This window comes from Medicago sativa, chromosome 2 (genome assembly GCF_051527215.1).
Source record: "Medicago sativa cultivar Bolivia chromosome 2, Bolivia_mono, whole genome shotgun sequence".
In the NCBI taxonomy this organism is placed as follows: domain Eukaryota; kingdom Viridiplantae; phylum Streptophyta; class Magnoliopsida; order Fabales; family Fabaceae; genus Medicago; species Medicago sativa.
The window spans coordinates 46,507,297-46,579,385 of NC_140750.1; the positions used below are offsets into that span (position 1 = coordinate 46,507,297).

Consider the following 72,089-nt stretch of genomic DNA (forward strand, 5'->3'; position numbering starts at 1 on the left):
GACCTAAAGAAGAGACAAAACAAAAATTTTCATGCCATATTTACATTAAAAACAAGCTACTAGTCATGCCTCTTGCTATAGAAACAAAACAAAAGAATAAAGTTCAAGGGAGTTTGGACACTACGACTCTAGACACTTTATTAGGGCCCCCCCCCCCCACACTTAGGAGAAGCATTGTCCTCAATGATTCAAAAGAAAAAGAAATTAAAAGAAGAAGAAGAAGAAGGAGTAGAAGAAGATGAAAGAAGGAGATGAGTAGAAGAATGAGAGAGATAGGGAGAAGAAGAAGGGAAGAGAGGAAGGGGAAAGCTCACATTTGTTTATTGAGGTCCGTAAGGAGGACCTTGAAGTTGGAGGTGTTGCATCATCCGACGGAGCATCTCATTATTTTCATCATTGACACGGTTGCCCCTTTGAACTTCATTGCGAAGGCCGGAGATCTCAACACCTTGCCGTTGTTGCTCGGTGCTCATCCTCTCGATTTCATTGTGAATCCATGTCCATCTTTGATTTTCATGAAGCTCACCGGTTGCATGGGCATGGTGCCCCTCTTCATGGTGCAAGTGAGCACCTTCTCCTTCATCACGGTGCAAGTTAGCACCTTCTCCCTCATCATCATCTTGCTCACCAAGAACCTGCACATCATTAACATACAACCAATTTTCTTCCACCTCGGTGGTAGTCCGAGATGGGTTAGGCAATAAAAACATGATTGGCACGTTTAGCTTAAGTTGGTAATGGAGGGGTGGACGATGTTTGATGAAATTCATAGCAATAAGGGTCTCTATGTTAAGCCTATTGTTTCCCTCAATTGGTTTGATCCCCTCATCTTCACCCACTCCAAAACACCTAGCTATATATGTAATGATGCCACCCACCACTATGTCTCCTCTACCGGCCGGTCTAGTACCGACAAAGTCTAGGTGATCAATCAAATAAAAACAGGTATTGACGGGGTGGTTGTGGAGCATTGCCCAAAGCATGAACAACTCATCGGTTCTAGTGTTTCCTAGCTCGGTTCTACCCCAAATAGTGCAAGCCATTACCCTCTGAAGGTACCTAAGTACGGGGTTGTGAATATTGCTAGCTTTGTTCGCCCTAGGGACGTATTTGTTAAGACCGGTGATTTGTTTCCAAAAGGCAGCTGGGTCATAGTTATCCGGTTTAAGGCTGGGATCCCAATCATCATGAATATATCCCTCATTTGCAAAGCCTAAGGCATCACAAAAGTGCTGAAGTGACATGTCATAATCAATATTCATTAACCGGAAAACAACTCTATGGTTAGGGTTATCAAAATTCATCTTATCTTTAGTAAAATCTATTGAGCTCAAGAATTCATAAGTGAAATTTTCATAACCCCTCATAGGTGTCAGCAATTCAGTCCAACCTAACTTTCCTATCAACCTAGAAACATCATCAAACAGTTCTAGCATATCTAAAGTATGGGAATCAGGATAACGAGAAGGGTGCAGATGTTTAGAGATAAGATTTTTATACCTGTCCCTTTGCTTGTTGTTTTTGAACTGGATCCCATGATTCTTCACTTGGGCTTGCTTCTTTGGGGGAGGTCCTCCTTGAGAGGTTGCTGGTTCTTTACCACTTCTTCTTGAAGCCATTGACCTTTGTTAGAATTGGTTTTGAAGGTTTAGGGTTTGGGAAAATTTTTGGTGGAAAAGATTGGTTTAGGGCTGGGTTTGATGTTTAAGGAAGTTTTGTTGGTTTGGATATGGAGATTGGTTAAGGTTTTGTGGTGTTTTGGTTAGGTTTTGAAAGATTAGGGTTTTGGTGAATTGTGGGTTTGGATGGGTGAAAGATGTTTTTGATTGGCGGTTTTCGTTTTGGGTGAAGTTTGTGGTTGATTGGTGAAAGAATGGAGTGATTTGGTTAAGAATTGAGGGAGATATGGTGGTTTGAAGTTTTGAAGGTTATGGAGGTTTAGAGAGAAGTTTGAAAGTAGAGAGAGGTTTGTGGTTTGAGAATGAGGAAGAAGAAGAGAAAAATTTATGTATATAGGAACAAGAGGTCGGGCACGGCCGTGCCACCTATTGGCACGGGCCGTGCCAACATTCTGACTTCAATGGCCCCTTTTTTCTTAAAAACTTGGCACGGCCGTGCCATACCTAGCACGGGTCGTGCCACCTTTCTGGTCCTGGGGGCTTCAGAATTTTTCAATTTCTTGATTTCGAATCACACTTGGACAATTACCTACAAAACAACTTAAAACAAAGAAAAACAAAACAAAAGCAATTAAATGCGTGGGTTTCCTCCCACGAAGCGCTCTTTTAATGTCATTAGCTTGACGGTTAGAAAGAGTCCTTAGAATGGATCAAAGATATCATATTGTGTAGATGACGCTATAAAACGTTCTTTCACAACATGATCGTTAAGCATGCAACAAGAGTAAAGAGCGGGACCTTTCATAACGTTTTCCAACTCAAATCCTACCATCTTATCACTCACTTGAAAGACTATCCTACCAAGTTTAACATCAATGAGAGCTCCCGCAGTTGCGAGGAAAGGTCTACCAAGGATTATAGGGACATCATCGTCCTCTTCAATGTCAACGACTACGAAATCAGTGGGGATGTATATCCCCTCTATCTTAACAGGTATGTCCTCGACAAATCCTACAAGTTTCATGGTAGAACGATCAGCTATTTTTAATTCCATCTCGGTAGGTTTCAACTCTCTTATCCCTATCCTTTTAAGAAGAGACAAAGGCAGCAGACTAACACTAGCTCCTAAGTCACATAAGGCTTTGTTTATGGATTCATTCCCAATTTCACATGGTATGGCAAAGCTACCTGGATCTCTAAGCTTAGGGGGTGCTTCTTGGATGATTGCACTAGTTTCCTTAGCCAAGGCTATTGTCTCATTATGCTCTATAGCCCTTTTCTTTGAAAAAATTTCCTTTAAAAACTTGGCATATAGAGGCATCCTAGACAAAGCTTCAGCAAAGGGGAGTTTAATGCAAATCTTCCTAAGTATGTTAACAAATTTTTCAAACTTACCCTCTAGTTTAAGCTTTTCAGGATTTAAGGGGGATGGAGTTTTGTTTTCTTCAAGTGGTTTAGCTTCTTCTATCACAACTTTATCACCTAAGGGCTTGGCATTTTCTTTCCCAATGTTTTTAACCTTAGCAAAAGTTTCGCCTAACTTACTACCCCTAAAAGATATGACATTAACTTGGGCTTTGGGGTTGGCTTCGGTTTGACCAGGGAAGACTCCCGGTGTTTGGGAAGATGTAGCCACTTGTTGGGCTATTTGGGCGATTTGTGTTTCAAGCATTTTAGAGTGAGTAGCAATAGAATCAACCTTGGTATTGAGCTTGGAAAGAGAATCATTCAGAAATCCAGTTTGGTTTTTGAGTTCTTGAAGTTGTTTGTTTTGGTTGGCAATAGAGTTTTCCAACAAAATTTCCAAATTGGATTTTTGAGTGAATCTTTGGTTGTTTGCATAACCGGGTGGTGCTACTTGTCCATAGGGATTTTGGTTTTTATAAAAATTTTGATTTTGTCGCATCCCTTGGTTGTATTGAGCATAATTCATTTGCTCAACACCATTAATAGCACTACCTAGTTGGCAATCAACACCAGCATGACCAGCTATACCACATATTTCACAAGAAGGAGTAGATGCAGAATTGATAGCACTAACATTGAATTTTTCAAGTTTTTCAGTTAGTGTATCAATTTTAGAAGCAAGGTGATCATAGTTAGAGACTTCGTGTATACCTGCCTCCCTTTTGGAGGGTGAAGAACTAGAGATGGCTCTCTCGTCGGTCCATTTGTAATGATTCTGAGCCATGTCTTCAATCAAGGCATACGCCTCCGTGTAATTCTTGTTCATAAGTGCTCCACCTACAGCTGCATCAACAGACATCTTAGTGGTATAAGACAAGCCATTATAAAAAGTGTGGACTATAAGCCACTTCTCTAGGCCATGGTGGGGACAAAGTCTTAGCATTTCCTTGAAACGCTCCCACGCCTCATAGAGAGATTCCCCATCTTTTTGATTGAACCGCGTGATTTGGTCTCTAAGTTTAGCGGTTTTAGATGGTGGAAAGAAACGGGCAAGGAATGCTTGCCTCATCTGATCCCATGAAGTAATGGAACCGACTTCGAGGGAATGGAACCAAGCGCTAGCTCTATCCCTTAAGGAAAAGGGAAAGAGATGAAGTCTTACGGCTTCTTGGTTCTCCTTCATGGTTCCACTAATTCGTAGGAAAACAGAGATGTGAAGATTGGGATCCTCAGTGGGGGATCCCGAGAATTGGTTTTGCTGCACCAAGTTAAGTAGGGCAGGCTTGATTTCAAAGTTGTCATCCTCAACCGTTGGGTACACAATAACAGCTTGTGGCTCAGCCGTAGACGGCGTTGCATACTCTTTGAGAGTGCGATTGGCCATGACGGTGTTATTTTGTGCTGCTCTCCTCCTCCTATGTAAGAACCTTTCGATCTCGGGTATGAATACCGCTTGATTTCTAGTTCTTCGCATACAAGGTTGAGAACCCAAGAAGTTAACGATAACAGAAAAATAAAAAGTTAAAAATAAAAAAAAAGAAAAGAGAAAGAAGAGAGAATTCTAATCACTAAGAAAAAGCTAATTAAATTAGTTAACTCCCCGGCAACGGCGCCAAAAACTTGATAGAGCCAAACCGCAAGCGCACGGCCTATCGAAGTAATAGTAGTAAGTAGAGTATCGTTCCGCTAGGGAGTTGGTCAATTTAATTAACTTTTAATGAATGATTAGAGGAGAGAAAGTTGATTAGAAAGGGTTTGATTGCTGAAGGTAAAAACAATAATAATAAAAGGGCCTTAGGATCATTGGTTCATCTTAATAACTAATCCTTCACTTGACAAAACCTAAACTTCTAATTTCAAGGTTTACACACTAATTTCTAAAGACCGGTTTCCCTTAGCCCCTCACCTTTCCGATGAAAGTCCGGTGAGAGTTTACTTCTAACAACCACGCCTATTTCACTGACATGATTACTAGAAGATGCATAGAGGATTGAAACTACTCTTTGTCTCAATAGTTGCAAAGACTATTTCACTGTTTTGCAACTATTGTCTAGATTCACTTGTTCCAACATCAAGACTCCGCTCTCGCTTTATGAATTGATGTTTGGGATGATGGATTAACGATTATCAAACCCTCCGCTTTCGCTTCCACAGTTTGATAATTGTTAATCCACGTTAAGACGGTGAATCTAGATTAGAAATTAGGGTTACATAGAAATTAGGGTTTAGACATGTTTTGTTTAGGATTGAGTCATTAGACTCCCCAATAATCCTAAGACTAAGAAGTCTACTCACTCATATTCATCGTAGACATGGAGGAAGAAGAGAGAAATACGGTAAAATAAATTGCAAAGAAAGTAAAAGGAAAATAAAGACTTTTATTAAAATAGTAATTGAAATAAACAAAGCAAAGGATGATTGTTCATGGTGGAGAGCTACTCTATTTATAGCTTTACAATCGACTTAGAAACTAAGCAACTAAAAGGGTAAAACAGTAAAGCTGCAACAGGGTAACTTGGCCTTGAAGAAAAAGCAGCAAAAGTGGCTTCTGGAGGTGGCACGGCCGTGCCACATGTTGGCACTGGCCGTGCCAAGCTTCTGACTTGGTGGGAACATATTTTTGTCCCGTATCTTCGTATTCTTGTGCTGTATTTGCTCCAGTCCTCTTTCTTTTGCTCCAAGACACCTTCCACCATATATTTATTCCTAAAATAAAATAAAACATAATTTGAAGTAAAATATTCTAATATAAAATAAAATGCAATAAAACTAAATCAAATCTAAAATAAAACTAAACTAAATAAAGCAATAATTAATACTATCTATGACTCATCATCTTTCGTTCAGCGTTCTTGCATTACCAAAACTCTAAGTCTTCACTCCTTTATATAGAGGTGTGAAAGAGACGTTGTGAAATTGCCAGCACACCAAAGAGTCGTTGTTGAAGCTTGATCTTTCACCAATGATATATTGCCTGATTTGGTTGTTGTCCTATGAAGAACAAATTTGAAATCCATTCCTTATCCAAAGGAACATATATGCAGGCGAAACCGTATTCTGGAGCTGTTTTCTTGTCTTGTAGCGTGGACACAAAACAGAGTAGTGGAGAACGTGGTTGTACAATTCGTACAAAGTACAATGTCAACGCTTTCGTCCAAATTGCAAGCACAAGCCTTCAAACACCTTTGAAATGACCGTTGCAAAATTCCACTAATCCTTTGTTTGTGTTTTCGAATCCAATAGACAGCTTTTGCATTGATAATTCTTCAATTCTTGAATCTTTTGCAAATCCAGTTGAGATTCAGCTTCTGGTGAAATAGCTTCTGATGAGGCAGCTTCTGATGATACAGCTTCTGATGATGCAGCTTCTGATGATATGACTTCTGGACTTCTTGTCTTCAGGAGCACTATTCTTACTTCAGAAGCGTCTTAACTTCAGGAGCACTATTCTTACTTCAGAAGCGACTCAACTTCAGGAGCGCTTTTTTTCTTCAGTAACAAGTTGCCTTCAGGAGCGTCCAAGCTTCAAATATTTGTTGTTTCCTTTGCTCTTTATTTGCTCATTCAGAACCAATGATGATGTAACTTTATAATTATGGTCCTGTACACTTGAACAAATATTAGCTAGTCCAATTTACAATTTTTAATACTTTGTTATCATCAAAACTCTTTAAGGTTCATTGTTAAACACATTTTGTTCCAACAATAAGTGTTGTGAATACTGTGAATACATGTATGATTTGTTATTTTGTATTCTTGAATATATCTTTCATTTCCAATGTTCTTGTTTAAATCTTTTATGGATTATGATGATGTAATGCTAACCCTCAGTGGTCTGTGGTGGACCGCCTACCTCTCTGTATGGATGGGTAGACGGCGTGCAGGATGCTTAGTCTGTTTGCTTGATGTTGCCGAGGAGTGGAGTTCCTCTTTTTCATGCAAGTGTCTAGATTAAAGCTCTGATCTAGGATAGTTCTTGCATGTTGTTTTATTCGACTAAGTATTATGGAGTTGAGACGTTATAGTTGTTGGAGTTTGGAGGATACATTTGTATTATGTTGAGAATTGTAGTTGTTTTATGGATTATATGTATGTTCCGCTGCTATGTCATGTAACATGATCTTTATGCATGTATGTTTGGTGGTTTATTCGAAGACGTAACATCTATTTCTAGAATATGTCTGATGTATTCGCGCGTTTTACCGCTTATTAGAAATAGGGTGTTACACCACGTGGCTAATTTTTGATTAAAAATAATAAAAAAAACACCACATATTTTTGAATGAAATTAAATAATTAAAATAAATTTAAAAAAAACCCAAAAATTAAAAGAAAAAAGCAAAAAGCTCAAAAATTTATCCCTTCATCGTCATCCTTCGTCCCCCTTTTAAAAAACCCCAGAAACACAACCACCTCCTCCTGTCCCTTCATCCAACAACCACCACCTCTATCTTAACTAATCAAAATTCACCACCCACCAACTATAAATCCAACACAGAACCACACAAAACAAATTGAAGAAGAAAATAATGACCCATTTTATCATACATGATTAACTGGTAAACCTACTTCAGTTGCAATTTTGTCTTTGAACAGCGAAACGGGCATATGAAATAATTGAAAAGAGTAAACAGTAACTGTAAACAAAAAAAAACTGAAGAAGAAGAAGAAGAGGAAGAGGAAGACGAAGAAGAACCATATTGATTTTAGATTAAGGTGACATTTTTGTCGACTTGAAAAATGTAGATTTAGAAATCAAGAGTTTTGATATTGAGGTGAAGAGTTGAATCTTGTTGTTCAGAAACATTGTTACTGGAACTGGTTTTGATATTGAGTTGAAGAGTTGAATCATGTTGTTCAGAAACATTGTTACTGGAGCTGCCTTCATTTGAAGATGGACTCGCCATGGTGTGTTGTGTTGCTCAGCTGTAAAGTAATAGAGGTTGAGGTGAGTTGTGGCGTGATGTTGGTTGTCGTGGAGGAGGGTTTGGATTTTACGGTGGCTGGTGGTGATGCGGTCTTTGAAAAGTGGTTTTTTTTAATAGGGGGCCAAAATTGTTATAATTGCAAACATAGGGGGTCAAAAGTGTATTTAAGCCTTAAAATAATGACTTTGCATTGGAACTTGTATATTTTATTATATAATTTTTTAATAAATAATTTTTATGCTAAATACTATTTAGACAATAATATTACATTTTTTTAATATTTTAGAATAGAAAAATGAAATTAAAGTAGTTTTTTTTTTAAGAAGGAAGTAGATTTTTAGAATTTGTTTTCTTTTTATACCCTCATTTAATACATTCTCTATTTCCAAAAAATTTGATTTCATATATTTCTTTTTTTTTTTTTTTTGAAAGGAAATAGCTTATAGCTTTTCATTAGATATCAAAGTCGAAATACATAAAGGTACATCATCAAAGACATGGGGACTAGCTAATAAAGTGGCCTCTCTGGCAAGTGTATGAGAAACCACATTTGCTTGTCTCCGATTAAACTCCACCTTAGAGTTTTCAAAGTACACACTACATCTTCTCTTACATTCATCAACAATTGCTCCAAACTCGGAAATGTCATTTCTTCCTCTATTAAAATAATCCACAACTTTCTTGGCATCCAACTCGAAATCAACATTAGGAAGTTGTAGTTCGTGCACCCACTGTATAGCATGAGAAAGTCCCAAGGCTTCACCAATCTCTGAAGAACAAATAGGATTTGACCATAATGTTTTTGCCTTTATGAACTCACCAAATTCATCCCGAATACAAAGACCAAAACCAACACAGTTTAGCGTTTCCGAGAAGGCAGCATCCACATTGCATTTCAGCCTACCTTGTAATGGTTTCTGCCATCTGTTATGAACTGGCAGCGCCGCATTCCTTGATGTACCTGCTGTATGGACAGATATAGGCTGCGCAACAGAAGCTCCAGCCTCAGCGCCCTGCTTTTTCTCCTTATTTGCTGACTGCCAATTATACAATAGAAATCTTGCTCGCTCAGCAATTGCCTGAGTAGTCTCTGTCGTATTCTGCCAAACTCGCAGGTTGCGACTTTTCCAAATGCTCCACAACAACGTCGCAAACATTTGTGACTGATCTTGTGTCAATTCTCGCAGCAGGGCAAAAATGATATCAGCCACTGTATTGTTATTCCGCATGACTAAATACACTTTGCTCCATAATAAAGTATGATGCCAAACATTTCTTGCACGCGGACAATCAAATAAAACATGAATCGCATCCTCATAATTTTCATCACACAAACCACATAAAGATGTGCAGTTCACTCCCTTATCTAACAACCTTGCTCGAGTCGGTAAACAGCCCCGACAAATCCTCCATATTAAATTCTTTACTTTCGGTGGAACTTTGAGTCTCCAAAGATTGTCCCAGTTACCTATACGGTGTAAGTGTGAATTATCTGCTATGTCTTCAATGCACAAACGGTATGCACTCCTTACCGAATATTGACCATTTTTCTCGGCCCTCCATACCATATCATCTTCCTCCACTTGATGGAATAAGGGAGTTCTAAGGATTTCCTGCACAGTATCATTGTCAAAATAAGAATTAATCAAATGATAATTCCAGCCATGAACATTGTGATCAATTAGGGAATGGACTCTAGCATGTTGAAGCACTTCGCTAGGTTGCCCCACACCCGTAATACTTCCCCCATTTCTTAACCAAGGAGCCTCAAAAATCAGAATATTTATGCCATTTCCAATTTTCCATCTAGCACCTGATCGAACAATCCTCCTTGCACTAAATATGCTACGCCAGACAAAGCTTGGGTTGTGACCTATCTTCGCATTCAAATAGTCACTACGAGGGAAGTACCGCGCCTTAAAAAGTTTAGTTACCAATGAATCAGGTTGGGTTTGAAACTTCCACCCTTGTTTACCCAACATTGCTAAGTTGAAGGCCGTTAAATCTTTAAAACTCATCCCACCATACTTCTTGTGCACAGTAAGCTTCTCCCAGGAAAGCCAATGAATACCTCTATTATTGCTTCCTCCCTGCCCCCACCAAAATGCATTTAGCATTTTTTCAATAGCATCAATAAGAGAAGAAGGTAACAAAAAAATGCTCATAACATAAGATGGAATGGCTTGCAAAACAGACTTTATCATAACTTCTCTACCAGCTTTTGATAAACACTTACTGCTCCAGGAATTAATTTTCTGCCAAACTCTATCTTTAATAAAGCTGAAGGTTGCTTGTTTGTTTCTTCCTACCATAGAAGGTAAACCCAGATATTTACCTGTGCCAAGAACAGCTTGTACTCCGAGGATTGATGTAATCATTTGTTGGACATTATTATCCACATTCCTACTATAGTAAACTTCAGACTTCGGCAAACTGATTGCCTGACCTGAAGCCACCTCATAAGTGGTAAGAATTTCCTTCATTTTATGTGCTTCCTCCTCTGAAGACCTAAAAAATAAGAAGCAATCGTCGGCAAAAAGAAGATGAGTAACAATAGGTGCATTCCGACAAATCTTTGCTCCATGAACTTCACCACGAACTTCAGCTTGGCGTATTAAAGCAGATAGCCCCTCAGCACACAAAATAAATAAATACGGAGACAATGGATCCCCTTGACGAAGCCCTCTTCCTGGAATTATAGGTCCCACTGACTCTTGATTTACTAACACCGAGTAGTCAACGGTTTCAATGCACATCATGATCCAGTTCACCCACTGCTGACAAAAACCCATTGTCAACATCACCTCCTTCAAGTACATCCAATCTATTCTGTCATACGCCTTGCTAATGTCGAGCTTCAACGCCACATTACCTTTCTTTCCTGCAGTTTTTAGTTTCATATAATGAACCACTTCAATAGCCACCATTGCATTATCTAATATAGACCTCCCTGGAACAAAAGCAGACTGATTATTAGAAATACATTTATGCAACACTGGCTTTAACCTATTCGCTAAAACCTTCGACAACACTTTATAAAGCACATTGCATAGCGCTATTGGCCGCCAATCCTTCATTGTCCGTTGTTCTGTACCTTTAGGGATAAGTGCAATATTAGTAGCATTTAAAGAAGCCGGAAACTGTCCATTACCTAACCAAACAACACACTCTTTAAAAATATCGGGGCTGCACACTTCCCAAAATTGTTGATAAAAACCCGGATTAAAACCATCTGGCCCAGGACACTTATCTGAGCTCATTGAGAACATTGCTTCCTTGAATTCCTCTATTTGAAAAGGTGCTATAAGCTGATCATTATCTTCATTAGTTACCACCTGCCGAAGAGCATTCAAAACCGGTGTTCTCATGCTATCTTTCGCCTGAAATAACTCATGGAAATAATCTTTTGCCACTTTTGCCAACCCAATATCATCAGTTACTCTCACACCATCATCTGTTTGTAGAGAAGAAATTCGATTTACCTTTTTCCTTGCTGTGGCTGATGCATGAAAAAATTTGGTGTTGAGATCCCCATCTTTGTACCAATGAGTTTTCGCTCTCTGCCTCCAATACAAATCCTCTTGCACTAGAAGATGTGTCATTCGCTTCTGCAAGTCTTCATAGCGAACAATATCACTTGTTCCTCGGAATCTTATAAGGTCCCTCCTACATTCTTCAATATTAACCTTCAATTTGTTGCAATGGGTCTTGCTCCAATGCTTCAAATCTTCAGCACACCCCTCTAATTTGGCAACTAAGTCACTACCTGTATGTTGCTGCCAACTAGATTTCACAACATCAACTAAACTTGGTTCAACTTTCCAAGCATTCTCAAATCTAAAATTCTTCTTACCTCTAGTGGGACGCATACTTGGTGCACTAGTAAGAAAAATAGGATAATGATCTGACGTCGGAGCTACTAAATTATCCAATGATGCATTTGGAAAAAGATGGAACCATGCTTCATTAGCTAGAGCACGGTCAAGTCTCTCCTCAACTGCTCTGTATGTACCTAGACTCTTAAACCAAGTAAAAGGATACCCCTCTAGCGAGACATCAATCAAGCCTGCATCTTGAATTGCCTTCCTGAAACCATTAATTAGCCAAGGAGCACGCACCCTTCTTCCTTTTTTTTCATGAGCATGGAGGATATCATTGAAATCTCCAATGATGCACCACGGAAGGGAATTATTGTTTGCCAATTGTCGTATAAAATTCCAAGAGTCTCTTCTACGCCTACTTTCTGGAAAGCCATAATAGCCTGTCAACTGCCATTTACCCCGTGAGCCATCATCAACTTCAACATTTATATGATTTTGTGAAAAATTAGTGATGCTACATTTCAAAGAATTACGCCAAAAGAGAGCTAAGCCACCTCCACGACCTTGTCTATCAACAGCAAAACAATTCTCAAAGCCAAGAATGCAACGAAATTCCTCAATTTTATTTCTGAAAACTAATGTCTCACTAAGGAAGAGAGCGTCCGGTTTATAGTACCTAACTAAGAACTTTAAATTAGGAATTGCACTCAGGCTCCCTAAACCTCGGCAATTCCAACTAATTACACTCATTTTTGGACATGAACAACCGAACACAAAACATGATTATAATGCTCAGCAGTGCAGACACGAAGCATGAATATGATCATATTGAACCAGCAACATATACCAGGTGTGAATTTTCAAACAACACAAAAGCCAAATAACTAGGGTAGAATGAAATTCATGTGGTTGGATAAAAAGCAAGCTTCGGTTCTCAACTAATGAAGGGTAATTAAAATCATGACCAAACCCATCCAATCAATATTTATAACCAAGATTTATTAACTTGAATTGGCCACGGGCAGAATTTTGTGAGCAGAATTGGACAATGAAATCACAAATAAGCATAAACCACATCAATTGAAAACTGACCCAATTAGCTACCATAGATACAAACGTACCTTACGACCATAAAAGGGACGACGGCGATCGGCGAGCGACGAACCCTAGGAGACAAAAATTCAACAAAACTCGATCCGATTGAGGACAAACGATCGAAAATACCGGCTCCCACAAAAGGTCAGAAATAAGGATAGGGACCTTAGGAGAGAAAACAGCAACCCAGGTCACGATTTTTAAAAAATTGTTGTTAGTCGGTCATATTTTTTTTTCTTAGTTACCAATGATCAACAGCATATACATCGCATCTATTCATATATTTCTATTGCAACAAACAATTTATATATATTCTCCCTTTAACAAACCTTTTTTTTTGCACTCTCTATATCTCCCATAACAAACAATTTATTTTAATAGTTATAAAACAAAATAAAATATTCCAACTTCACATGGATTGATATCTGCACTCAATGAGTTGCTCAACCCTTATAAAGAATAGATCAGACCATTATTCAATTTTCCTAGAATTTAAAACTGATTTTTACTTCTAGCTTTAAATTCTTGAAGATGTGGTCACTTTATAAGGATTGCAAAGACATCATTTCTAATTCCTGGAAGGAGAGTGCTGTTGGTAGTCCCATGTTTGTCCTGAGTTCAAAACTCAAAATTAAAGATTAAAGAACAAGCTTAAGGTGTGGAATAAAGAAGTGTTTGAAAACATTCACAATTTTGTTAGTGAAGCTAAGAGGGACCTATGTGACATACAATCTCAAATTCAAATTGTTGGTCGTAGTGATCAACTCATGATGCAAGAAAAACAAGCTCAGATAAAATTTGATGAAGCACTACTCAAACAAGAGGTTTTCTGGCAAGAAAAGGCAATAATTAGATGGCATATGGATGGTTATAGGAACTCAAGTTATTTTCAGAGTCATAAAGATAAAAAAAAAAAAAAAAAAACTAAAATGATTTCTTCAATCAGAATTGATGAAGAATTGACAAGTGACCCTCAAAGAATCTCATATCATATAGTTACTTATTATAATAATTTGTTTTCTTCTTCTAACACTGTTTTGCAGGATCAGCTTCTTGTGGAGGAAGACATCCCAAAGCTAATAAATGAAACTACTAACAACTTGCTCATTATGATCCCTTCATTGGCAGAAGTTAAGAAAGTTGTTTTTGATCTCAATCATGATGGAGTACCAGGACCAGATGGGTTTCATGCATGCTTCTTTCAGACATTTTGGGATATTATTCAACATGATGTATATGCTGCATTGTTAGAATTCTTTCATACAAGTTGGCTTCCACTAGACTTCAATGCTAACTCTTTAGTCTTGATTCCAAAAGTTCCAAATGCTGACAAGATAGAACAATATAAACCTATAACCTTGGCAAATTTCAAATTTAAAATAGTTTATGTAACACCATAAACTATAAATCACGCAAATAATACAATCATATAAAGGATTTAGATGTTACTCCTTCTAAAGTCCAAAACATGCATAAATAATTTTTCAAAAACATCGAAGCGGAATAATATCATAATATCTCATCAACAGATAGGATTAGGTCATTAGACTCATCCAACAATCCAAGACAAATAAGTCTACTGACTCATGTTCATCGTAGACATAGAAATTAAGAAGAAGGAGAAGAACATGAAAGTAAATAGCTGAAAATAAAAGTGCAGAATTTTAAAGGACAAGAAAATAAGAACAAGAACATAAGAACTTTTATTCAAGGAAATAGTTGTCACATAAAATTCCCAAGAACAAAAGATGAATTATTCAAATCTGATGGCTCCTCTATTTATATCTAAAGGAACATCATAAAATTGCACTAAATCGGAGCATAAATTTGTACTAAATCGGCGCATAAATTTGCACCAAATCAGAACATATTTTTTTGGTGGTGGCAGGGTTTAAACCCCGGACCTTACATATTACCATGCATTGTCCTTACCAACTGAGCTAAGCTCATGATGACCAAAATTAGAACATATAATTGTACTAAATCAGCACATAAATATGCACCAAATCAGCACATAAATATGCACCAAATCAACACATGAATATGGCATAATTTCCCTCTTTTTAGCTTTCTTCTCAAACAAGCTTTAATCATGCATCTAAATTCATTCTTTTGCTCAAAGACTCGATCTTTCATCATATTTGATCCTGAAATAAAAACAAACAAATTTGAAGTAAAATAGTTCTAAAGACAAACTAAATCAAACTAAATTCTATGAAAATAAACACTTAAGAACCACTAAATTATTGACTTATCAACTGACCGATTGATACCCTATCAAATTGATTTTTTTTTTGGCTAATCCGTGAATTTTTTTTAATGAACTAATGAAATCTATATTATATAAATTTAATAATAAACTAGACTTTTGACCCGCGTCACACGAGTTTACTCGACTATAATAGAGACCAATAAATAATCTTTAACCGTAAGATCATTGATATGGTAGAAAATATTTTCTTAAAAAAAAAAGGCAAGCGGATAGGAATGAAATTGGTGTACAATGCAATTTTTTAGATGGAATTTGTTAGGTTAAATAATTGCAAACCTAATAAAGCAAATGAGCGGGAAAAAATTAGGTTAAGTTGCTGCAGACGTAACAAAATTAATAAATAAGGATTTTCTAATACAAAACTAGTTTAGAGACCCGGCGTTGCCCGGGTTAGATATTAAATAAGTTTTATAAGTTTGTGTGCACGAATACACGTGTCAGTATATTAGATTGAATTTATTTAAATTTACAATTATAATAATATCATAAAAATAAATATTTCAAAAAAAATTAAAAATAAATATAAATGATGAGATGAATGTCCAACGCAAGAATAAAAAGTGTAACAAAATCAATAATGAATTAGTCCAAGTGATAATAGTTTTGGGTCCTTTAAACATGGACTATTACTTTCCCACCCTATTGCCTTCTCCCGCGCCCTGTAAAATTTCTAAAAATGCCCTTGTGCATTCCGGATTTTAAAATTTGGATTCATGTTTACTATTTCGGATTTTATAATACGGACAATTCTTATGTATAATCAGCCATCAGACTCTCTCACATTTCAATAGTTTTGAGTTTTCCTTTTAAAAACAACAAAAACTAAGTAAAAAATGCTAAAAACCTGTCAAATAAAATCATAAAAATATAAAAAATAGTACCAAAAAATTCTAAAAATCAAATAAAACTAATGGAAATTTTTTCGGATTTTTCTGAGAATATGAAAAATTAATAAAAATGAAAAATGAGTCTAAACGATGGAATTTTGGATTTTGAGGGGCGGAGTCCCGTAAGAAGTAGCCCGAAAACCCGATTTTTGTTAAATAAAATATTGGTTTTTAAAAATAGAAAAAATAATAAAAATATTGAGAATGAATGTGGAAGTGACATGTGACATAAAAAACCTTACTTTATATATATACTATTGATTGATTGATTGATTGATGTGTAGTTTGTTGAGATAAAAAATACTGGGTGCATAAGATCAAAAGTTTGTTGAGATATTTATGTTAAATAAAATAGAAAAAATAATAAAAATATTGAGAATGAATGTGGAAGTGACATGTGGCATAAAAAACCTTACTTTATATTGATATTATTGATTATTGATTGATTGATGTGTAGTTTGTTGAGATAAAAAATACTGAGTGCATAAAATCAAAAGTTTGTTGAGATATTGATGTTAAATAAAATAGAAAAAATAATAAAAATATTGAGAATGAATGTGGAAGTGACATGTGGCATATTTATATATATACTATTGATTGATTGATTGATTGATGTGTAGTTTGTTGAGATAAAAAATACTGAGTGCATAAGATCAAAAGTTTGTTGAGATATTTATGTTAAATAAAATAGAAAAAATAATAAAAATATTGAGAATGAATGTGGAAGTGACATGTGGCATATTTATATATATACTATTGATTGATTGATTGATTGATGTGTAGTTTGTTGAGATAAAAAATACTGAGTGCATAAGATCAAAAGTTTGTTGAGATATTTATGTTAAATAAAATAGAAAAAATAATAAAAATATTGAGAATGAATGTGGAAGTGACATGTGGCATAAAAAACCTTACTTTATATATATACTATTGATTGATTGATTGATTGATTGATGTGTAGTTTGTTGAGATAAAAAATACTGAGTGCATAAGATCAAAAGTTTGTTGAGATATTTATGTTAAATAAAATAGAAAAAATAATAAAAATATTGAGAATGAATGTGGAAGTGACATGTGGCATAAAAAACCTTACTTTATATATATACTATTGATTATTGATTGATTGATGTGTAGTTTGTTGAGATAAAAAATACTGGGTGCATAAGATCAAAAGTTTGTTGAGATATTTATGTTAAATAAAATAGAAAAAATAATAAAAATATTGAGAATGAATGTGGAAGTGACATGTGGCATATTTATATATATACTATTGATTGATTGATTGATTGATGTGTAGTTTGTTGAGATAAAAAATACTGAGTGCATAAGATCAAAAGTTTGTTGAGATATTTATGTTAAATAAAATAGAAAAAATAATAAAAATATTGAGAATGAATGTGGAAGTGACATGTGGCATAAAAAACCTTACTTTATATATATACTATTGATTATTGATTGATTGATGTGTAGTTTGTTGAGATAAAAAATACTGAGTGCATAAAATCAAAAGTTTGTTGAGATATTTATGTTAAATAAAATAGAAAAAATAATAAAAATATTGAGAATGAATGTGGAAGTGACATGTGGCATAAAAAACCTTACTTTATATATATACTATTGATTATTGATTGATTGATGTGTAGTTTGTTGAGATAAAAAATACTGAGTGCATAAAATCAAAAGTTTGTTGAGATATTGATGTTAAATAAAATAGAAAAAATAATAAAAATATTGAGAATGAATGTGGAAGTGACATGTGGCATAAAAAACCTTACTTTATATATATACTATTGATTATTGATTGATTGATGTGTAGTTTGTTGAGATAAAAAATACTGAATGCATAAAATCAAAAGTTTGTTGAGATATTGATGTTAAATAAAATAGAAAAAATAATAAAAATATTGAGAATGAATGTGGAAGTGACATGTGGCATATTTATATATATACTATTGATTGATTGATTGATTGATGTGTAGTTTGTTGAGATAAAAAATACTGAGTGCATAAGATCAAAAGTTTGTTGAGATATTTATGTTAAATAAAATAGAAAAAATAATAAAAATATTGAGAATGAATGTGGAAGTGACATGTGGCATAAAAAACCTTACTTTATATATATACTATTGATTGATTGATTGATTGATTGATTGATGTGTAGTTTGTTGAGATAAAAAATACTGAGTGCATAAGATCAAAAGTTTGTTGAGATATTTATGTTAAATAAAATAGAAAAAATAATAAAAATATTGAGAATGAATGTGGAAGTGACATGTGGCATAAAAAACCTTACTTTATATATATACTATTGATTATTGATTGATTGATGTATAGTTTGTTGAGATAAAAAATACTGGTGCATAAGATCAAAAGTTTGTTGAGATATTTATGTTAAATAAAATAGAAAAAATAATAAAAATATTGAGAATGAATGTGGAAGTGACATGTGGCATAAAAAACCTTACTTTATATATATACTATTGATTATTGATTGATTGATGTGTAGTTTGTTGAGATAAAAAATACTGAGTGCATAAAATCAAAAGTTTGTTGAGATATTGATGTTAAATAAAATAGAAAAAATAATAAAAATATTGAGAATGAATGTGGAAGTGACATGTGGCATATTTATATATATACTATTGATTGATTGATTGATTGATGTGTAGTTTGTTGAGATAAAAAATACTGAGTGCATAAGATCAAAAGTTTGTTGAGATATTTATGTTAAATAAAATAGAAAAAATAATAAAAATATTGAGAATGAATGTGGAAGTGACATGTGGCATAAAAAACCTTACTTTATATATATACTATTGATTGATTGATTGATTGATTGATTGATGTGTAGTTTGTTGAGATAAAAAATACTGGGTGCATAAAATCAAAAGTTTGTTGAGATATTTATGTTAAATAAAATAGAAAAAATAATAAAAATATTGAGAATGAATGTGGAAGTGACATGTGGCATAAAAAACCTTACTTTATATATATACTATTGATTATTGATTGATTGATGTGTAGTTTGTTGAGATAAAAAATACTGGGTGCATAAGATCAAAAGTTTGTTGAGATATTTATGTTAAATAAAATAGAAAAAATAATAAAAATATTGAGAATGAATGTGGAAGTGACATGTGGCATATTTATATATATACTATTGATTGATTGATTGATTGATGTGTAGTTTGTTGAGATAAAAAATACTGAGTGCATAAGATCAAAAGTTTGTTGAGATATTTATGTTAAATAAAATAGAAAAAATAATAAAAATATTGAGAATGAATGTGGAAGTGACATGTGGCATATTTATATATATACTATTGATTGATTGATTGATTGATGTGTAGTTTGTTGAGATAAAAAAATACTGAGTGCATAAGATCAAAAGTTTGTTGAGATATTTATGTTAAATAAAATAGAAAAAATAATAAAAATATTGAGAATGAATGTGGAAGTGACATGTGGCATAAAAAACCTTACTTTATATATATACTATTGATTGATTGATTGATTGATTGATTGATGTGTAGTTTGTTGAGATAAAAAATACTGGGTGCATAAAATCAAAAGTTTGTTGAGATATTTATGTTAAATAAAATAGAAAAAATAATAAAAATATTGAGAATGAATGTGGAAGTGACATGTGGCATAAAAAACCGTACTTTATATATATACTATTGATATTATTGTAATATTAACAGATTGATACCCTATGATATTCATCGAGTTTTGGTCAATCCATTATTTTTTTATGAACTAATGAAATTAATGTAATCAACTAACTTTTATTCTTATTTTCATTATGATAATGTAATAATAATATTGAGAGATAATTTTATTATTATATATTTTATAACTGATATCAAGGAGTATTTTTTTTATGAAGTAAATTAAAAAAATGAATTTTAAGGAGATTGTTTAAAATGAATTTTTTTGGTTGATTGGAAAAGAATGGGAATTGATTTTCTTTTGAATTGATATTGTATCATTGGTAAAGTAATATCCTGCAAAATAAGCTTCTTCAAAAAAAAAATATCCTGCAAATAAATATCATAGATGGTGTATAATGGTTGATTGCTTTTTTTTTTTTTTTTTTATGGTAAAATAATATCATGGCTGATTCGAAAAGATATTATTTCCTTATGATGTGTATCTTTTTTATTTAACCGAAAAAAAGTTTTTGGAATTTATTTGGATTGAATGGTATATTTTGGCACGATTAAAATCAGATTAAAACCTTCTAAAATAAACAACCTTAGACCTATTGATTTCAATTTGTGTGGTTTTAATTAAACAACTTTTTTTACAACAACATCAATACCTTAAAATTAAAGACAACCCTCCCATCATAGATCAAATACCCTAAAGTGAAAGGAATCTCTCCCTTACCTCGAATCTCTGAAGTCACAACTTTTTGGATCTCTCTCCTCCTGAATTAGGGTTTTCTCCTCTGCTTCTCTATTCTTCTCTTGTTTCTACGTTTCAGCAAAAGCGACAACCCTGATTGTTAATCCTCTATTATATTTGGGCTAACCTCATACTATTATTCCTTCCATTCTATTTTCTATTATTTTTACTTCTCCCTCCCCCACTTAATTAAAACTTCTATTCTACACCTTCCGCCTCTATAATATTTTATTTACTTTTTTCCTTTCATCATAATAATCCTCCTAGCACGTCATTAATCATCATAAATATATTTCTTCATAGCTAACATAATATTCTAGCATCATAACATCATTATAATCATAAAATCAAGAATAAATCTAATTATGATTTGGTGTCTTCCGGTGGGCCGATTAATTTTGCTTCGAGATCGGGAGTCGGTGTATAATATATTTCTTCATAGCTAACATAATATTCTAGCATCATAACATCATTATAATCATAAAATCAAGAATAAATCTAATTATGATTTGGTGTCTTCCGGTGGGCCGATTAATTTTGCTTCGAGATCGGGAGTCGGTGTCTATCTGCTATCTTGTTTGTCGTGATTTGGTGTTTCTCTGGTGTATCGAGGGTTAAGGGTGCCCTTCTGATTTGGTCCTAAAGTCTGGTGGGCCGATCACTTTTGATTCGAGATAGGGAGTCAGTTCGTTGGATCAAGTTTGATTTTGAGCTTTTTATGGTTTCTTTCGGTGGATCGGAGTTTGAGAGGTGGTGGAAGCTGAACGATCTTTCAGATGAGATTTTCGGATGTGTCTTAGCTTTGGTGTTCAGGACTTGGCGTTTTAATTTTGAGGAGTGTTTTTCCTTTGGGGGTGAGTAGTGACGACGGGTGGTGTTGGATTTCGTTTTTATGATGGTTGTTTTTCGTGAAGAAGTCATTTTTAGGTGGTGATGTGTTATAAGGGGTGTTTTTTAGGGTGTTTATTTTCAGGTGTTCCACCTATATATGGGGCCTTTTGTTTGTAATCTCAGTTTCACCGATCTCTGTTCGTCTTGAACAGGGATTTGGTTGCTTAATAAAATTTGCTATTTCAAAAAAAAAAAAAATCTAATTAACTTCGTTAAATCATTACATGAAATTTTTGGGGTGTTACAGGCGAACCCAAGTGTGTTGACGCACATGTTTACTGATAGCACTGCAGTAGTAATAATATGGTGTTGCTATTTTTTTTATGGGAAATGCTAACATCTGCCCTAAAGGCACAACTTAAGGTTCCAAGGATATAAATTATGCATCGTAAATTGTGCCAATTATTTCTCACAAGAATGAAATTTACTCCATCCGTTTCAAAATGAATGTCGCTTTAGCCAAAAAAATTTGTTTCAAAATGAACGTCGCTTTCAGTTTCCAATGCAATAATAACTTTTTCTTTTCAATTGTACCTCCAATTAATACTCTGCACACTACTTCCAAAGTATTACTTTTAAAACTAACCAATAGTTAATAAGGATAATTTGGTAAAATAACCATTCTCTTTCTTTTAATCATTGCATTTCTTAATATGTGTGTAAACACCTAAAACGACACTCATTTTGAAACGGAGGGAGTAATGTTTTTCAATAAATACTTGCTCTTTGTAGAAACCTTAACATGTACCCTAAAACACAAGTCAGCATGGCCCTTTTTTTAGTGGTCTTAAAGACCAACATGGTCCAGAACTTTATATTAGTTTAAATTTTTTTTATTAAATAAAAGGTCACAATATACTTTTTTTGACAAAAAAAACTTTTGAATGAATTAGTTTACTTATAAACTTTAAACAAGTCAAACTCAAATTAAAAAAAAAATTTGTTTGTATTGAATTCAAGTTAAGTTAAGCTTGAAGCTGAGTTAATTTTTATTGAGTCGAGTCGAGATTAGAAGACGTTGACTCGACTCATTTCAATCATAATCTTAAGTTTATTTAAAAAAAGAATATAAATATAAATATATATAAAAATTTGAGATACGAGAAACTAACTAGGGTGGAGTGTGTAGACCCAAATTTGGAATTCAACCCTAATTTGGCGAATAGTAGATCGATAGCGCGTCTGCATAAAAAATTGAGATACGAGGAACTGGGGTGGGGATTGTGTAGACCCTAATTTGGTGAAAATAGAATATAGATCGATAGCTTTTCTGTTTCTGTTCTATTTCTCTCGCTAGCAAACAATTCACTTTACTTGTTCTAGAGAAATGGCGCAAGGAAACGAAGGTGACGACAACAGAAACGACATTGATTCTTCTCACTCACTCGCGGTGGAAACAACCAAAACTCAGAGGCAGCGATTGGCCACCGGAACCCTAACAAGCCCACCTCTGAAGCTTCCAACTCTTCCTTTTGATCTCATGCCAGAGATTCTGTGTAGGCTTCCGGTGAAATTACTGGTACAGCTTCGATGCCTTTGTAAGTTTTTCAATTCTCTTATTTCCGATCCTAAATTCACAAAGAAACATCTTCAATTATCAACCAAGCGCCACCACCTTATGCTAACAAATGATGATTATTATTGGGATGGTTATGAGTTATTTACCGAGTTAGTTATGTATGATTCCCCAATCCTTTCGCTTTTTTCTACTTCTGACGTTGTTGCAAAACCACAACTTTACATTCCTACTAATACTCTCACAAATGAACATCACGTCGTGAACGTGATGTGCTCTTGCGATGGCATGTTTTGTGGTAAGGTTGATAATGGTTCTTATTTCTTGTGGAACCCTTCCATTAGAAAGTTTAAGTTATTGCCTTGTCTGGAAGGTTATCATTATTCCGTAAGCTTGGGCTATGATCATTTCATTGATAATTATAAGGTCATTGTTGTTTCTTCCAAAAATGAAGTTAGTGTTAATACTTTGGGGACCGATTATTGGACAAGAATCGAGGACATGCCATATTCTAACCACATTCGTGGACAGGGAGGAGTATTTGTTAGTGGAACTGTTAATTGGTTTGCAAGGGATGTTATTATTTCTCTTGATTTAGAGAAGGAGTCATATCAAAAGCTTTGCCTACCTGATTTCAAGAATAAAAATGTTTGGTGGACTTTGGGTGTGGTGAGGGATTGCTTGTGTGTCTTTGCAAGTAGTGTTATATATTGGGATGTTTGGATTATGAAGGAGTGTGGAAATCAAGAGTCTTGGACTAAATTGTACACTATTCCTAATCTGCAAGATCAGGATTTAGAAGCTTATACTGCTTTATATATTTCTGAGGATGACCAACTGTTGGTACAATGTGAAAAGTTTGGGTCTGAAAGTAGAAACATAAAGTTGATTGTTTATGATTCTAAAGCTGGCACATCGAATATTCTTGAGTTTCAAAACAACTATGAACCTACAAACGCAAAAGTCTACATTGAGAGTCTCATATCACCTTAGGCATGGATTCAACTGCAACATATATATGGTTAGTTTTTGTTTGTGTTATTCATGTTATACCTGCTCTAATTTTGGTGACTTGTTAGATAATTGGTATTTAATATTTGATGGAATCTATAGGTTGAACATTGCTTTTTATTTTCAATAGTTTGGTTAATTTGAGTTGTTGGCTCTCTCACATCTTGCACTTGCACTATATTTTAAATAGTTCACAATCATGAATTGCATTAAATGGTTTGTCATTGGATTTTCTAAGGTTGCGTTATGAATTAAATATAATATCTGCTTAGTGTTGCACAAATATTTTAATGTTTGCTTTAAATCTTGCACAATGCATTATGAACCAAATTGAATATGTTATATAAAACTATTGTGATGTAATTTTTTAAAGAAGATAATTATTCCAGAACTTGTAAAAAAAAAAAAAAAGACACACTATACTGAAAAAAGACACAAAGTTGAATGATCTATCTCATGCCGCCGATGATTTTTTCTTGCCTCTGCTGCTACACTAGACTCAACATAAGTTCTATAATACTACATCTTTTGACAAATTGGGTCTTCACTTTCAAGTTTCAACCTTAGTTAATTTTCCCACTGATGGTGTACACGTGAACTGTTTTTTAGACTATAACATGTGCAAATAACCAATGAATTATAGTAAACAATGTACTGAAGGGTTGAATTGTAAATGGATAGTTATCTTATAGTCATTACTTGATCCTCCAGGTGGAAAAGGGGTATTTGACTTGTTTTCAGTTATTTTTTATCATCAGCCACAAGTCATCCCTTCTTATTCTGAATGACACAGACACTGACACTGATTTTATTTTTATTTTTGAGATCGTATAAGAAGTCTTGATTTGGAGTGGTAGGGATAAATTAGTGATGAAATACTCTAAAGGGTGAAATGTTGATACATGATACACAAATCTTTATATTGTTGCAGTTTAAAGTTTTATATGCCTAGAAGAAATATCTATAGTTAGCTAGTTATTATATTTTGTGTTAAGTAGTTTGAACCAATGGGGCTGTGAATAGGAAAGAAGTACATGGACAAGAACATAGTAACTTATAGAATCAAAACAAATTTGTAACATTGTTATGGTTTTGGACTGATTCAATTACACGTTATTAGGGCTGTTCAACTGAATGGTCAAATAAAGTGTGATAACTGGGAAATGTTGATGTTGATAAGACTGGAAACTCTATTCAAGGTTTCATGCATAGGTATGAGGTATCAAAAGCTAATAAAAGCTATCCATATGGAGAATTGGATAACCTCAACATCAAAAAGAGGGTATAAAATGGAGACCTTTTACATACCTTTTGTGGTTGATTGTTTGGCTTAAGGTCCCCATCTCAAGAAACATGGGGTTTTGTTGGTGATAGACAAGGACATTTGATTCTGTTTTAATTTTCCTACTCTTTCGGTTTACATCCTGTGCATTGCAGAATGTGAATATAGAACTTTTACAATAAACTTTTACACTCTTTTTCTTTTTATAAAAATTAGTTTTCTAAAACTTAGTTTGTGCCTTTTTTTTTGAATAATTCTTTTGGATCAACTTGGTATGTACCATTGATCATTTATATAAACTAGTATAATAAATAGAAAGTAAAAACATAGTTAAGTCGAACACAAAAAAATAAAATATAATAGTTACGCTAAAACAAAAAGAAACAGGTGTATAAAAGTAAGAAGTAATAATAGTAGTATTTAGAATTAGGGCTCAACATGCCATTAAAATCAAAAGCCCATGAGAAAATCCTATAAATAGCAAGCAAACACGCTTTAACTCTGTTGAAAAACAATTGAAAGAAATCGAAACATGAAGCAAAAAAAATTGTAACCAAAAAAAGAAACATGAAAATCAAACCGTTCCCATTCGAAGGTTATGATGTGTTGGTGGTTTCGTTCGTATCGTTGCCGAATTCTTTTTTCGAATCACACTCTGTTCTGTCCCTTTCATCTTCAATGGTACGCTTCCGACTTTATCTTGATTTTCAGGTTTTAATTCTTGAGTTTTCATAAACCTTACACAATTGGTGCATGTTGCGAATTTTGTTGTTAGGCTAGCCATTCTCTCATTCTTGCTTATTCAACAACATTCAATCTTCTGCTTTAACAATAACAGCCCTATATAATTTTGTAAATCAAAATTTAACAAACCCTATAAATGTGTGAAACGCTGCAAGAACATTTTTTTCCACACTTTATTAGCCTAAATGTTGAAACGGATAGGGTGCCTTGAGGACTTTAAAAAATTCATAATGCAGAGTTGGATGATATCTTTTATGACATGAATTGAATTCTTTACTGTGATTGCCTCTATGAGTTGAAATCAATTTTGGTAATTTGAAAAGGATGATATAATCCTAAGTAATGGATGGAAACGATGCATGTTACTTTTTCCTCCTTAAATTTTATAAATGTTGGGATGCCTAGGTGATTTTAAAGAAATCTACATTTTGTAAATGTTGAGATGCCTCGGTGATTTTACGATCTTGAGTGCAATTCTAGACTAGAATTGTCACTCAAATATGATATATGAGCCCGCGTTTTGAAATTATTATGATGCCTCAATGACCAGAAAAGAATTGACGGATATAATTTGTCCCATTAAACTTTGTAAATGTTGGGATGCCTCCGTGATTTTACGATCTTGAGTGCAATTATGGACTATGAATTGTCACTCAAATATATGAGCCTGAGTTTTGCAATTATTATGATGCCTCGATGACCCGAAAAGAATGGACGGATATAATTTGTCCCATTAAATTTTGTAAATGTTGGGATGCCTCGCTGATTTTACGATCTTGAGTGCAATTCTAGACTAGAATTGTCACTCAAATATATGAGCCTGAGTTTTGAAATTATTATGATGCCTCAATGACCCGAAAGGAATTGGTGGATATTATTTGACAATAACTTAATTAACCAGTTATAACATAAGCACTTTTTATCATATAATCAGAGACTATTTCTTTTAAAAAAATAAATTATGCTGAAATTGTTTTCATAAGCTACCTTGAAGAGCTTATGAAAATAAGCTTAAAACAGCTTATGACATGTCATAAGCTCTTCCAAACAATCTCACAAGTGTTTATGCCAGCATGTAAGCTCAAATAAGTGTATGCTTGGTTCTGCGGTATTCAAAATTGATTTTGAGTGAATTGATTGTGTAAAATTGATTATGGGTAAAAGTGAGTTGAATATAAAGTGATTTATGTTTGGATGTATTTGTGTAATAGTGGATTTGACAATAACTTTTAGACTAACATCAATTGTAGAAGCCAAAAGCTACAAATTCTAGCTTCATGTAGAATCAATTCTACCTGATAAAATCAATTCTACAACCTTTAGAATCGCTTGAGTTCTGACCCTCCAAAATCAAAACCAAACATATGCCAAGTCTATCTAAACTTTCTCTTATCATAGATGTATGTTATGGGTTTGCGTTGTCTTGCAATTGGGTTTTCACAAGTTGATTCAAATGGTTTCTGTGGTTTTTTGTAGAGCAAAATGATGCGGTTGCAGACATATGCTGGTCTTAGTTTAATTGCCACTTTGGCTATTACATATCATGCATTTAACAGCAGAGACCAGTTTTATCCGGCAATGGTTTATTTAGCAACTTCCAAGATCAGTTTGGTGCTTCTTCTCAACATGGCTCTAGTCATCATGTGTGTTATGTGGCAGTTAACTAAAAAGGTGTTTCTTGGTTCTCTTCGAGAAGCCGAGGTTGAGAGGCTTAATGAGCAAGCATGGAGGGAGGTTATGGAAATCCTCTTTGCAATTACTATCTTTAGACAGGATTTCTCTATTACATTCCTTGCCATGGTTACGGCACTCTTGTTAATCAAGGCTTTGCATTGGTTGGCTCAGAAGAGAGTAGAGTACATAGAGACTACACCTTCAGTGTCTGTGTTGTCTCAAGTTCGAATCATATCTTTTTTGGGGTTCCTTCTTCTTCTTGATGGCGCTTTTTTGTACAGTTCAGTGAAGCATTTACTAGCAACCAAGCAGGCTTCGGTTTCGATCTTCTTTTCTTTTGAGTAAGACATACTTCTTCCTTTTTCCCCCTTCTCAAATAGTCAGTGACATTGTTAATTTTACTATGGAAAATTCTCTAACATAATTTCTGGAAGGATGGTAATGCTTTACTCTTAATTCAGTTCTGCTACAAATAGTACATGTTAATATATTAAAAATTCCATTATAGTTGAATGTTATACGCAGAAAGTTGAGCTTATACACAGTTTCACATGTATAACTGTCTGATTTGATGCTTTCTGTGGTATCCAGAAGTTAAAAACATTTTTGTCAATTTAGAACAATTCTCTTTATAATGTTATAGGAGGTTTGGTTTTAATATAGTTTACTCTTCGCTGTTGTTTTGATATAAATATATGTTTCTATCTCAGGTACATGATACTAGCAACAACAACAGTAGCAATTTTTGTAAAATATATTTTCTATGTCAGTGACATGCTTATGGAGGGGCAATGGGAAAAGAAACCAGTCTTCACGTTTTACTTGGAACTTGTTAGGGACTTGCTTCACTTGTCTATGTATATGTGCTTCTTTCTGGCAATTTTCATGTAAGTAATCACCTGTGTCTGAGTATTATTCCCTCGCATGATTTAAACTTCATAGCAGTATGTGCACTATAGAATCCATAGTATATGTTGTTTATTTTGAAAGCATTTCAAAAGGTTTTAAAGAGATCAAGTGCCACATTGCTCAGGGTAAAGAGCACTTTGGAGATTTATAAGCCAAATAGTGCTAATGTCCAAATTTACATGTTTTGACTCATTGAAAGACTTGGTCCTGAATTTTTTGCTAGTAGCCCAGTATGCTTACGTTGTATGAATATTGACAACATATACACATAGGACAGAAATGAAGTTCCCTTAGTACAGCAGGACTAATCAGATTATTTAAGGTCCGAATTAAAAAATAACATATTGGATTCTAAATATTGATTTTTGGTTCAAATTTATAAAAGTTACACTTACATGTTGCAGGTAAGTTCATGGTTGCATTTAAAAAGCCAGTGGCATGCTTTTATGGGTGGTTAGAATCATTTGAGATTTTAATATTCCCTGAATTTTAGACTAAATGCAAGAACATGTAAGGTTCAGTGTTATTTATTCATGGCTAATAGGAATGATACCCTTGAAGATAGGAAAAGAGAATCAGTTCTGGAGGAGCTTCTAATATAATTAGCAGATTATTGTGATAATCTAACTGTCTTTTTTATTTATTGGACATGATACCTGGCTTTGATACGTCTGCTTTGCTCTCAAATATTTTCAACATGATAACTTTATAATTTCATACTTTTTATGCATCTTTCAGTAATACTTCTCTTTTTGAGATGTAAGGGAATTGTTTGGTTCACCTGTTTTTTATGCTTTTTTCTCTATCAATCTGATTAAGTATTCCAGCCTTACGGCTTTTGTCTTTACCTTCTGACTTTAATTTGATTTATCAGAAACTATGGTGTTCCTTTGCACTTAATGAGGGAGCTATACGAGACATTTAGGAACTTCAAAGTTCGTATTTCAGATTACCTACGTTATCGTAAGATCACTTCTAACATGAATGATCGGTTTCCAGATGCAACCCCTGAAGAGCTTAATTCGTGAGTTCTAAGATTAGCATTGCATCTATACTTATTACTTTTGTTTTATGCATTTGAATCAATATTTTTAGATATGGCTATGCAGAAATGACGTAACCTGCATCATCTGTCGTGAAGAGATGACTACTGCAAAGAAGCTTCTATGCGGTCATCTTTTTCATGTTCATTGCCTCCGATCATGGCTAGAGCGGCAGCATACTTGCCCTACCTGCAGAGCACTGGTTGTCCCATCAGAAAATGGAACAACTGCTACGGGGGGACAGCAAAGACCACAGTCAGATGCTCATCGACAAGGTAATCACATGATCAACAACTACTATAGTTAAACATTATTCATTAACATAAAAAACATGACAAACTACTACCTCCGTCCCTAAATATAGGAGCCTTTTGCAAAAATTACGGAGATTAAGAAAGTTGGTTGTAGTATTAAATTTGTATATAATTACTATTGTTTTTACAATTTTATCCTTAAGAGAGAGTTAATTCATGTTTTCAACATAATATTTATTTTTGATTGAAGAAAAAGATGCAAAATAAATAAGGGTATGTTGGTAAAGAAATAACTAATGTACTTGGAAATACCAAAGGGATCTTATAATAAGGGACAATTTTTTTTCTCAAAAGGGTCTTATAATTAGGGACGGAGGTAGTATATTATTTCTAGGATACGGTGCTTTAGAGCAAAAAATGAAGAAATATAGTTGGAAGTATGATCCTGACAAACTATTGCACTTTGTATATGCGGTGCACCTTTCCAAACAGTGGCCTGCTATTTTATAAATTTTCTTAATTTCAACCCTACAAAAAAAAAATGTGAGCTCTTTGTTTTACCACTTGCAAAAAGTTCCCGTTAATTTTTTTTATTCATAATTTCATGTGAAGTACGTAAAAATACTCGTTGCTTAACTTCTGTGTTGAGACTCTTGAGAGTCTCACATTGATTGTGTTATGACCTGAAAAAATGTTTATAAGTGAGCAACATCCCTTCCCTTACAAGTCAATTTTGTAGGATTTAGTTAGGCTAAATTCAAATTTTTAGATGATATTAGAGCCTATCCTAGAATCATTAGGCTACCCGTAGTCACTTGGCTCACACTCAACTCAAGATGTCCAGTCTTGGTTGTGATGGGGTGTGTTGAGAGTCTCATATTGAATGTGATATGACTTGAAAAAGTATTCATAAGCCGTGGACATCTCTAACCTTACGAGCTAGTTTTGTGGAGTTGAGTTAAGTCTAACCAAATTCTAAAATATTCGTACTTTTTTTGGGGTTCATTCACACAACTTACATGTTTAAATTATTTTTGAATGGGGAAATTTGATTACTTTAATCTGGAATATCACCCAGGGCCAGCGAGAACAAGGCTTGATTATACTTATTATATTTAAGTATTTTCTTATTTTAATACTAACCTCGAAAGAGAACAGGGGAAGGCACTGGAAGCTCAGCTCAAACTGAGGTTGGCGATGGGGTGGCTTGTGATAATTTGAGTCGGCATCAAGCAAGACTTCAAGCTGCAGCAGCAGCAGCTTCAATATATGAGAAGTCTTATGTTTACCCTTCTCCAACTTTTGCATGGTAAGCAATCTATCATGCCAATATGCCTCTTTTCTATAGTTACTGAAAAACTCAATTTCATGCGTCTCTCTCATCTTATGAAAAATGGAAAAGGTGGGTTCAAAGTAGATTGTACTGGATGTAAAATGAGATGCTAAGCAAAACTCTTAAATTAATAACGGCGACACGTCTTCTGTTTTTGCTTGAAAACAAATGAGAAAAGTGTCCTTCTGATTACTGCTTGAAGAGGAAAATACATAGAGCGATTCTATCTAGAATGAGGCTTATTACTTTTAGAATCTGGATTTAAATTGTAGGATAGGATATGTTTCTATGCAGTGAAATGTTTGGTTTATTCGATTGTTGTTCCTAAATTAAGATTGTTTCCTTTCTCTTTAAATGTTAAATCATGAAAACAACCTAACTCTACTTTTTGACGCTATGGGAAGAATTAATGAACTGAACAATAAGATTTGTATAGTAAAGATGATACAAGAACTATTCCTTGAATCTAAGATGATCTTTGTTCACGAGGTGTCAGCTAGTGATAAGAGTTTGACCTTGTAACTTCAAGAAACAAAGTTTAATCCCTAGTTTAACCCCCCCGGAAACAGTTGTAAATGGTCATTAATGTAACTTTGATAATAACAACTAATAAAACATCTTTAATCTAAGACTATTGTCTAATTTCTCAAACTTACAGCTCCCCTGGCTACACTCCTTATCCCCCGGTTCAAAGATCAGTGGATCAATCATCTAATAATGCTGAGCTTGATGTAGACAAGTTTCCAGTGAGCAAGCACAAAAGCAGTTTGTGATCCCTGGTGGACCAATGAATGCATCCTCGTCTCCAGTGCAAAGCTTCTATGTTCCACCATCTCAAACACATGCAGCTCACATGACTTATGGAGAGGGATCCCAGCTGGGAGCTCAAACAAAACTCCAGAACGAGGTACAATTGCATTCTTTGTGGCTGTTTACTTTCTAACAACATTTTTTATTTTCACTTTCAATTTTTATTTTGTATATAGGTAGCTGGAATGACATTTGGTTATGGTTTTATCTTTTTAGTTGTGATATAGAGAAGATAGTAGCTAACTAGAGAGAATGCATTTCTAGAAATACTGAAAACGATGTCTTCAAATTTCACTTTCAATGTCTTCAATCTATTTTTAAATGCATTTACAAAAACTTAATGCCTTTTCTAATGTTTATTTATATTAGTAAAAATGAAAGCATAAAACAATAGAAGTAAACGGCCCCACTGTTTTTCAACAAGTGACATGTACTAATATCTTGATGATTAAATTTTTTATACGTGAAACCAATATCAACTTATGTTATGTTACTGCTAGAATTGTCACTCAAATATATATATGAGCCCGCGTTTTGAAATTATTATGATGCCTCAATGACCAGAAAAGAATTGACAGATATAATTTGTCCCATTAAACTTTGTAAATGTTGGGATGCCTCCGTGATTTTACGATCTTGAGTGCAATTATGGACTATGAATTGTCACTCAAATATATGAGCCTGAGTTTTGAAATTATTATGATGCCTCGATGACCCGAAAAGAATGGACGGATATAATTTGTCCCGTTAAATTTTGTAAATGTTGGGATGACTCGGTGATTTTATGATCTTGAGTGCAATTCTAGACACTATGAATCGTCACTCGTATATGATATATGAGCCTGAGTTTTGAAATTATTATGATGCCTCAATGACCCGAAAGGAATTGGTGGATATTATTTATCCCGTTAAATTTTGTAAATGTTGGGATGCCTCGGTGATTTTAAAGAAAACTACATTTTGTAAATGTTGAGATGCCTCATTGATTATATATGATCTTGAGTGCAATTCTAGACTATGAATTGTCACTCATAGATGATAGCATAGTAGTCAATAGCGGCCAATAGCGCCGCTATAGCGGCCGCGCGGTGCGGTGCGGTGCTGGAGCGCTACGCAACAAGCCATAGCGTTGCGGTGTGAGATAGCGGCGCTATAGCGGTGCAACGCTTCGTAGCGGTTTTGCGGTTTAGAACCGCTATTTCATTTTAAGAGAAAATACAAAATTGTCCTTGGTTTAAAAAGAAAACAAGGGTATTTCTGTAAATCTTCCTCTGCTGTTCTGTAAAACTTCTTCACCTCTACTGTAAATCTTCCTCTACTTTGTCGTGTTTGCTATGTTATCCTGTTATTTTTTTGTTTAACAATCTCAAAACTCTGTTGTCCTGTTACTTTTTTGTTCTAGTTTTCTTTGTTATTATTGATTCCAAACTCCATTCTGCTCTCTCTGTTTCTGTTTGTAGTTTGTACAAACAATCCTCTGTTTTGTTCATATAAAACTCTATTCTGCTCTCTCTGTTTCCTTATTTTTGTTGTTTTTGTTTTTATGAAATAGCGGTCATAGCGCTATGCGCTATCCCGCTATAGCATTTTTGGGGTCGGCCGCTACGCGCCGCTATCCGCTATTAACTACTATGGATGATAGATGAGCCTGAGTTTTGAAATTATTATAATGCCTCGATGACCCGAAAGGAATTGATGGATATTATTTGTCCCATAAATATTGCAAGTGTTTGGATGCCTCGATGACCCATATGATATTTGAGCCTGAGTTTTGAAATTATTATGATGCCTCGATGACCCGAAAGGAATTGATGGATATTATTTGTCCCATAAATGTTACAAGATGCCTAGAAGACCCTAACATTCTGAACACTTTACCCATAATGTAAAGGTTGGATGATGCCTTAAATGTGAAATTGTTATGAATTGATATATGAGCCTGAGTTTTGAAACTATTATGATGCCTCGATGACCCGAAAAGAATTGACGGATATTATTTGTCCCATTAAATTTTGTAAATGTTGGGATGCCTCGGTAATTTTATGATCTTGAGTGTAATTCTAGACTATGAATTGTCACTTAGATATGATATATGAGCCTGAGTTTTGAAATTATTATGATGCCTCGATGACCCAAAATGAATTGAGGGATATTATTTGTCCCATTAAATTTTGTAAATGTTGGGATGCCTAGGTGATTTTATGATTTGAGTGCAATTCTAGACTATGAATTGTCACTCAAATATGTTATTTGAGCCTGAGTTTTGAAATTATTATGATGTCTCGATGACCCGAAAAGAATGGACGGATATAATTTGTCCCGTTAAATTTTGTAAATGTTGGGATGCCTCGGTGATTTTATGATCTTGAGTGCAATTCTAGACACTATGAATCGTCACTCGTATATGATATATGAGCCTGAGTTTTGAAATTATTATGATGCCTCAATGACCCGAAATGAATTGGTGGATATTATTTATCGCGTTAAATTTTGTAAATGTTGGGATGCCTTGGTGATTTTAAAGAAAACTACATTTTGTAAATGTTGAGATGTCTCATTGATTATATATGATCTTGAGTGCAATTCTAGACTATGAATTGTCACTCATAGATGATAGATGAGCCTGAGTTTTAAAATTATTATAATGCCTCGATGACCCGAAAGGAATTGATGGATATTATTTGTCCCATAAATATTGCAAGTGTTTGGATGCCTCGATGACCCATATGATATTTGAGCCTGAGTTTTGAAATTATTATGATGCCTCGATGACCCGAAAAGAATTGACGGATATTATTTGTCCCATTAAATTTTGTAAATGTTGGGATGCCTGGGTAATTTTATGATCTTGAGTGTAATTCTAGACTATGAATTGTCACTCAGATATGATACATGAGCCTGAGTTTTGAAATTATTATGATGCCTCGATGACCTGAAAGGAATTGGGGGATATTATTTGTCCCATTAAATTTTGTAAATGTTGGGATGCCTAGGTGATTTTATGATCTTGAGTGCAATTCTAGACTATGAATTGTCACTCAAATATGTTATTTGAGCCTGAGTTTTGAAATTATTATGATGCCTCGATGACTCGAAAAGAATGGACGGATATAATTTGTCCCGTTAAATTTTGTAAATGTTGGGATGCCTCGGTGATTTTATGATCTTGAGTGCAATTCTAGACACTATGAATCGTCACTCGTATATGATATATGAGCCTGAGTTTTGAAATTATTATGATGCCTCAATGACCCGAAAGGAATTGGTGGATATTATTTATCCCGTTAAATTTTGTAAATGTTGGGATGCCTCGGTGATTTTAAAGAAAACTACATTTTGTAAATGTTGAGATGCCTCATTGATTATATATGATCTTGAGTGCAATTCTAGACTATGAATTGTCACTCATAGATGATAGATGAGCCTGAGTTTTGAAATTATTATAATGCCTCGATGACCCGAAAGAAATTGATGGATATTATTTGTCCCATAAATATTGCAAGTGTTTGGATGCCTCGATGACCCATATGATATTTGAGCCTGAGTTTTGAAATTATTATGATGCCTCGATGACCCGAAAGGAATTGATGGATATTATTTGTCCCATAAATGTTACAAGATGCCTAGAAGACCCTAACATTCTGAACACTTTACCCATAATGTAAAGGTTGGATGATGCCTTAAATGTGAAATTGTTATGAATTGATATATGAGCCTGAGTTTTGAAATTATTATGATGCCTCGATGACCCGAAAAGAATTGACGGATATTATTTGTCCCATTAAATTTTGTAAAGGTTGGGATGCCTGGGTAATTTTATGATCTTGAGTGTAATTCTAGACTATGAATTGTCACTCAGATATGATACATGAGCCTGAGTTTTGAAATTATTATGATGCCTCGATGACCTGAAAGGAATTGGGGGATATTATTTGTCCCATTAAATTTTGTAAATGTTGGGATGCCTAGGTGATTTTATGATCTTGAGTGCAATTCTAGACTATGAATTGTCACTCAAATATGTTATTTGAGCCTGAGTTTTGAAATTATTATGATGCCTCGATGACTCGAAAAGAATGGACGGATATAATTTGTCCCGTTAAATTTTGTAAATGTTGGGATGCCTCGGTGATTTTATGATCTTGAGTGCAATTCTAGACACTATGAATCGTCACTCGTATATGATATATGAGCCTGAGTTTTGAAATTATTATGATGCCTCAATGACCCGAAAGGAATTGGTGGATATTATTTATCCCGTTAAATTTTGTAAATGTTGGGATGCCTCGGTGATTTTAAAGAAAACTACATTTTGTAAATGTTGAGATGCCTCATTGATTATATATGATCTTGAGTGCAATTCTAGACTATGAATTGTCACTCATAGATGATAGATGAGCCTGAGTTTTGAAATTATTATAATGCCTCGATGACCCGAAAGAAATTGATGGATATTATTTGTCCCATAAATATTGCAAGTGTTTGGATGCCTCGATGACCCATATGATATTTGAGCCTGAGTTTTGAAATTATTATGATGTCTCGATGACCCGAAAGGAATTGATGGATATTATTTGTCCCATAAATGTTACAAGATGCCTAGAAGACCCTAACATTCTGAACACTTTACCCATAATGTAAAGGTTGGATGATGCCTTAAATGTGAAATTGTTATGAATTGATACATGAGCCTGAGTTTTGAAATTATTATGATGCCTCGATGACCTGAAAGGAATTGGGGGATATTATTTGTCCCATTAAATTTTGTAAATGTTGGGATGCCTAGGTGATTTTATGATCTTGAGTGCAATTCTAGACTATGAATTGTCACTCAAATATGTTATTTGAGCCTGAGTTTTGAAATTATTATGATGCCTCGATGACTCGAAAAGAATGGACGGATATAATTTGTCCCGTTAAATTTTGTAAATGTTGGGATGCCTCGGTGATTTTATGATCTTGAGTGCAATTCTAGACACTATGAATCGTCACTCGTATATGATATATGAGCCTGAGTTTTGAAATTATTATGATGCCTCAATGACCCGAAAGGAATTGGTGGATATTATTTATCCCGTTAAATTTTGTAAATGTTGGGATGCCTCGGTGATTTTAAAGAAAACTACATTTTGTAAATGTTGAGATGCCTCATTGATTATATATGATCTTGAGTGCAATTCTAGACTATGAATTGTCACTCATAGATGATAGATGAGCCTGAGTTTTGAAATTATTATAATGCCTCGATGACCCGAAAGAAATTGATGGATATTATTTGTCTCATAAATATTGCAAGTGTTTGGATGCCTCGATGACCCATATGATATTTGAGCCTGAGTTTTGAAATTATTATGATGCCTCGATGACCCGAAAGGAATTGATGGATATTATTTGTCCCATAAATGTTACAAGATGCCTAGAAGACCCTAACATTCTGAACACTTTACCCATAATGTAAAGGTTGGATGATGCCTTAAATGTGAAATTGTTATGAATTGATACATGAGCCTGAGTTTTGAAATTATTATGATGCCTCGATGACCTGAAAGGAATTGGGGGATATTATTTGTCCCATTAAATTTTGTAAATGTTGGGATGCCTAGGTGATTTTATGATCTTGAGTGCAATTCTAGACTATGAATTGTCACTCAAATATGTTATTTGAGCCTGAGTTTTGAAATTATTATGATGCCTCGATGACTCGAAAAGAATGGACGGATATAATTTGTCCCGTTAAATTTTGTAAATGTTGGGATGCCTCGGTGATTTTATGATCTTGAGTGCAATTCTAGACACTATGAATCGTCACTCGTATATGATATATGAGCCTGAGTTTTGAAATTATTATGATGCCTCAATGACCCGAAAGGAATTGGTGGATATTATTTATCCCGTTAAATTTTGTAAATGTTGGGATGCCTCGGTGATTTTAAAGAAAACTACATTTTGTAAATGTTGAGATGCCTCATTGATTATATATGATCTTGAGTGCAATTCTAGACTATGAATTGTCACTCATAGATGATAGATGAGCCTGAGTTTTGAAATTATTATAATGCCTCGATGACCCGAAAGAAATTGATGGATATTATTTGTCCCATAAATATTGCAAGTGTTTGGATGCCTCGATGACCCATATGATATTTGAGCCTGAGTTTTGAAATTATTATGATGCCTCGATGACCCGAAAGGAATTGATGGATATTATTTGTCCCATAAATGTTACAAGATGCCTAGAAGACCCTAACATTCTGAACACTTTACCCATAATGTAAAGGTTGGATGATGCCTTAAATGTGAAATTGTTATGAATTGATACATGAGCCTGAGTTTTGAAATTATTATGATGCCTCGATGACCTGAAAGGAATTGGGGGATATTATTTGTCCCATTAAATTTTGTAAATGTTGGGATGCCTAGGTGATTTTATGATCTTGAGTGCAATTCTAGACTATGAATTGTCACTCAAATATGTTATTTGAGCCTGAGTTTTGAAATTATTATGATGCCTCGATGACTCGAAAAGAATGGACGGATATAATTTGTCCCGTTAAATTTTGTAAATGTTGGGATGCCTCGGTGATTTTATGATCTTGAGTGCAATTCTAGACACTATGAATCGTCACTCGTATATGATATATGAGCCTGAGTTTTGAAATTATTATGATGCCTCAATGACCCGAAAGGAATTGGTGGATATTATTTATCCCGTTAAATTTTGTAAATGTTGGGATGCCTCGGTGATTTTAAAGAAAACTACATTTTGTAAATGTTGAGATGCCTCATTGATTATATATGATCTTGAGTGCAATTCTAGACTATGAATTGTCACTCATAGATGATAGATGAGCCTGAGTTTTGAAATTATTATAATGCCTCGATGACCCGAAAGAAATTGATGGATATTATTTGTCTCATAAATATTGCAAGTGTTTGGATGCCTCGATGACCCATATGATATTTGAGCCTGAGTTTTGAAATTATTATGATGCCTCGATGACCCGAAAGGAATTGATGGATATTATTTGTCCCATAAATGTTACAAGATGCCTAGAAGACCCTAACATTCTGAACACTTTACCCATAATGTAAAGGTTGGATGATGCCTTAAATGTGAAATTGTTATGAATTGATACATGAGCCTGAGTTTTGAAATTATTATGATGCCTCGATGACCTGAAAGGAATTGGGGGATATTATTTGTCCCATTAAATTTTGTAAATGTTGGGATGCCTAGGTGATTTTATGATCTTGAGTGCAATTCTAGACTATGAATTGTCACTCAAATATGTTATTTGAGCCTGAGTTTTGAAATTATTATGATGCCTCGATGACTCGAAAAGAATGGACGGATATAATTTGTCCCGTTAAATTTTGTAAATGTTGGGATGCCTCGGTGATTTTATGATCTTGAGTGCAATTCTAGACACTATGAATCGTCACTCGTATATGATATATGAGCCTGAGTTTTGAAATTATTATGATGCCTCAATGACCCGAAAGGAATTGGTGGATATTATTTATCCCGTTAAATTTTGTAAATGTTGGGATGCCTCGGTGATTTTAAAGAAAACTACATTTTGTAAATGTTGAGATGCCTCATTGATTATATATGATCTTGAGTGCAATTCTAGACTATGAATTGTCACTCATAGATGATAGATGAGCCTGAGTTTTGAAATTATTATAATGCCTCGATGACCCGAAAGAAATTGATGGATATTATTTGTCCCATAAATATTGCAAGTGTTTGGATGCCTCGATGACCCATATGATATTTGAGCCTGAGTTTTGAAATTATTATGATGCCTCGATGACCCGAAAGGAATTGATGGATATTATTTGTCCCATAAATGTTACAAGATGCCTAGAAGACCCTAACATTCTGAACACTTTACCCATAATGTAAAGGTTGGATGATGCCTTAAATGTGAAATTGTTATGAATTGATACATGAGCCTGAGTTTTGAAATTATTATGATGCCTCGATGACCTGAAAGGAATTGGGGGATATTATTTGTCCCATTAAATTTTGTAAATGTTGGGATGCCTAGGTGATTTTATGATCTTGAGTGCAATTCTAGACTATGAATTGTCACTCAAATATGTTATTTGAGCCTGAGTTTTGAAATTATTATGATGCCTCGATGACTCGAAAAGAATGGACGGATATAATTTGTCCCGTTAAATTTTGTAAATGTTGGGATGCCTCGGTGATTTTATGATCTTGAGTGCAATTCTAGACACTATGAATCGTCACTCGTATATGATATATGAGCCTGAGTTTTGAAATTATTATGATGCCTCAATGACCCGAAAGGAATTGGTGGATATTATTTATCCCGTTAAATTTTGTAAATGTTGGGATGCCTCGGTGATTTTAAAGAAAACTACATTTTGTAAATGTTGAGATGCCTCATTGATTATATATGATCTTGAGTGCAATTCTAGACTATGAATTGTCACTCATAGATGATAGATGAGCCTGAGTTTTGAAATTATTATAATGCCTCGATGACCCGAAAGAAATTGATGGATATTATTTGTCCCATAAATATTGCAAGTGTTTGGATGCCTCGATGACCCATATGATATTTGAGCCTGAGTTTTGAAATTATTATGATGCCTCGATGACCCGAAAGGAATTGATGGATATTATTTGTCCCATAAATGTTACAAGATGCCTAGAAGACCCTAACATTCTGAACACTTTACCCATAATGTAAAGGTTGGATGATGCCTTAAATGTGAAATTGTTATGAATTGATACATGAGCCTGAGTTTTGAAATTATTATGATGCCTCGATGACCTGAAAGGAATTGGGGGATATTATTTGTCCCATTAAATTTTGTAAATGTTGGGATGCCTAGGTGATTTTATGATCTTGAGTGCAATTCTAGACTATGAATTGTCACTCAAATATGTTATTTGAGCCTGAGTTTTGAAATTATTATGATGCCTCGATGACTCGAAAAGAATGGACGGATATAATTTGTCCCGTTAAATTTTGTAAATGTTGGGATGCCTCGGTGATTTTATGATCTTGAGTGCAATTCTAGACACTATGAATCGTCACTCGTATATGATATATGAGCCTGAGTTTTGAAATTATTATGATGCCTCAATGACCCGAAAGGAATTGGTGGATATTATTTATCCCGTTAAATTTTGTAAATGTTGGGATGCCTCGGTGATTTTAAAGAAAACTACATTTTGTAAATGTTGAGATGCCTCATTGATTATATATGATCTTGAGTGCAATTCTAGACTATGAATTGTCACTCATAGATGATAGATGAGCCTGAGTTTTGAAATTATTATAATGCCTCGATGACCCGAAAGAAATTGATGGATATTATTTGTCCCATAAATATTGCAAGTGTTTGGATTCCTCGATGACCCATATGATATATGAGCCTGAGTTTTGAAATTATTATGATGCCTCGATGACCCGAAAGGAATTGATGGATATTATTTGTCCCATAAATGTTACAAGATGCCTAGAAGACCCTAACATTCTGAACACTTTACCCATAATGTAAAGGTTGGATGATGCCTTAAATGTGAAATTGTTATGAATTGATACATGAGCCTGAGTTTTGAAATTATTATGATGCCTCGATGACCTGAAAGGAATTGGGGGATATTATTTGTCCCATTAAATTTTGTAAATGTTGGGATGCCTAGGTGATTTTATGATCTTGAGTGCAATTCTAGACTATGAATTGTCACTCAAATATGTTATTTGAGCCTGAGTTTTGAAATTATTATGATGCCTCGATGACCCGAAAAGAATGGACGGATATAATTTGTCCCGTTAAATTTTGTAAATGTTGGGATGCCTCGGTGATTTTATGATCTTGAGTGCAATTCTAGACACTATGAATCGTCACTCGTATATGATATATGAGCCTGAGTTTTGAAATTATTATGATGCCTCAATGACCCGAAAGGAATTGGTGGATATTATTTATCCCGTTAAATTTTGTAAATGTTGGGATGCCTCGGTGGTTTTAAAGAAAACTACATTTTGTAAATGTTGAGATGCCTCATTGATTATATATGATCTTGAGTGCAATTCTAGACTATGAATTGTCACTCATAGATGATAGATGAGCCTGAGTTTTGAAATTATTATAATGCCTCGATGACCCGAAAGGAATTGATGGATATTATTTGTCCCATAAATATTGCAAGTGTTTGGATGCCTCGATGACCCATATGATATTTGAGCCTGAGTTTTGAAATTATTATGATGTCTCGATGACCCGAAAGGAATTGATGGATATTATTTGTCCCATAAATGTTACAAGATGCCTAGAAAACCCTAACATTCTGAACACTTTACCCATAATGTAAAGATTGGATGATGCCTTAAATGTGAAATTGTTATGAATTGATACATGAGCCTGAGTTTTGAAATTATTATGATGCCTCGATGACCTGAAAGGAATTGGGGGATATTATTTGTCCCATTAAATTTTGTAAATGTTGGGATGCCTAGGTGATTTTATGATCTTAAGTGCAATTCTAGACTATGAATTGTCACTCAAATATGTTATTTGAGCCTGAGTTTTGAAATTATTATGATGCCTCGATGACTCGAAAAGAATGGACGGATATAATTTGTCCCGTTAAATTTTGTAAATGTTGGGATGCCTCGGTGATTTTATGATCTTGAGTGCAATTCTAGACACTATGAATCGTCACTCGTATATGATATATGAGCCTGAGTTTTGAAATTATTATGATGCCTCAATGACCCGAAAGGAATTGGTGGATATTATTTATCCCGTTAAATTTTGTAAATGTTGGGATGCCTCGGTGATTTTAAAGAAAACTACATTTTGTAAATGTTGAGATGCCTCATTGATTATATATGATCTTGAGTGCAATTCTAGACTATGAATTGTCACTCATAGATGATAGATGAGCCTGAGTTTTGAAATTATTATAATGCCTCGATGACCCGAAAGAAATTGATGGATATTATTTGTCCCATAAATATTGCAAGTGTTTGGATGCCTCGATGACCCATATGATATTTGAGCCTGAGTTTTGAAATTATTATGATGCCTCGATGACCCGAAATGAATTGATGGATATTATTTGTCCCATAAATGTTACAAGATGCCTAGAAGACCCTAACATTCTGAACACTTTACCCATAATGTAAAGGTTGGATGATGCCTTAAATGTGAAATTGTTATGAATTGATACATGAGCCTGAGTTTTGAAATTATTATGATGCCTCGATGACCTGAAAGGAATTGGGGGATATTATTTGTACCATTAAATTTTGTAAATGTTGGGATGCCTAGGTGATTTTATGATCTTGAGTGCAATTCTAGACTATGAATTGTCACTCAAATATGTTATTTGAGCCTGAGTTTTGAAATTATTATGATGCCTCGATGACTCGAAAAGAATGGACGGATATAATTTGTCCCGTTAAATTTTGTAAATGTTGGGATGCCTCGGTGATTTTATGATCTTGAGTGCAATTCTAGACACTATGAATCGTCACTCGTATATGATATATGAGCCTGAGTTTTGAAATTATTATGATGCCTCAATGACCCGAAAGGAATTGGTGGATATTATTTATCCCGTTAAATTTTGTAAATGTTGGGATGCCTCGGTGATTTTAAAGAAAACTACATTTTGTAAATGTTGAGATGCCTCATTGATTATATATGATCTTGAGTGCAATTCTAGACTATGAATTGTCACTCATAGATGATAGATGAGCCTGAGTTTTGAAATTATTATAATGCCTCGATGACCCGAAAGAAATTGATGGATATTATTTGTCCCATAAATATTGCAAGTGTTTGGATTCCTCGATGACCCATATGATATATGAGCCTGAGTTTTGAAATTATTATGATGCCTCGATGACCCGAAAGGAATTGATGGATATTATTTGTCCCATAAATGTTACAAGATGCCTAGAAGACCCTAACATTCTGAACACTTTACCCATAATGTAAAGGTTGGATGATGCCTTAAATGTGAAATTGTTATGAATTGATACATGAGCCTGAGTTTTGAAATTATTATGATGCCTCGATGACCTGAAAGGAATTGGGGGATATTATTTGTCCCATTAAATTTTGTAAATGTTGGGATGCCTAGGTGATTTTATGATCTTGAGTGCAATTCTAGACTATGAATTGTCACTCAAATATGTTATTTGAGCCTGAGTTTTGAAATTATTATGATGCCTCGATGACCCGAAAAGAATGGACGGATATAATTTGTCCCGTTAAATTTTGTAAATGTTGGGATGCCTCGGTGATTTTATGATCTTGAGTGCAATTCTAGACACTATGAATCGTCACTCGTATATGATATATGAGCCTGAGTTTTGAAATTATTATGATGCCTCAATGACCCGAAAGGAATTGGTGGATATTATTTATCCCGTTAAATTTTGTAAATGTTGGGATGCCTCGGTGGTTTTAAAGAAAACTACATTTTGTAAATGTTGAGATGCCTCATTGATTATATATGATCTTGAGTGCAATTCTAGACTATGAATTGTCACTCATAGATGATAGATGAGCCTGAGTTTTGAAATTATTATAATGCCTCGATGACCCGAAAGGAATTGATGGATATTATTTGTCCCATAAATATTGCAAGTGTTTGGATGCCTCGATGACCCATATGATATTTGAGCCTGAGTTTTGAAATTATTATGATGTCTCGATGACCCGAAAGGAATTGATGGATATTATTTGTCCCATAAATGTTACAAGATGCCTAGAAAACCCTAACATTCTGAACACTTTACCCATAATGTAAAGATTGGATGATGCCTTAAATGTGAAATTGTTATGAATTGATACATGAGCCTGAGTTTTGAAATTATTATGATGCCTCGATGACCTGAAAGGAATTGGGGGATATTATTTGTCCCATTAAATTTTGTAAATGTTGGGATGCCTAGGTGATTTTATGATCTTGAGTGCAATTCTAGACTATGAATTGTCACTCAAATATGTTATTTGAGCCTGAGTTTTGAAATTATTATGATGCCTCGATGACCCGAAAAGAATGGACGGATATAATTTGTCCCGTTAAATTTTGTAAATGTTGGGATGCCTCGGTGATTTTATGATCTTGAGTGCAATTCTAGACACTATGAATCGTCACTCGTATATGATATATGAGCCTGAGTTTTGAAATTATTATGATGCCTCAATGACCCGAAAGGAATTGGTGGATATTATTTATCCCGTTAAATTTTGTAAATGTTGGGATGCCTCGGTGATTTTAAAGAAAACTACATTTTGTAAATGTTGAGATGCCTCATTGATTATATATGATCTTGAGTGCAATTCTAGACTATGAATTGTCACTCATAGATGATAGATGAGCCTGAGTTTTGAAATTATTATAATGCCTCGATGACCCGAAAGAAATTGATGGATATTATTTGTCCCATAAATATTGCAAGTGTTTGGATTCCTCGATGACCCATATGATATATGAGCCTGAGTTTTGAAATTATTATGATGCCTCGATGACCCGAAAGGAATTGATGGATATTATTTGTCCCATAAATGTTACAAGATGCCTAGAAGACCCTAACATTCTGAACACTTTACCCATAATGTAAAGGTTGGATGATGCCTTAAATGTGAAATTGTTATGAATTGATACATGAGCCTGAGTTTTGAAATTATTATGATGCCTCGATGACCTGAAAGGAATTGGGGGATATTATTTGTCCCATTAAATTTTGTAAATGTTGGGATGCCTAGGTGATTTTATGATCTTGAGTGCAATTCTAGACTATGAATTGTCACTCAAATATGTTATTTGAGCCTGAGTTTTGAAATTATTATGATGCCTCGATGACTCGAAAAGAATGGACGGATATAATTTGTCCCGTTAAATTTTGTAAATGTTGGGATGCCTCGGTGATTTTATGATCTTGAGTGCAATTCTAGACACTATGAATCGTCACTCGTATATGATATATGAGCCTGAGTTTTGAAATTATTATGATGCCTCAATGACCCGAAAGGAATTGGTGGATATTATTTATCCCGTTAAATTTTGTAAATGTTGGGATGCCTCGGTGATTTTAAAGAAAACTACATTTTGTAAATGTTGAGATGCCTCATTGATTATATATGATCTTGAGTGCAATTCTAGACTATGAATTGTCACTCATAGATGATAGATGAGCCTGAGTTTTGAAATTATTATAATGCCTCGTTGACCCGAAAGAAATTGATGGATATTATTTGTCCCATAAATATTGCAAGTGTTTGGATTCCTCGATGACCCATATGATATATGAGCCTGAGTTTTGAAATTATTATGATGCCTCGATGACCCGAAAGGAATTGATGGATATTATTTGTCCCATAAATGTTACAAGATGCCTAGAAGACCCTAACATTCTGAACACTTTACCCATAATGTAAAGGTTGGATGATGCCTTAAATGTGAAATTGTTATGAATTGATACATGAGCCTGAGTTTTGAAATTATTATGATGCCTCGATGACCTGAAAGGAATTGGGGGATATTATTTGTCCCATTAAATTTTGTAAATGTTGGGATGCCTAGGTGATTTTATGATCTTGAGTGCAATTCTAGACTATGAATTGTCACTCAAATATGTTATTTGAGCCTGAGTTTTGAAATTATTATGATGCCTCGATGACCCGAAAAGAATGGACGGATATAATTTGTCCCGTTAAATTTTGTAAATGTTGGGATGCCTCGGTGATTTTATGATCTTGAGTGCAATTCTAGACACTATGAATCGTCACTCGTATATGATATATGAGCCTGAGTTTTGAAATTATTATGATGCCTCAATGACCCGAAAGGAATTGGTGGATATTATTTATCCCGTTAAATTTTGTAAATGTTGGGATGCCTCGGTGGTTTTAAAGAAAACTACATTTTGTAAATGTTGAGATGCCTCATTGATTATATATGATCTTGAGTGCAATTCTAGACTATGAATTGTCACTCATAGATGATAGATGAGCCTGAGTTTTGAAATTATTATAATGCCTCGATGACCCGAAAGGAATTGATGGATATTATTTGTCCCATAAATATTGCAAGTGTTTGGATGCCTCGATGACCCATATGATATTTGAGCCTGAGTTTTGAAATTATTATGATGTCTCGATGACCCGAAAGGAATTGATGGATATTATTTGTCCCATAAATGTTACAAGATGCCTAGAAAACCCTAACATTCTGAACACTTTACCCATAATGTAAAGATTGGATGATGCCTTAAATGTGAAATTGTTATGAATTGATACATGAGCCTGAGTTTTGAAATTATTATGATGCCTCGATGACCTGAAAGGAATTGGGGGATATTATTTGTCCCATTAAATTTTGTAAATGTTGGGATGCCTAGGTGATTTTATGATCTTGAGTGCAATTCTAGACTATGAATTGTCACTCAAATATGTTATTTGAGCCTGAGTTTTGAAATTATTATGATGCCTCGATGACCCGAAAAGAATGGACGGATATAATTTGTCCCGTTAAATTTTGTAAATGTTGGGATGCCTCGGTGATTTTATGATCTTGAGTGCAATTCTAGACACTATGAATCGTCACTCGTATATGATATATGAGCCTGAGTTTTGAAATTATTATGATGCCTCAATGACCCGAAAGGAATTGGTGGATATTATTTATCCCGTTAAATTTTGTAAATGTTGGGATGCCTCGGTGATTTTAAAGAAAACTACATTTTGTAAATGTTGAGATGCCTCATTGATTATATATGATCTTGAGTGCAATTCTAGACTATGAATTGTCACTCATAGATGATAGATGAGCCTGAGTTTTGAAATTATTATAATGCCTCGATGACCCGAAAGAAATTGATGGATATTATTTGTCCCATAAATATTGCAAGTGTTTGGATTCCTCGATGACCCATATGATATATGAGCCTGAGTTTTGAAATTATTATGATGCCTCGATGACCCGAAAGGAATTGATGGATATTATTTGTCCCATAAATGTTACAAGATGCCTAGAAGACCCTAACATTCTGAACACTTTACCCATAATGTAAAGGTTGGATGATGCCTTAAATGTGAAATTGTTATGAATTGATACATGAGCCTGAGTTTTGAAATTATTATGATGCCTCGATGACCTGAAAGGAATTGGGGGATATTATTTGTCCCATTAAATTTTGTAAATGTTGGGATGCCTAGGTGATTTTATGATCTTGAGTGCAATTCTAGACTATGAATTGTCACTCAAATTTGTTATTTGAGCCTGAGTTTTGAAATTATTATGATGCCTCGATGACCCGAAAAGAATGGACGGATATAATTTGTCCCGTTAAATTTTGTAAATGTTGGGATGCCTCGGTGATTTTATGATCTTGAGTGCAATTCTAGACACTATGAATCGTCACTCGTATATGATATATGAGCCTGAGTTTTGAAATTATTATGATGCCTCAATGACCCGAAAGGAATTGGTGGATATTATTTATCCCGTTAAATTTTGTAAATGTTGGGATGCCTCGGTGGTTTTAAAGAAAACTACATTTTGTAAATGTTGAGATGCCTCATTGATTATATATGATCTTGAGTGCAATTCTAGACTATGAATTGTCACTCATAGATGATAGATGAGCCTGAGTTTTGAAATTATTATAATGCCTCGATGACCCGAAAGGAATTGATGGATATTATTTGTCCCATAAATATTGCAAGTGTTTGGATGCCTCGATGACCCATATGATATTTGAGCCTGAGTTTTGAAATTATTATGATGTCTCGATGACCCGAAAGGAATTGATGGATATTATTTGTCCCATAAATGTTACAAGATGCCTAGAAAACCCTAACATTCTGAACACTTTACCCATAATGTAAAGATTGGATGATGCCTTAAATGTGAAATTGTTATGAATTGATACATGAGCCTGAGTTTTGAAATTATTATGATGCCTCGATGACCTGAAAGGAATTGGGGGATATTATTTGTCCCATTAAATTTTGTAAATGTTGGGATGCCTAGGTGATTTTATGATCTTGAGTGCAATTCTAGACTATGAATTGTCACTCAAATATGTTATTTGAGCCTGAGTTTTGAAATTATTATGATGCCTCGATGACCCGAAAAGAATGGACGGATATAATTTGTCCCGTTAAATTTTGTAAATGTTGGGATGCCTCGGTGATTTTATGATCTTGAGTGCAATTCTAGACACTATGAATCGTCACTCGTATATGATATATGAGCCTGAGTTTTGAAATTATTATGATGCCTCAATGACCCGAAAGGAATTGGTGGATATTATTTATCCCGTTAAATTTTGTAAATGTTGGGATGCCTCGGTGATTTTAAAGAAAACTACATTTTGTAAATGTTGAGATGCCTCATTGATTATATATGATCTTGAGTGCAATTCTAGACTATGAATTGTCACTCATAGATGATAGATGAGCCTGAGTTTTGAAATTATTATAATGCCTCGATGACCCGAAAGAAATTGATGGATATTATTTGTCCCATAAATATTGCAAGTGTTTGGATGCCTCGATGACCCATATGATATTTGAGCCTGAGTTTTGAAATTATTATGATGCCTCGATGACCCGAAAGGAATTGATGGATATTATTTGTCCCATAAATGTTACAAGATGCCTAGAAGACCCTAACATTCTGAACACTTTACCCATAATGTAAAGGTTGGATGATGCCTTAAATGTGAAATTGTTATGAATTGATACATGAGCCTGAGTTTTGAAATTATTATGATGCCTCGATGACCTGAAAGGAATTGGGGGATATTATTTGTCCCATTAAATTTTGTAAATGTTGGGATGCCTAGGTGATTTTATGATCTTGAGTGCAATTCTAGACTATGAATTGTCACTCAAATATGTTATTTGAGCCTGAGTTTTGAAATTATTATGATGCCTCGATGACTCGAAAAGAATGGACGGATATAATTTGTCCCGTTAAATTTTGTAAATGTTGGGATGCCTCGGTGATTTTATGATCTTGAGTGCAATTCTAGACACTATGAATCGTCACTCGTATATGATATATGAGCCTGAGTTTTGAAATTATTATGATGCCTCAATGACCCGAAAGGAATTGGTGGATATTATTTATCCCGTTAAATTTTGTAAATGTTGGGATGCCTCGGTGATTTTAAAGAAAACTACATTTTGTAAATGTTGAGATGCCTCATTGATTATATATGATCTTGAGTGCAATTCTAGACTATGAATTGTCACTCATAGATGATAGATGAGCCTGAGTTTTGAAATTATTATAATGTCTCGATGACCCGAAAGAAATTGATGGATATTATTTGTCCCATAAATATTGCAAGTGTTTGGATGCCTCGATGACCCATATGATATTTGAGCCTGAGTTTTGAAATTATTATGATGTCTCGATGACCCGAAAGGAATTGATGGATATTATTTGTCCCATAAATGTTACAAGATGCCTAGAAGACCCTAACATTCTGAACACTTTACCCATAATGTAAAGGTTGGATGATGCCTTAAATGTGAAATTGTTATGAATTGATACATGAGCCTGAGTTTTGAAATTATTATGATGCCTCGATGACCTGAAAGGAATTGGGGGATATTATTTGTCCCATTAAATTTTGTAAATGTTGGGATGCCTAGGTGATTTTATGATCTTGAGTGCAATTTTAGACTATGAATTGTCACTCAAATTTGTTATTTGAGCCTGAGTTTTGAAATTATTATGATGCCTCGATGACCCGAAAAGAATGGACGGATATAATTTGTCCCGTTAAATTTTGTAAATGTTGGGATGCCTCGGTGATTTTATGATCTTGAGTGCAATTCTAGACACTATGAATCGTCACTCGTATATGATATATGAGCCTGAGTTTTGAAATTATTATGATGCCTCAATGACCCGAAAGGAATTGGTGGATATTATTTATCCCGTTAAATTTTGTAAATGTTGGGATGCCTCGGTGGTTTTAAAGAAAACTACATTTTGTAAATGTTGAGATGCCTCATTGATTATATATGATCTTGAGTGCAATTCTAGACTATGAATTGTCACTCATAGATGATAGATGAGCCTGAGTTTTGAAATTATTATAATGCCTCGATGACCCGAAAGAAATTGATGGATATTATTTGTCCCATAAATATTGCAAGTGTTTGGATGCCTCGATGACCCATATGATATTTGAGCCTGAGTTTTGAAATTATTATGATGCCTCGATGACCCGAAAGGAATTGATGGATATTATTTGTCCCATAAATGTTACAAGATGCCTAGAAGACCCTAACATTCTGAACACTTTACCCATAATGTAAAGGTTGGATGATGCCTTAAATGTGAAATTGTTATGAATTGATACATGAGCCTGAGTTTTGAAATTATTATGATGCCTCGATGACCTGAAAGGAATTGGGGGATATTATTTGTCCCATTAAATTTTGTAAATGTTGGGATGCCTAGGTGATTTTATGATCTTGAGTGCAATTCTAGACTATGAATTGTCACTCAAATTTGTTATTTGAGCCTGAGTTTTGAAATTATTATGATGCCTCGATGACCCGAAAAGAATGGACGGATATAATTTGTCCCGTTAAATTTTGTAAATGTTGGGATGCCTCGGTGATTTTATGATCTTGAGTGCAATTCTAGACACTATGAATCGTCACTCGTATATGATATATGAGCCTGAGTTTTGAAATTATTATGATGCCTCAATGACCCGAAAGGAATTGGTGGATATTATTTATCCCGTTAAATTTTGTAAATGTTGGGATGCCTCGGTGGTTTTAAAGAAAACTACATTTTGTAAATGTTGAGATGCCTCATTGATTATATATGATCTTGAGTGCAATTCTAGACTATGAATTGTCACTCATAGATGATAGATGAGCCTGAGTTTTGAAATTATTATAATGCCTCGATGACCCGAAAGGAATTGATGGATATTATTTGTCCCATAAATATTGCAAGTGTTTGGATGCCTCGATGACCCATATGATATTTGAGCCTGAGTTTTGAAATTATTATGATGTCTCGATGACCCGAAAGGAATTGATGGATATTATTTGTCCCATAAATGTTACAAGATGCCTAGAAGACCCTAACATTCTGAACACTTTACCCATAATGTAAAGGTTGGATGATGCCTTAAATGTGAAATTGTTATGAATTGATACATGAGCCTGAGTTTTGAAATTATTATGATGCCTCGATGACCTGAAAGGAATTGGGGGATATTATTTGTCCCATTAAATTTTGTAAATGTTGGGATGCCTAGGTGATTTTATGATCTTGAGTGCAATTCTAGACTATGAATTGTCACTCAAATATGTTATTTGAGCCTGAGTTTTGAAATTATTATGATGCCTCGATGACCCGAAAAGAATGGACGGATATAATTTGTCCCATTAAATTTTGTAAATGTTGGGATGCCTCGGTGATTTTATGATCTTGAGTGCAATTCTAGACACTATGAATCGTCACTCGTATATGATATATGAGCCTGAGTTTTGAAATTATTATGATGCCTCAATGACCCGAAAGGAATTGGTGGATATTATTTATCCCGTTAAATTTTGTAAATGTTGGGATGCCTTGGTGATTTTAAAGAAAACTACATTTTGTAAATGTTGAGATGCCTCATTGATTATATATGATCTTGAGTGCAATTCTAGACTATGAATTGTCACTCATAGATGATAGATGAGCCTGAGTTTTGAAATTATTATAATGCCTCGATGACCCGAAAGGAATTGATGGATATTATTTGTCCCATAAATATTGCAAGTGTTTGGATGCCTCGATGACCCATATGATATTTGAGCCTGAGTTTTGAAATTATTATGATGCCTCGATGACCCGAAAGGAATTGATGGATATTATTTGTCCCATAAATGTTACAAGATGCCTAGAAGACCCTAACATTCTGAACACTTTACCCATAATGTAAAGGTTGGATGATGCCTTAAATGTGAAATTGTTATGAATTGATATATGAGCCTGAGTTTTGAAACTATTATGATGCCTCGATGACCCGAAAAGAATTGACGGATATTATTTGTCCCATTTAATTTTGTAAATGTTGGGATGCCTCAGTAATTTTATGATCTTGAGTGTAATTCTAGACTATGAATTGTCACTCAGATATGATATATGAGCCTGAGTTTTGAAATTATTATGATGCCTCAATGACCCAAAAGGAATTGGGGGATATTATTTGTCCCATTAAATTTTGTAAATGTTGGGATGCCTAGGTGATTTTATGATCTTGAGTGCAATTCTAGACTATGAATTGTCACTCAAATTTGTTATTTGAGCCTGAGTTTTGAAATTATTATGATGCCTCGATGACCCGAAAAGAATGGACGGATATAATTTGTCCCGTTAAATTTTGTAAATGTTGGGATGCCTCGGTGATTTTATGATCTTGAGTGCAATTCTAGACACTATGAATCGTCACTCGTATATGATATATGAGCCTGAGTTTTGAAATTATTATGATGCCTCAATGACCCGAAAGGAATTGGTGGATATTATTTATCCCGTTAAATTTTGTAAATGTTGGGATGCCTCGGTGGTTTTAAAGAAAACTACATTTTGTAAATGTTGAGATGCCTCATTGATTATATATGATCTTGAGTGCAATTCTAGACTATGAATTGTCACTCATAGATGATAGATGAGCCTGAGTTTTGAAATTATTATAATGCCTCGATGACCCGAAAGGAATTGATGGATATTATTTGTCCCATAAATATTGCAAGTGTTTGGATGCCTCGATGACCCATATGATATTTGAGCCTGAGTTTTGAAATTATTATGATGTCTCGATGACCCGAAAGGAATTGATGGATATTATTTGTCCCATAAATGTTACAAGATGCCTAGAAGACCCTAACATTCTGAACACTTTACCCATAATGTAAAGGTTGGATGATGCCTTAAATGTGAAATTGTTATGAATTGATACATGAGCCTGAGTTTTGAAATTATTATGATGCCTCGATGACCTGAAAGGAATTGGGGGATATTATTTGTCCCATTAAATTTTGTAAATGTTGGGATGCCTAGGTGATTTTATGATCTTGAGTGCAATTCTAGACTATGAATTGTCACTCAAATTTGTTATTTGAGCCTGAGTTTTGAAATTATTATGATGCCTCGATGACCCGAAAAGAATGGACGGATATAATTTGTCCCGTTAAATTTTGTAAATGTTGGGATGCCTCGGTGATTTTATGATCTTGAGTGCAATTCTAGACACTATGAATCGTCACTCGTATATGATATATGAGCCTGAGTTTTGAAATTATTATGATGCCTCAATGACCCGAAAGGAATTGGTGGATATTATTTATCCCGTTAAATTTTGTAAATGTTGGGATGCCTCGGTGGTTTTAAAGAAAACTACATTTTGTAAATGTTGAGATGCCTCATTGATTATATATGATCTTGAGTGCAATTCTAGACTATGAATTGTCACTCATAGATGATAGATGAGCCTGAGTTTTGAAATTATTATAATGCCTCGATGACCCGAAAGAAATTGATGGATATTATTTGTCCCATAAATATTGCAAGTGATTGGATGCCTCGATGACCCATATGATATTTGAGCCTGAGTTTTGAAATTATTATGATGCCTCGATGACCCGAAAGGAATTGATGGATATTATTTGTCCCATAAATGTTACAAGATGCCTAGAAGACCCTAACATTCTGAACACTTTACCCATAATGTAAAGGTTGGATGATGCCTTAAATGTGAAATTGTTATGAATTGATACATGAGCCTGAGTTTTGAAATTATTATGATGCCTCGATGACCTGAAAGGAATTGGGGGATATTATTTGTCCCATTAAATTTTGTAAATGTTGGGATGCCTAGGTGATTTTATGATCTTGAGTGCAATTCTAGACTATGAATTGTCACTCAAATTTGTTATTTGAGCCTGAGTTTTGAAATTATTATGATGCCTCGATGACCCGAAAAGAATGGACGGATATAATTTGTCCCGTTAAATTTTGTAAATGTTGGGATGCCTCGGTGATTTTATGATCTTGAGTGCAATTCTAGACACTATGAATCGTCACTCGTATATGATATATGAGCCTGAGTTTTGAAATTATTATGATGCCTCAATGACCCGAAAGGAATTGGTGGATATTATTTATCCCGTTAAATTTTGTAAATGTTGGGATGCCTCGGTGGTTTTAAAGAAAACTACATTTTGTAAATGTTGAGATGCCTCATTGATTATATATGATCTTGAGTGCAATTCTAGACTATGAATTGTCACTCATAGATGATAGATGAGCCTGAGTTTTGAAATTATTATAATGCCTCGATGACCCGAAAGGAATTGATGGATATTATTTGTCCCATAAATATTGCAAGTGTTTGGATGCCTCGATGACCCATATGATATTTGAGCCTGAGTTTTGAAATTATTATGATGTCTCGATGACCCGAAAGGAATTGATGGATATTATTTGTCCCATAAATGTTACAAGATGCCTAGAAGACCCTAACATTCTGAACACTTTACCCATAATGTAAAGGTTGGATGATGCCTTAAATGTGAAATTGTTATGAATTGATACATGAGCCTGAGTTTTGAAATTATTATGATGCCTCGATGACCTGAAAGGAATTGGGGGATATTATTTGTCCCATTAAATTTTGTAAATGTTGGGATGCCTAGGTGATTTTATGATCTTGAGTGCAATTCTAGACTATGAATTGTCACTCAAATATGTTATTTGAGCCTGAGTTTTGAAATTATTATGATGCCTCGATGACCCGAAAAGAATGGACGGATATAATTTGTCCCGTTAAATTTTGTAAATGTTGGGATGCCTCGGTGATTTTATGATCTTGAGTGCAATTCTAGACACTATGAATCGTCACTCGTATATGATATATGAGCCTGAGTTTTGAAATTATTATGATGCCTCAATGACCCGAAAGGAATTGGTGGATATTATTTATCCCGTTAAATTTTGTAAATGTTGGGATGCCTTGGTGATTTTAAAGAAAACTACATTTTGTAAATGTTGAGATGCCTCATTGATTATATATGATCTTGAGTGCAATTCTAGACTATGAATTGTCACTCATAGATGATAGATGAGCCTGAGTTTTGAAATTATTATAATGCCTCGATGACCCGAAAGGAATTGATGGATATTATTTGTCCCATAAATATTGCAAGTGTTTGGATGCCTCGATGACCCATATGATATTTGAGCCTGAGTTTTGAAATTATTATGATGCCTCGATGACCCGAAAGGAATTGATGGATATTATTTGTCCCATAAATGTTACAAGATGCCTAGAAGACCCTAACATTCTGAACACTTTACCCATAATGTAAAGGTTGGATGATGCCTTAAATGTGAAATTGTTATGAATTGATATATGAGCCTGAGTTTTGAAACTATTATGATGCCTCGATGACCCGAAAAGAATTGACGGATATTATTTGTCCCATTTAATTTTGTAAATGTTGGGATGCCTCAGTAATTTTATGATCTTGAGTGTAATTCTAGACTATGAATTGTCACTCAGATATGATATATGAGTCTGAGTTTTGAAATTATTATGATGCCTCAATGACCCAAAAGGAATTGGGGGATATTATTTGTCCCATTAAATTTTGTAAATGTTGGGATGCCTAGGTGATTTTATGATCTTGAGTGCAATTCTAGACTATGAATTGTCACTCAAATTTGTTATTTGAGCCTGAGTTTTGAAATTATTATGATGCCTCGATGACCCGAAAAGAATGGACGGATATAATTTGTCCCGTTAAATTTTGTAAATGTTGGGATGCCTCGGTGATTTTATGATCTTGAGTGCAATTCTAGACACTATGAATCGTCACTCGTATATGATATATGAGCCTGAGTTTTGAAATTATTATGATGCCTCAATGACCCGAAAGGAATTGGTGGATATTATTTATCCCGTTAAATTTTGTAAATGTTGGGATGCCTCGGTGGTTTTAAAGAAAACTACATTTTGTAAATGTTGAGATGCCTCATTGATTATATATGATCTTGAGTGCAATTCTAGACTATGAATTGTCACTCATAGATGATAGATGAGCCTGAGTTTTGAAATTATTATAATGCCTCGATGACCCGAAAGGAATTGATGGATATTATTTGTCCCATAAATATTGCAAGTGTTTGGATGCCTCGATGACCCATATGATATTTGAGCCTGAGTTTTGAAATTATTATGATGTCTCGATGACCCGAAAGGAATTGATGGATATTATTTGTCCCATAAATGTTACAAGATGCCTAGAAGACCCTAACATTCTGAACACTTTACCCATAATGTAAAGGTTGGATGATGCCTTAAATGTGAAATTGTTATCAATTGATACATGAGCCTGAGTTTTGAAATTATTATGATGCCTCGATGACCTGAAAGGAATTGGGGGATATTATTTGTCCCATTAAATTTTGTAAATGTTGGGATGCCTAGGTGATTTTATGATCTTGAGTGCAATTCTAGACTATGAATTGTCACTCAAATATGTTATTTGAGCCTGAGTTTTGAAATTATTATGATGCCTCGATGACCCGAAAAGAATGGACGGATATAATTTGTCCCGTTAAATTTTGTAAATGTTGGGATGCCTCGGTGATTTTATGATCTTGAGTGCAATTCTAGACACTATGAATCGTCACTCGTATATGATATATGAGCCTGAGTTTTGAAATTATTATGATGCCTCAATGACCCGAAAGGAATTGGTGGATATTATTTATCCCGTTAAATTTTGTAAATGTTGGGATGCCTTGGTGATTTTAAAGAAAACTACATTTTGTAAATGTTGAGATGCCTCATTGATTATATATGATCTTGAGTGCAATTCTAGACTATGAATTGTCACTCATAGATGATAGATGAGCCTGAGTTTTGAAATTATTATAATGCCTCGATGACCCGAAAGGAATTGATGGATATTATTTGTCCCATAAATATTGCAAGTGTTTGGATGCCTCGATGACCCATATGATATTTGAGCCTGAGTTTTGAAATTATTATGATGCCTCGATGACCCGAAAGGAATTGATGGATATTATTTGTCCCATAAATGTTACAAGATGCCTAGAAGACCCTAACATTCTGAACACTTTACCCATAATGTAAAGGTTGGATGATGCCTTAAATGTGAAATTGTTATGAATTGATATATGAGCCTGAGTTTTGAAACTATTATGATGCCTCGATGACCCGAAAAGAATTGACGGATATTATTTGTCCCATTTAATTTTGTAAATGTTGGGATGCCTCAGTAATTTTATGATCTTGAGTGTAATTCTAGACTATGAATTGTCACTCAGATATGATATATGAGCCTGAGTTTTGAAATTATTATGATGCCTCAATGACCCAAAAGGAATTGGGGGATATTATTTGTCCCATTAAATTTTGTAAATGTTGGGATGCCTAGGTGATTTTATGATTTGAGTGCAATTCTAGACTATGAATTGTCACTCAAATATGTTATTTGAGCCTGAGTTTTGAAATTATTATGATGCCTCGATGACCCGAAAAGAATGGACGGATATAATTTGTCCCGTTAAATTTTGTAAATGTTGGGATGCCTCGGTGATTTTATGATCTTGAGTGCAATTCTAGACACTATGAATCGTCACTCGTATATGATATATGAGCCTGAGTTTTGAAATTATTATGATGCCTCAATGACCCGAAAGGAATTGGTGGATATTATTTATCCCGTTAAATTTTGTAAATGTTGGGATGCCTTGGTGATTTTAAAGAAAACTACATTTTGTAAATGTTGAGATGCCTCATTGATTATATATGATCTTGAGTGCAATTCTAGACTATGAATTGTCACTCATAGATGATAGATGAGCCTGAGTTTTGAAATTATTATAATGCCTCGATGACCCGAAAGGAATTGATGGATATTATTTGTCCCATAAATATTGCAAGTGTTTGGATGCCTCGATGACCCATATGATATTTGAGCCTGAGTTTTGAAATTATTATGATGCCTCGATGACCCGAAAGGAATTGATGGATATTATTTGTCCCATAAATGTTACAAGATGCCTAGAAGACCCTAACATTCTGAACACTTTACCCATAATGTAAAGGTTGGATGATGCCTTAAATGTGAAATTGTTATGAATTGATATATGAGCCTGAGTTTTGAAACTATTATGATGCCTCGATGACCCGAAAAGAATTGACGGATATTATTTGTCCCATTAAATTTTGTAAATGTTGGGATGCCTCGGTAATTTTATGATCTTGAGTGTAATTCTAGACTATGAATTGTCACTCAGATATGATATATGAGCCTGAGTTTTGAAATTATTATGATGCCTCAATGACCCAAAAGGAATTGGGGGATATTATTTGTCCCATTAAATTTTGTAAATGTTGGGATGCCTAGGTGATTTTATGATTTGAGTGCAATTCTAGACTATGAATTGTCACTCAAATATGTTATTTGAGCCTGAGTTTTGAAATTATTATGATGCCTCGATGACCTGAAAAGAATGGACGGATATAATTTGTCCCGTTAAATTTTGTAAATGTTGGGATGCCTCGGTGATTTTATGATCTTGAGTGCAATTCTAGACACTATGAATCGTCACTCGTATATGATATATGAGCCTGAGTTTTGAAATTATTATGATGCCTCAATGACCCGAAAGGAATTGGTGGATATTATTTATCCCGTTAAATTTTGTAAATGTTGGGATGCCTTGGTGATTTTAAAGAAAACTACATTTTGTAAATGTTGAGATGCCTCATTGATTATATATGATCTTGAGTGCAATTCTAGACTATGAATTGTCACTCATAGATGATAGATGAGCCTGAGTTTTGAAATTATTATAATGCCTCGATGACCCGAAAGGAATTGATGGATATTATTTGTCCCATAAATATTGCAAGTGTTTGGATGCCTCGATGACCCATATGATATTTGAGCCTGAGTTTTGAAATTATTATGATGCCTCGATGACCCGAAAGGAATTGATGGATATTATTTGTCCCATAAATGTTACAAGATGCCTAGAAGACCCTAACATTCTGAACACTTTACCCATAATGTAAAGGTTGGATGATGCCTTAAATGTGAAATTGTTATGAATTGATATATGAGCCTGAGTTTTGAAACTATTATGATGCCTCGATGACCCGAAAAGAATTGACGGATATTATTTGTCCCATTTAATTTTGTAAATGTTGGGATGCCTCAGTAATTTTATGATCTTGAGTGTAATTCTAGACTATGAATTGTCACTCAGATATGATATATGAGCCTGAGTTTTGAAATTATTATGATGCCTCAATGACCCAAAAGGAATTGGGGGATATTATTTGTCCCATTAAATTTTGTAAATGTTGGGATGCCTAGGTGATTTTATGATTTGAGTGCAATTCTAGACTATGAATTGTCACTCAAATATGTTATTTGAGCCTGAGTTTTGAAATTATTATGATGCCTCGATGACCCGAAAAGAATGGACGGATATAATTTGTCCCGTTAAATTTTGTAAATGTTGGGATGCCTCGGTGATTTTATGATCTTGAGTGCAATTCTAGACACTATGAATCGTCACTCGTATATGATATATGAGCCTGAGTTTTGAAATTATTATGATGCCTCAATGACCCGAAAGGAATTGGTGGATATTATTTATCCCGTTAAATTTTGTAAATGTTGGGATGCCTTGGTGATTTTAAAGAAAACTACATTTTGTAAATGTTGAGATGCCTCATTGATTATATATGATCTTGAGTGCAATTCTAGACTATGAATTGTCACTCATAGATGATAGATGAGCCTGAGTTTTGAAATTATTATAATGCCTCGATGACCCGAAAGGAATTGATGGATATTATTTGTCCCATAAATATTGCAAGTGTTTGGATGCCTCGATGACCCATATGATATTTGAGCCTGAGTTTTGAAATTATTATGATGCCTCGATGACCCGAAAGGAATTGATGGATATTATTTGTCCCATAAATGTTACAAGATGCCTAGAAGACCCTAACATTCTGAACACTTTACCCATAATGTAAAGGTTGGATGATGCCTTAAATGTGAAATTGTTATGAATTGATATATGAGCCTGAGTTTTGAAACTATTATGATGCCTCGATGACCCGAAAAGAATTGACGGATATTATTTGTCCCATTAAATTTTGTAAATGTTGGGATGCCTCGGTAATTTTATGATCTTGAGTGTAATTCTAGACTATGAATTGTCACTCAGATATGATATATGAGCCTGAGTTTTGAAATTATTATGATGCCTCAATGACCCAAAAGGAATTGGGGGATATTATTTGTCCCATTAAATTTTGTAAATGTTGGGATGCCTAGGTGATTTTATGATTTGAGTGCAATTCTAGACTATGAATTGTCACTCAAATATGTTATTTGAGCCTGAGTTTTGAAATTATTATGATGCCTCGATGACCTGAAAAGAATGGACGGATATAATTTGTCCCGTTAAATTTTGTAAATGTTGGGATGCCTCGGTGATTTTATGATCTTGAGTGCAATTCTAGACACTATGAATCGTCACTCGTATATGATATATGAGCCTGAGTTTTGAAATTATTATGATGCCTCAATGACCCGAAAGGAATTGGTGGATATTATTTATCCCGTTAAATTTTGTAAATGTTGGGATGCCTTGGTGATTTTAAAGAAAACTACATTTTGTAAATGTTGAGATGCCTCATTGATTATATATGATCTTGAGTGCAATTCTAGACTATGAATTGTCACTCATAGATGATAGATGAGCCTGAGTTTTGAAATTATTATAATGCCTCGATGACCCGAAAGGAATTGATGGATATTATTTGTCCCATAAATATTGCAAGTGTTTGGATGCCTCGATGACCCATATGATATTTGAGCCTGAGTTTTGAAATTATTATGATGCCTCGATGACCCGAAAGGAATTGATGGATATTATTTGTCCCATAAATGTTACAAGATGCCTAGAAGACCCTAACATTCTGAACACTTTACCCATAATGTAAAGGTTGGATGATGCCTTAAATGTGAAATTGTTATGAATTGATATATGAGCCTGAGTTTTGAAACTATTATGATGCCTCGATGACCCGAAAAGAATTGACGGATATTATTTGTCCCATTTAATTTTGTAAATGTTGGGATGCCTCAGTAATTTTATGATCTTGAGTGTAATTCTAGACTATGAATTGTCACTCAGATATGATATATGAGCCTGAGTTTTGAAATTATTATGATGCCTCAATGACCCAAAAGGAATTGGGGGATATTATTTGTCCCATTAAATTTTGTAAATGTTGGGATGCCTAGGTGATTTTATGATTTGAGTGCAATTCTAGACTATGAATTGTCACTCAAATATGTTATTTGAGCCTGAGTTTTGAAATTATTATGATGCCTCGATGACCCGAAAAGAATGGACGGATATAATTTGTCCCGTTAAATTTTGTAAATGTTGGGATGCCTCGGTGATTTTATGATCTTGAGTGCAATTCTAGACACTATGAATCGTCACTCGTATATGATATATGAGCCTGAGTTTTGAAATTATTATGATGCCTCAATGACCCGAAAGGAATTGGTGGATATTATTTATCCCGTTAAATTTTGTAAATGTTGGGATGCCTTGGTGATTTTAAAGAAAACTACATTTTGTAAATGTTGAGATGCCTCATTGATTATATATGATCTTGAGTGCAATTCTAGACTATGAATTGTCACTCATAGATGATAGATGAGCCTGAGTTTTGAAATTATTATAATGCCTCGATGACCCGAAAGGAATTGATGGATATTATTTGTCCCATAAATATTGCAAGTGTTTGGATGCCTCGATGACCCATATGATATTTGAGCCTGAGTTTTGAAATTATTATGATGCCTCGATGACCCGAAAGGAATTGATGGATATTATTTGTCCCATAAATGTTACAAGATGCCTAGAAGACCCTAACATTCTGAACACTTTACCCATAATGTAAAGGTTGGATGATGCCTTAAATGTGAAATTGTTATGAATTGATATATGAGCCTGAGTTTTGAAACTATTATGATGCCTCGATGACCCGAAAAGAATTGACGGATATTATTTGTCCCATTAAATTTTGTAAATGTTGGGATGCCTCGGTAATTTTATGATCTTGAGTGTAATTCTAGACTATGAATTGTCACTCAGATATGATATATGAGCCTGAGTTTTGAAATTATTATGATGCCTCAATGACCCAAAAGGAATTGGGGGATATTATTTGTCCCATTAAATTTTGTAAATGTTGGGATGCCTAGGTGATTTTATGATTTGAGTGCAATTCTAGACTATGAATTGTCACTCAAATATGTTATTTGAGCCTGAGTTTTGAAATTATTATGATGCCTCGATGACCTGAAAAGAATGGACGGATATAATTTGTCCCGTTAAATTTTGTAAATGTTGGGATGCCTCGGTGATTTTATGATCTTGAGTGCAATTCTAGACACTATGAATCGTCACTCGTATATGATATATGAGCCTGAGTTTTGAAATTATTATGATGCCTCAATGACCCGAAAGGAATTGGTGGATATTATTTATCCCGTTAAATTTTGTAAATGTTGGGATGCCTTGGTGATTTTAAAGAAAACTACATTTTGTAAATGTTGAGATGCCTCATTGATTATATATGATCTTGAGTGCAATTCTAGACTATGAATTGTCACTCATAGATGATAGATGAGCCTGAGTTTTGAAATTATTATAATGCCTCGATGACCCGAAAGGAATTGATGGATATTATTTGTCCCATAAATATTGCAAGTGTTTGGATGCCTCGATGACCCATATGATATTTGAGCCTGAGTTTTGAAATTATTATGATGCCTCGATGACCCGAAAGGAATTGATGGATATTATTTGTCCCATAAATGTTACAAGATGCCTAGAAGACCCTAACATTCTGAACACTTTACCCATAATGTAAAGGTTGGATGATGCCTTAAATGTGAAATTGTTATGAATTGATATATGAGCCTGAGTTTTGAAACTATTATGATGCCTCGATGACCCGAAAAGAATTGACGGATATTATTTGTCCCATTTAATTTTGTAAATGTTGGGATGCCTCAGTAATTTTATGATCTTGAGTGTAATTCTAGACTATGAATTGTCACTCAGATATGATATATGAGCCTGAGTTTTGAAATTATTATGATGCCTCAATGACCCAAAAGGAATTGGGGGATATTATTTGTCCCATTAAATTTTGTAAATGTTGGGATGCCTAGGTGATTTTATGATTTGAGTGCAATTCTAGACTATGAATTGTCACTCAAATATGTTATTTGAGCCTGAGTTTTGAAATTATTATGATGCCTCGATGACCCGAAAAGAATGGACGGATATAATTTGTCCCGTTAAATTTTGTAAATGTTGGGATGCCTCGGTGATTTTATGATCTTGAGTGCAATTCTAGACACTATGAATCGTCACTCGTATATGATATATGAGCCTGAGTTTTGAAATTATTATGATGCCTCAATGACCCGAAAGGAATTGGTGGATATTATTTATCCCGTTAAATTTTGTAAATGTTGGGATGCCTTGGTGATTTTAAAGAAAACTACATTTTGTAAATGTTGAGATGCCTCATTGATTATATATGATCTTGAGTGCAATTCTAGACTATGAATTGTCACTCATAGATGATAGATGAGCCTGAGTTTTGAAATTATTATAATGCCTCGATGACCCGAAAGGAATTGATGGATATTATTTGTCCCATAAATATTGCAAGTGTTTGGATGCCTCGATGACCCATATGATATTTGAGCCTGAGTTTTGAAATTATTATGATGCCTCGATGACCCGAAAGGAATTGATGGATATTATTTGTCCCATAAATGTTACAAGATGCCTAGAAGACCCTAACATTCTGAACACTTTACCCATAATGTAAAGGTTGGATGATGCCTTAAATGTGAAATTGTTATGAATTGATATATGAGCCTGAGTTTTGAAACTATTATGATGCCTCGATGACCCGAAAAGAATTGACGGATATTATTTGTCCCATTAAATTTTGTAAATGTTGGGATGCCTCGGTAATTTTATGATCTTGAGTGTAATTCTAGACTATGAATTGTCACTCAGATATGATATATGAGCCTGAGTTTTGAAATTATTATGATGCCTCAATGACCCAAAAGGAATTGGGGGATATTATTTGTCCCATTAAATTTTGTAAATGTTGGGATGCCTAGGTGATTTTATGATTTGAGTGCAATTCTAGACTATGAATTGTCACTCAAATATGTTATTTGAGCCTGAGTTTTGAAATTATTATGATGCCTCGATGACCCGAAAAGAATGGACGGATATAATTTGTCCCGTTAAATTTTGTAAATGTTGGGATGCCTCGGTGATTTTATGATCTTGAGTGCAATTCTAGACACTATGAATCGTCACTCGTATATGATATATGAGCCTGAGTTTTGAAATTATTATGATGCCTCAATGACCCGAAAGGAATTGGTGGATATTATTTATCCCGTTAAATTTTGTAAATGTTGGGATGCCTTGGTGATTTTAAAGAAAACTACATTTTGTAAATGTTGAGATGCCTCATTGATTATATATGATCTTGAGTGCAATTCTAGACTATGAATTGTCACTCATAGATGATAGATGAGCCTGAGTTTTGAAATTATTATAATGCCTCGATGACCCGAAAGGAATTGATGGATATTATTTGTCCCATAAATATTGCAAGTGTTTGGATGCCTCGATGACCCATATGATATTTGAGCCTGAGTTTTGAAATTTTTATGATGCCTCGATGACCCGAAAGGAATTGATGGATATTATTTGTCCCATAAGTGTTACAAGATGCCTAGAAGACCCTAACATTCTGAACACTTTACCCATAATGTAAAGGTTGGATGATGCCTTAAATGTGAAATTGTTATGAATTGATACATGAGCCTGAGTTTTGAAATTATTATGATGCCTCGATGACCTGAAAGGAATTGGGGGATATTATTTGTCCCATTAAATTTTGTAAATGTTGGAATGCCTAGGTGATTTTATGATCTTGAGTGCAATTCTAGACTATGAATTGTCACTCAAATATGTTATTTGAGCCTGAGTTTTGAAATTATTATGATGCCTCGATGACCCGAAAAGAATGGACGGATATAATTTGTCCCGTTAAATTTTGTAAATGTTGGGATGCCTCGGTGATTTTATGATCTTGAGTGCAATTCTAGACACTATGAATCGTCACTCGTATATGATATATGAGCCTGAGTTTTGAAATTATTATGATGCCTCAATGACCCGAAAGGAATTGGTGGATATTATTTATCCCGTTAAATTTTGTAAATGTTGGGATGCCTCGGTGATTTTAAATAAAACTACATTTTGTAAATGTTGAGATGCCTCATTGATTATATATGATCTTGAGTGCAATTCTAGACTATGAATTGTCACTCATAGATGATAGATGAGCCTGAGTTTTGAAATTATTATAATGCCTCGATGACCCGAAAGGAATTGATGGATATTATTTGTCCCATAAATATTGCAAGTGTTTGGATGCCTCGATGACCCATATGATATTTGAGCCTGAGTTTTGAAATTATTATGATGCCTCGATGACCCGAAAGGAATTGATGGATATTATTTGTCCCATAAATGTTACAAGATGCCTAGAAGACCCTAACATTCTGAACACTTTACCCATAATGTAAAGGTTGGATGATGCCTTAAATGTGAAATTGTTATGAATTGATATATGAGCCTGAGTTTTGAAACTATTATGATGCCTCGATGACCCGAAAAGAATTGACGGATATTATTTGTCCCATTAAATTTTGTAAATGTTGGGATGCCTCAGTAATTTTATGATCTTGAGTGTAATTCTAGACTATGAATTGTCACTCAGATATGATATATGAGCCTGAGTTTTGAAATTATTATGATGCCTCAATGACCCAAAAGGAATTGGGGGATATTATTTGTCCCATTAAATTTTGTAAATGTTGGGATGCCTAGGTGATTTTATGATTTGAGTGCAATTCTAGACTATGAATTGTCACTCAAATATGTTATTTGAGCCTGAGTTTTGAAATTATTATGATGCCTCGATGACCCGAAAAGAATGGACGGATATAATTTGTCCCGTTAAATTTTGTAAATGTTGGGATTCCTCGGTGATTTTATGATCTTGAGTGCAATTCTAGACACTATGAATCGTCACTCGTATATGATATATGAGCCTGAGTTTTGAAATTATTATGATGCCTCAATGACCCGAAAGGAATTGGTGGATATTATTTATCCCGTTAAATTTTGTAAATGTTGGGATGCCTTGGTGATTTTAAAGAAAACTACATTTTGTAAATGTTGAGATGCCTCATTGATTATATATGATCTTGAGTGCAATTCTAGACTATGAATTGTCACTCATAGATGATAGATGAGCCTGAGTTTTGAAATTATTATAATGCCTCGATGACCCGAAAGGAATTGATGGATATTATTTGTCCCATAAATATTGCAAGTGTTTGGATGCCTCGATGACCCATATGATATTTGAGCCTGAGTTTTGAAATTATTATGATGCCTCGATGACCCGAAAGGAATTGATGGATATTATTTGTCCCATAAATGTTACAAGATGCCTAGAAGACCCTAACATTCTGAACACTTTACCCATAATGTAAAGGTTGGATGATGCCTTAAATGTGAAATTGTTATGAATTGATATATGAGCCTGAGTTTTGAAACTATTATGATGCCTCGATGACCCGAAAAGAATTGACGGATATTATTTGTCCCATTAAATTTTGTAAATGTTGGGATGCCTCGGTAATTTTATGATCTTGAGTGTAATTCTAGACTATGAATTGTCACTCAGATATGATATATGAGCCTGAGTTTTGAAATTATTATGATGCCTCAATGACCCAAAAGGAATTGGGGGATATTATTTGTCCCATTAAATTTTGTAAATGTTGGGATGCCTAGGTGATTTTATGATTTGAGTGCAATTCTAGACTATGAATTGTCACTCAAATATGTTATTTGAGCCTGAGTTTTGAAATTATTATGATGCCTCGATGACCCGAAAAGAATGGACGGATATAATTTGTCCCGTTAAATTTTGTAAATGTTGGGATGCCTCGGTGATTTTATGATCTTGAGTGCAATTCTAGACACTATGAATCGTCACTCGTATATGATATATGAGCCTGAGTTTTGAAATTATTATGATGCCTCAATGACCCGAAAGGAATTGGTGGATATTATTTATCCCGTTAAATTTTGTAAATGTTGGGATGCCTCGGTGATTTTAAATAAAACTACATTTTGTAAATGTTGAGATGCCTCATTGATTATATATGATCTTGAGTGCAATTCTAGACTATGAATTGTCACTCATAGATGATAGATGAGCCTGAGTTTTGAAATTATTATAATGCCTCGATGACCCGAAAGGAATTGATGGATATTATTTGTCCCATAAATATTGCAAGTGTTTGGATGCCTCGATGACCCATATGATATTTGAGCCTGAGTTTTGAAATTTTTATGATGCCTCGATGACCCGAAAGGAATTGATGGATATTATTTGTCCCATAAATGTTACAAGATGCCTAGAAGACCCTAACATTCTGAACACTTTACCCATAATGTAAAGGTTGGATGATGCCTTAAATGTGAAATTGTTATGAATTGATACATGAGCCTGAGTTTTGAAATTATTATGATGCCTCGATGACCTGAAAGGAATTGGGGGATATTATTTGTCCCATTAAATTTTGTAAATGTTGGAATGCCTAGGTGATTTTATGATCTTGAGTGCAATTCTAGACTATGAATTGTCACTCAAATATGTTATTTGAGCCTGAGTTTTGAAATTATTATGATGCCTCGATGACCCGAAAAGAATGGACGGATATAATTTGTCCCGTTAAATTTTGTAAATGTTGGGATGCCTCGGTGATTTTATGATCTTGAGTGCAATTCTAGACACTATGAATCGTCACTCGTATATGATATATGAGCCTGAGTTTTGAAATTATTATGATGCCTCAATGACCCGAAAGGAATTGGTGGATATTATTTATCCCGTTAAATTTTGTAAATGTTGGGATGCCTCGGTGATTTTAAATAAAACTACATTTTGTAAATGTTGAGATGCCTCATTGATTATATATGATCTTGAGTGCAATTCTAGACTATGAATTGTCACTCATAGATGATAGATGAGCCTGAGTTTTGAAATTATTATAATGCCTCGATGACCCGAAAGGAATTGATGGATATTATTTGTCCCATAAATATTGCAAGTGTTTGGATGCCTCGATGACCCATATGATATTTGAGCCTGAGTTTTGAAATTATTATGATGCCTCGATGACCCGAAAGGAATTGATGGATATTATTTGTCCCATAAATGTTACAAGATGCCTAGAAGACCCTAACATTCTGAACACTTTACCCATAATGTAAAGGTTGGATGATGCCTTAAATGTGAAATTGTTATGAATTGATATATGAGCCTGAGTTTTGAAACTATTATGATGCCTCGATGACCCGAAAAGAATTGACGGATATTATTTGTCCCATTAAATTTTGTAAATGTTGGGATGCCTCAGTAATTTTATGATCTTGAGTGTAATTCTAGACTATGAATTGTCACTCAGATATGATATATGAGCCTGAGTTTTGAAATTATTATGATGCCTCAATGACCCAAAAGGAATTGGGGGATATTATTTGTCCCATTAAATTTTGTAAATGTTGGGATGCCTAGGTGATTTTATGATTTGAGTGCAATTCTAGACTATGAATTGTCACTCAAATATGTTATTTGAGCCTGAGTTTTGAAATTATTATGATGCCTCGATGACCCGAAAAGAATGGACGGATATAATTTGTCCCGTTAAATTTTGTAAATGTTGGGATTCCTCGGTGATTTTATGATCTTGAGTGCAATTCTAGACACTATGAATCGTCACTCGTATATGATATATGAGCCTGAGTTTTGAAATTATTATGATGCCTCAATGACCCGAAAGGAATTGGTGGATATTATTTATCCCGTTAAATTTTGTAAATGTTGGGATGCCTTGGTGATTTTAAAGAAAACTACATTTTGTAAATGTTGAGATGCCTCATTGATTATATATGATCTTGAGTGCAATTCTAGACTATGAATTGTCACTCATAGATGATAGATGAGCCTGAGTTTTGAAATTATTATAATGCCTCGATGACCCGAAAGGAATTGATGGATATTATTTGTCCCATAAATATTGCAAGTGTTTGGATGCCTCGATGACCCATATGATATTTGAGCCTGAGTTTTGAAATTATTATGATGCCTCGATGACCCGAAAGGAATTGATGGATATTATTTGTCCCATAAATGTTACAAGATGCCTAGAAGACCCTAACATTCTGAACACTTTACCCATAATGTAAAGGTTGGATGATGCCTTAAATGTGAAATTGTTATGAATTGATATATGAGCCTGAGTTTTGAAACTATTATGATGCCTCGATGACCCGAAAAGAATTGACGGATATTATTTGTCCCATTAAATTTTGTAAATGTTGGGATGCCTCGGTAATTTTATGATCTTGAGTGTAATTCTAGACTATGAATTGTCACTCAGATATGATATATGAGCCTGAGTTTTGAAATTATTATGATGCCTCAATGACCCAAAAGGAATTGGGGGATATTATTTGTCCCATTAAATTTTGTAAATGTTGGGATGCCTAGGTGATTTTATGATTTGAGTGCAATTCTAGACTATGAATTGTCACTCAAATATGTTATTTGAGCCTGAGTTTTGAAATTATTATGATGCCTCGATGACCCGAAAAGAATGGACGGATATAATTTGTCCCGTTAAATTTTGTAAATGTTGGGATGCCTCGGTGATTTTATGATCTTGAGTGCAATTCTAGACACTATGAATCGTCACTCGTATATGATATATGAGCCTGAGTTTTGAAATTATTATGATGCCTCAATGACCCGAAAGGAATTGGTGGATATTATTTATCCCGTTAAATTTTGTAAATGTTGGGATGCCTTGGTGATTTTAAAGAAAACTACATTTTGTAAATGTTGAGATGCCTCATTGATTATATATGATCTTGAGTGCAATTCTAGACTATGAATTGTCACTCATAGATGATAGATGAGCCTGAGTTTTGAAATTATTATAATGCCTCGATGACCCGAAAGGAATTGATGGATATTATTTGTCCCATAAATATTGCAAGTGTTTGGATGCCTCGATGACCCATATGATATTTGAGCCTGAGTTTTGAAATTATTATGATGCCTCGATGACCCGAAAGGAATTGATGGATATTATTTGTCCCATAAATGTTACAAGATGCCTAGAAGACCCTAACATTCTGAACACTTTACCCATAATGTAAAGGTTGGATGATGCCTTAAATGTGAAATTGTTATGAATTGATATATGAGCCTGAGTTTTGAAACTATTATGATGCCTCGATGACCCGAAAAGAATTGACGGATATTATTTGTCCCATTAAATTTTGTAAATGTTGGGATGCCTCGGTAATTTTATGATCTTGAGTGTAATTCTAGACTATGAATTGTCACTCAGATATGATATATGAGCCTGAGTTTTGAAATTATGATGATGCCTCAATGACCCAAAAGGAATTGGGGGATATTATTTGTCCCATTAAATTTTGTAAATGTTGGGATGCCTAGGTGATTTTATGATTTGAGTGCAATTCTAGACTATGAATTGTCACTCAAATATGTTATTTGAGCCTGAGTTTTGAAATTATTATGATGCCTCGATGACCCGAAAAGAATGGACGGATATAATTTGTCCCGTTAAATTTTGTAAATGTTGGGATGCCTCGGTGATTTTATGATCTTGAGTGCAATTCTAGACACTATGAATCGTCACTCGTATATGATATATGAGCCTGAGTTTTGAAATTATTATGATGCCTCAATGACCCGAAAGGAATTGGTGGATATTATTTATCCCGTTAAATTTTGTAAATGTTGGGATGCCTTGGTGATTTTAAAGAAAACTACATTTT

The 72,089-nt window shown here is 34.3% G+C and overlaps 1 protein-coding gene, 1 non-coding gene and 1 pseudogene across 3 annotated transcripts; all 3 read left to right on the forward strand.

The window, feature by feature from the left end:
- Positions 1 to 3,940: 3,940 nt before the first annotated feature.
- On the forward strand, positions 3,941 to 4,047 carry LOC146946929 (small nucleolar RNA R71). Its single transcript, XR_015029395.1, has one exon. It is a non-coding gene; the product is annotated as a small nucleolar RNA R71 (small nucleolar RNA).
- Positions 4,048 to 22,439: 18,392 nt separating this feature from the next.
- Positions 22,440 to 32,242, forward strand: LOC146946930 (F-box/kelch-repeat protein At3g23880-like). Its single transcript, XM_085744728.1, has 8 exons — positions 22,440 to 23,867; positions 27,360 to 27,898; positions 28,268 to 28,444; positions 29,341 to 29,490; positions 29,576 to 29,784; positions 30,922 to 31,072; positions 31,755 to 32,003; positions 32,083 to 32,242. The coding sequence occupies exon 1, from the start codon at positions 22,658 to 22,660 to the stop codon at positions 23,837 to 23,839; it is 1,182 nt and encodes a 393-aa protein (XP_085600854.1). The 5' UTR covers positions 22,440 to 22,657; the 3' UTR covers positions 23,840 to 23,867; positions 27,360 to 27,898; positions 28,268 to 28,444; positions 29,341 to 29,490; positions 29,576 to 29,784; positions 30,922 to 31,072; positions 31,755 to 32,003; positions 32,083 to 32,242.
- On the forward strand, positions 24,602 to 32,242 carry LOC146946931 (ERAD-associated E3 ubiquitin-protein ligase HRD1B-like; annotated as a pseudogene). Its single transcript, XR_015026865.1, has 8 exons — positions 24,602 to 25,820; positions 27,360 to 27,898; positions 28,268 to 28,444; positions 29,341 to 29,490; positions 29,576 to 29,784; positions 30,922 to 31,072; positions 31,755 to 32,003; positions 32,083 to 32,242. The product of XR_015026865.1 is annotated as an ERAD-associated E3 ubiquitin-protein ligase HRD1B-like (transcript).
- Positions 32,243 to 72,089: the final 39,847 nt, after the last annotated feature.

Bases quoted from the DNA above. Each gene is read 5' to 3' on its own strand.
- LOC146946930 (XM_085744728.1), top strand. From the start codon at position 22,658: ATGGCGCAAGGAAACGAAGGTGACGACAACAGAAACGACATTGATTCT.